At 38.2% G+C, this 72,089-nt stretch overlaps 2 protein-coding genes across 5 annotated transcripts; one reads left to right on the top strand and one right to left on the bottom strand.

The window, feature by feature from the left end:
- Nucleotides 1–19,220: 19,220 nt before the first annotated feature.
- Nucleotides 19,221–54,287, top strand: ECHDC1 (ethylmalonyl-CoA decarboxylase 1). Of its 3 annotated transcripts, XM_054697811.1 has the most exons (7): nt 19,221–19,519; nt 19,600–19,650; nt 26,013–26,234; nt 29,534–29,676; nt 34,230–34,282; nt 36,009–36,089; nt 51,822–54,286. In XM_054697811.1, the coding sequence occupies exons 3-7, from the start codon at nt 26,015–26,017 to the stop codon at nt 52,225–52,227; spliced, it is 903 nt and encodes a 300-aa protein (XP_054553786.1). In that variant the 5' UTR covers nt 19,221–19,519; nt 19,600–19,650; nt 26,013–26,014; the 3' UTR covers nt 52,228–54,286. The 3 variants fall into 3 exon arrangements, with proteins under 3 accessions (XP_054553786.1, XP_037376262.1, XP_037376263.1); XM_037520365.2 differs by lacking the exon at nt 19,600–19,650; XM_037520366.2 differs by lacking the exons at nt 19,600–19,650; nt 36,009–36,089 and having other exon boundaries at nt 51,822–54,287.
- Nucleotides 53,459–69,489, bottom strand: RNF146 (ring finger protein 146). 2 transcript variants are annotated; one of them, XM_037520363.1, is made up of 3 exons: nt 69,403–69,489; nt 60,336–60,442; nt 53,459–55,398 (listed from the first exon to the last, which is right to left on the bottom strand). In XM_037520363.1, coding segments are annotated over exons 2-3 (1,080 nt in total). In that variant the 5' UTR covers nt 60,338–60,442; nt 69,403–69,489; the 3' UTR covers nt 53,459–54,320. The 2 variants fall into 2 exon arrangements, with proteins under 2 accessions (XP_037376260.1, XP_037376261.1); XM_037520364.1 differs by having other exon boundaries at nt 60,336–60,437.
- Between the last annotated feature and the right edge of the window lie 2,600 nt (nt 69,490–72,089).

Genomic DNA, 72,089 nt, shown 5'->3' with positions numbered 1-72,089 from the left:
GGTGAATCCTCTTACCCACCACCACCCACCACTGGCCTACACCCCAGTTCTTATATACATAAATAAATAAATTTTTAAAAAGATAGAATTATAAAATGGTATCAACATTATCTCTCAGAGTCATTATATTTATGGTCAGAAATGTGAATTGCCAACACTTGAAGTGTATCATTAAAAAAAAAAATCACCTCATGACAAGCTTGTTTTGGATTATCTAGATTTCAAAGTGACTTTAGTGAAAATGCTCCTTTTCCAAATCCTCTATTTGGAATCTGTGTCATAAATCAGCCCTCCATGAAACAATAGCAGTGTTATATTTCTATCATTTATTGAACACTTTCTACATTCCATTGACTCAAAAAATTATAAGATTTAATATTGTTCTAATTTTACATGTGAGAAAATTCACTTAGAGGTTTAAAAAATTGACTCAGAACAATTTTACAAGGTAGGCACTAATACTGTTCTCATTTTGCATATGAGAAAACTGTCTTAGAGGTTAAAGAATGTGTTCAACTACAGTTAAATAATTATCAGAGCCCAGGACTCAAAATTAAGATTCCTCAACTCCAAATTCCAAAACTGTTTGAACAATGCATGAAATTATTTACAAAAATAGTACCTAATTTCCCTCACATAAGCGTTGAGGTGAAGAATTCCTCTTTAAATGCAGTGTAAGAAAAAAGATTGCCATTATAATCCAAGTTATACACTTTCTACTATAACACCTCATATGATTCTCTCTACCTTTTGTGTCATTCAAATTAAAGTATAATGACCACATTCAGTAATTAACAATAGTCAGATGCCTGGAAATAAATATCAATTTGCTTTTGTTAAACAATTTTGCTCTGCTTTCATTCCTCTACTTTATATCATTTTTTTCCTTTGATATTTAAAGGGTTTCAGATATTTTTATAAAGCAGGCAAGGTATGTTGTAGACACTCAAGTTCAAGTGCTAGGTGTGAGAAATAATTGTTGCCTCAACAATAATAGCAAGTTCAGTTTAATACAATCAAAATAAATTATTTTGTTGTTTCAAGCACCATCTTCAGCCTGACACAAAGTTGACTATGATAGAGGTTCAGTTTCTAAAGAAGTTGATCTATATAATCAACTTGCTTCCTAAGAGACTTGTGATCTGTAATGTTTTTCTTAGGTGTATATATTGATATTAAACACTACAGGTAGCAGGGAACTTCCCTTTAACTACCTGCCATTCCTGCTAAACCCATTCCCCATCTCTTTCAGTATTCCCACACTTTTCTGCATTTGGGAAAAATGAAATCCAGAGAATATGGATTACCATCGTTTTTGAGTTGTAGGTTGTCAACAGATAAGGGACAAAATTGGTTTTGTTGCTGTCATAGTAATCCCATTTTTAACCTTTTATTTTGATAACATTTAACTCTTTCAGCATTGTAAGATGTAAATCTTTTAGAGTGAACCAAAGATTATTATAGATTATTAACTTCTAGATAATAACCTAAGAGCCCATTCACCGATTGAATAAAGAAGAGGTGGGCCTCCCTGGTGGTGCAAGGGGTTAAGCACCCCACTATGAAGCAATCCAAAGCCTCTGCAGCATGAGTTCAATCCCCAGCCAGCCAGGGAGCAACCCACATGGTGCAGCAGGCCTCTCCTGACTCGCCTGCTGCTCACCTCAGCAGTGTATTTCACTCAATCTGCCTGTTCTATTCCCCACTCTGTCTGTGATAAATTCTCTCACCCCCACCAAACCTCTGGCCTGTACCCCAGCTCTTGTGTGCATAAATAAATAAATCTTTTTTTTTAAAGAAGAGGTGGCACATATGCACAATGGAATACTACTCAATTGTGAAAAAAAGAAAAGATGGAATTTTGCCATTTGCAGCAACATGGAGAGAATACTCTGCTTAGTGAAGTCAGATGGAGAAAGGCAAATTCCAAATGATTTTCCCTCTGGGAAGCACCATTTTGTTATCATAGTCTTGAATGGCTTTTGTTGTATTTGGTTAGTTCATTTACTTTGTTTCTAAAACTAGTTAAATTAAAGAAGAAAATCTCCTCAAGCACAATAGTGTTAGGAAATATAAACCTAGTTCCCTATTCAAGACAAGAGGAAATGAAAACATGGAAACAAAGCAGAGTACATTTCCCTCTATCCACTGTGTCAAGAAAAATATTTACCCATAATCCAAAGTCAGTTGAGGATGCCAGAATAACCCAAACTGCCACACAGAGCAAAGACAGAAGACATAAGCCACACACAATGGAAATTAATATTTGCTACTGCCAGGAGTACATTTCAAAATAACTGTCTAAATATTTCAGATAAGAAGTTTGAAGTGTCCTCTCATCTGCCTGAAATGCACACTGCATCCAAAATTTTCTCGTTTTTTTCACCTTCAGCGTTGCCACATAAACCTGCCAGTGTTATTAATGCCTCTCACTCTGTTACACTCTGCTTTACTAAATATGGGAAGATCAGAGAAGCAGGTCCTTAAAAGAAGCTAATGCAGCTGCTGTTTGGATGAATGGTTCTGCCTTTCACTTTTTAATGTGTTAGGTGCTGTAGGCCTTTATAGAGGAGTGTGTGCAAAAAGAAAAAAAGGGAGCCAGGTTCACTGAGTGCTCAAATAATGAAATATGAATGAACAAGCTTGGTACTTTACCCCAATGTTAGGAAATACTTTACCCTAATCAAGATACCTCAGAGTACATGTTGAGAGTAGGCTGAAAGTTTCAGCCTTCAACTAGGGTAATTATTTTGTCTTCCTATACCATTCTGGTATATATGCTTTTTAGATATTTGGGTTCATTGCCTTTTATGTCCAAAACCCATGTATAAGTTGGAAATAACGAGACAGATTCAGAAGTTGTGTATTTATTATATTCACAAAAGGATCTGCCTGGTCTCTGTCCCTACTGTGGGATGCCCTTGCTCTTCAGCAAATCTCACACTGCAAGTAGAATTGGCTGTCCTTCGTTTATGGTAATGAATGTTCACCCTGCCAAGTAACAGCTTTGAATTTATTCCTTTTTCTTTTTCCACACACTAATGACCACTTTACCTATTTTATGCACTAAGATTTCTGTATACTTTTTCTCTTGCATCAGTACTTCAACATCGATTTTTAAATTCCACCAAAAGAAGGTTACACAATAGCACTATTTATTGGCCTACCAATTGCTCTGGCTTGTAACAATCTAGATAGACTTAACATCATCAGCACAATAAGCTCAAACACATTAAATTAGGATGAGTATGTTCTCTATAGAAAATGACAAATGAATATAGAAAAACTATAATGAATTTGACAGTAGCATATTGAAGAGAGGGAAGTTTTTACTGCTAAGAACCAATAACCCAAAAAAGAAAAAATCAATTGAATACCCAAACCAATTTTTATTTATTTTTTTTTTTTTTTTAAATATTAAATTTTATTTTTATATTCCCCCATACAATTGCAAACGCCCCATTCTGACCCAATCCTTCCCTCCCCCCCCCCACCCCCCAAAAAGTGTCTCTGGTTCATAGTTTTTTTGTTGATTTTGATTTTCACTTTCTTATATTCATTTTCCTGGTCCCTTATTTAAGTTTTCTAGATTCCTGCTATGAGTGAGACCATCCGGTATTTTTCTTTTTCTTTTTGGCTTATTTCGCTGAGCATGATCCCTTCCAGTGCCATCCATGTTGCTGCAAATTGCATGTGTTTATCTTTTTTGAATGCTGAGTAATATTCCATGGTATATATGTACCACATCTTCTTGATCCAGTCATCTATTTTTGGGCATTTGGGTTGTTTCCAAAGCTTAGCTATTGTAAACAGTGCTGCTATAAACATAGGAGTGCAGGTGCTCTTTGGAATTGATGTTTCTGTGTCCTTTGGGTAAATACCTAGGAGTGGAATTGCTGGATCATATGGAAGCTCTATGTTTAGTAGGTCCAGAAATCTCCACACAGCTCTCCATAGTGGTTGGACCAGTTTGCACTCCCACCAACAGTGCACAAGAGTTCCTTTTTCTCCACATCCTCGCCAACATTTGTTGTTGCTAGTTTTTTTAATATGTGCCATTCTCACTGGTGTGAGATGGTATCTCATGGTAGTTTTGATTTGCATTTCCCTGATTACAAGTGATGTTGAACATTTTTTCATATATCTGTTGGCCATTTGCATTTCCTCTTCAGAGAAGTTTCTTTTTAGCTCTTCTGCCCATTTTTTGACTGGATTATTTTCTTTGTTGTTGCTGAGTCTCATCAGCTCTTTGCAGATTTTTGTGATCAGTCCTTTATCATTAGTGTTGGGTGCAAAATGTTCTCCCAGTTGGTGGGGTTTCTCTTTGTTTTTGTTATTGTCTCTTTTGCTGTGCAGAAGCTCTTTAATTTGATGTAGTCCCAGCTGTTTATCTTTCTCTTCACTATCACTGCTTTGGGTGATGTGTCTGTAAAGATGTCTTTGATGTGCAAATCCCGTAGTGTTTCGCCTATATTTCCTTCTATGTATTTTATGGTTTCAGGTCTTATGTCTAGTTCTTTAATCCATTTTGAGTTGATTTTTGTGTATGGTGTGAGGTAGTGGTCAAGTTTCATTCTTTTGCATGTAGCGACCCAGTTTTCCCAGCACCATTTATTGAACAAACTTTCTTTGCTCCAATGCATAGTCTTTGCTCCTTTGTCAAAGATTAGTTGACCATAAATCTGTGGTTTATTTCTGGATTTTCTATTCGATTCCATTGGTCTGTATGTCTGTTCTTGTTCCAATACCATGCAGTTTTGATGATTATGGCTTTGTAGTATAGTTTGAAGTCTGGGAGTGTGATGCCTCCATTTCCTTCTTTTTTTTTCAGTAGAGCTTGGCTATTCGGGGTTTTTGGTGATTCCATATGAATTTCATCAATAATTGTTCTATTTCTTTGAAGAATGCCATTGAGATTTTGATTGGAATAGCATTGAATCTGTATATTGCTTTTGGTAGGATGGCCATTTTAATAATGTTTATTCTTCCAATCCATGAGCAGGGATGTCTTTCCATTTCTTTGTGTCTTCTTCTATTTCTTTAACAGTGTTTTATAGTTTTCTTTGTATAGGTCCTTTACCTCTTTTGTTAGATTTATTCCCAAATATTTGATTTTTTTTGTTTCGATAACAAAAGGGGTGGTTTTTTTGATTTCTTCTTCTTCAGATTTATTGTTTGTGTATAGGAAGGCCACTGACTTTTGCGTGTTGATTTTGTATCCTGCCACTTTACTGAATTGATTGATGAGTTGAATTAGTTTTTCTGTGGAGATTTTGGGGTTCTCTATGTATATTATCATATCATCTGCAAATAGTGATAGTTTGACTTCTTCTTTTCCTATTTGGATTCCTTGGATGTCTTTCTCTTGTCTTATTGCTCTGGCTAGGACTTCCAGTATTATATTGAAAAGCAGTGGTGAGAGTGGACATCCTTGTCTTGTTCCAGATCTTAATGGAACTGCTTTCAGCTTTTCACCATTGAGAATGATACTGGCTGTTGGCTTGTCATAGATGGCCTTTATGATGTTGAGGTATGTTCCTTGTATCCCAAGAATTTCAAGGGCTTTTATCATGAATGGGTGTTGCACTTTGTCGAAAGCTTTCTCAGCATCTATTGATATTATCATATGGTTTTTATATTTCTTTTTGTTGATGTGTTGGATAACGTTGATTGATTTTCGGATGTTAAACCATCCTTGTGCCCCTGGAATGAATCCAACTTGGTCGTGGTGAATTATCTTATGGATACATTGTTGGATTCTGATAGCTAAAATTTTATTGAGGATTTTTGCATCAGTGTTCATTAGGGAGATTGGCCTATAGTTTTCCTTTTTTGTGTTGTCCTTATTCGGTTTTGGTATTAGTGTAATATTGGCTTCATAGAACGTGTTTGGTATTGTCCCTTCCTTCTCAATTTTTTGGAAGAGTTTGTGAAGGATAGGCACTAATTCGTCTCTGAATGTTTGGTAGAATTCATTTGTAAATCCATCAGGTCCTGGGCTTTTGTTTTGGGGAGGTTTTTAATTACCATTTCAATTTCGCTGCTTGTAATTGGTCTGTTTAGGTGTTCTATTTCTTCTTTATCTAGCTTTGGGTGATTGTAGAGTTGTAGGAATTTGTCCATCTCCTCTAGATTGTTGAACTTGTTTCCATATAACTGTTCATAGTAGTTACTGATTATTCTTTTGATTTCTGCTGTGTCCGTTGTGATTTCTCCTCTTTCATTTATGATTCTGTGTATTTGTGCTTTCTCCCTTTTTTCCTTTGTGAGCCTGGCTAGGGTTTGTCTATTTTATTTATTTTTTCAAAGAACCAGCTCTTGGTTTCATTGATCTTTTGGATTGTTTTTTTAGTTTCAATTTCATTTATTTCTGCTTTGGTTTTATTATTTCTTTTCTTCTACTGGTTCTTTTTTTTGTTGTTCTTTTTCTAGATCTTTGAGCTTCGAGATTAGGTTGTTTCTTTGAGTTCTTTCTTGTTTTTTGATGTGAGCTTCTATTGCTATATATTTTCCTCTTATTACTGCTTTTGCTGCATCCCATACATTTAGGATATTGGTGTCCTCCTTGTCATTCAATTCAAAGAATTTTTAATTTCTTCTTTGATCTCCTCGTTAGTCCAGTGGTCTTCCAGTAGTGTGGCTTTTAATCTCCATGAGGTAGGATAGTTCCTTGCCTTCTTTTTATGATTTATTTCTAGTTTGATGCCTTCGTGGTCAGAAAAGATGGTTGGTATGATTTCAATCTTGGTGTATCTGTTGATGTTTGTCTTGTGCCCCAGTATGTGATCGATCCTGGAGAATGATCCTTGTGCGCTTGAGAAAAATGTGTACTCCGTTTTTTTTGGATTTAGTGTTCTATAGATGTCTGTTAAGCCCAAATGCTCTAGGTCCTTATTTAGAGCTTTAGTTTCTTTACTTATTTTTTGTCTTGTTGATCTATCCATTGTTGATAGTGGTGTGTTGAAGTCTCCCACTACGTATGTGTTTTCTCTGATGTCTGTTTTCAGAGAGGACAACAGTTGTCTGATATATTTTGGTGCTCTTTCGTTTGGTGAGTATATGTTAATGAGTGTTATTTCTTCTTGAAGTATTGTCCCCTTAATCATAATGTAGTGACCATTGGGGTCTCTTTTTATTTTTTTGAGTTTGAAGTCTGTTTTATCTGATATAAGTATAGCTGTTCCTGCTTTCTTTTTTGGCCCATTTGCTTGTAGGATTGTTTTCCATCCTTTGACTTTGAGCCTATTTTTATCTTTTGTAGCTAAATGTGTTTCCTGGAGACAGCAAAAGGTTGGGTTTTGTTTCTTAATCCAGGCTGCAACTCTGTGTCTTTTTATTGAAGAGTTTAGTCCATTTACATTTAGAGTTAATATTGATATGTTAGCATCTGTATTTGCCATTATGTTTGTCTTTCCTTTGATTTTATTTATTTATTCTTTTAATAACTTTTTTTTTTTTTTGGTCTTCTTTCGTTGTTATTCGTCCCTCTGAGGTTCTGGCTTTAGGATTCCTTGTAGTATTTTTTGGAGTGGGGGTTTAGTCGCAATGAAATTCCGGAGTTTCTCTTTGTCTGGGAAGGTCCATATTCTTTCTTCATGGAGGAAAGAGAGCTTTGCGGGATAGAGTATTCTTGGTTGGCATCTGTTTTCTTGGAGTCTGTTGACTATGTCCCTCCACTCTCTCCTTGCCCGTAGTGTTTCTTCAGAGAAGTCTGATGTCAGCCTGATTGGTTTTCCTTTGAATGTTATCTGTTTCTTCCCTCTTGTCAGCTTCATTATTTTTTCCTTGTCCTGGATTCTTGGGAGCTTTACTATTATGTGTCTTGCTGTGTTTTTCCTTTCGTCGTGGAAGTTTGGTGTTCTTCTTGCTTCTTGTATATCAATTTTCAGCTCCTTCTTCTCATTTGGGAAGTTCTCTTCAATTATATCCATGAATATTTTCTCTGTTCCTACATCTCTCTCCTCTCCTTCTGGAATTCCTATAACTCTTATATTTCCTTTCCTCATGGAGTCAGATAGTTCCCGAAGTCTTTCTTCATTCTTTTTCCTTCGTACTTCTCTTTCCTTTTCTGTTTTGGTTCTTTTTATTTCTGTGTCTTCAAGATTACTTATTCGTTCTTCCATTTCATCTATTCTGCTTTCATTGCTTTTCCCAGAGTTCTTTAGTTCCTCCATTAATTCTTTGATCTCCTGCATTTCTCTTACTTCCCTCTTTAGGGACTCAATTTCCTTCTTCTGATCTATCACTTTTTTAATCATGGCAATTTTAAATTCTCTTTCTGGAAGGCTCAGAAGTTCTTCCAAGTCGCTGTCGTTGCAATCTGGGGAGTGGTTTTCTTTTTGTGGTGTGCTTCTTTCCTGAGGAGTTTTTAGGTTGCGTGTGGTTCTTCTACTCCCTACTGTCTGTTTTCTAATTTGTCGTATGCGTTGGGACACTGTGTTGCTCGGACTGACTGACATCTTGGGTGAACTTCTCCGCTCCCCTCTGGCTCTTCCAGGAGCCATCTCTGTCTTCTGGGGGAGCTTTCTGCTGGTTTTAGGCAGTTTTTACTGAAGAAATGTCCCTGTTCTCAAATGGCGAAGCGGGATGCAGTCCCTGCGCCTCCGGTTTCAGGCACACTCTTCTGCGCACCCGGTCTGCCCCGGACGTGGGTGCCTGCTCCCTCTGTGGGCTCAGACTGCTGGTCGGAAGGGGCCTGGCGTGGAATAACTTCCCGGCTGGCCACTGGGTCCTCCAGAAACCTTCTGCCCTTTTCAAGCAGTCTTAAGAAATGCCCTGTTTTATAGGGTGTTAGTGACTTTTTTTTTCCTGGTCGCTAGGTGGCGCCAGAGATCTCTCCTATTGTCCTTGGGGGGCTGTTTTTCGCCTCCCCCCACCCCGTGGGACAGAGAACAGAGCGGGAATGGTAGGGTACACCTCAACAGCTTTGGGGTGCTGTGTCTGCCTTGTGCCCCACCGTCGTGGAGAAACCACGCCCCGAATTTTCGTGCCCCGGGTCTCAGTTCAAAGCCCTCAGTTCCAAGACGCGGGCTGTAGCCCAGTTCAGTGGCGCGGGAATGGCGCCTTTTGCACCGCTCCCGTGCCTGGGCGCCTGGTTCCTGCTCACTCAGGGAGGGACCTTCACCTCAGTGAGGACCTCCGCGTCTCCCCGCAAGCCTAGGTCGCAGGCGCGGGGACCTGGGCAGCCGGGATCCCGGTCCGCGTTTTCTTTTCAAGCGTGCCAAGCGCGCCGCTTTCCCGCGCAGGCTTACCGGCAGCCCGGGCTGTGTGCGCGTCTCCCGGGGTCTTTGTTCTTCTCTAATGGCGCCCGGAGCCGTTCGCTCACCGCCGCGGCGGATCCTGCAGGGTTCGCCTCAGCTCCCGTTCACGGGGTGTGGTGGCTGCAATAGTTCCTTTCTGCTCCCAGTCCCGCTTGCTGCCTCGTTTGTTCTTGTGGGCCGTTTTGGTTTGTTGTTTCCTCCTCTCTGCGGGGTCGGAGAGTGCCGCCTCTGTGGGCGGGGGAGGGGAGCAGGGCCAAACCAATTTTTAAAAGAATTTAATGTAGTCTCACTTATGTTTATAGAAGAAAATAAATATTTAATGCATTGGGTTTGTCAATTGTGAAAAGGTACATAAAGTTGGTAAAACACAATACTGTCATTAATTTGAGGTTGAATCAGAAAGGTGGAGAGACAGAATAAAATCAAAAGGAATGAGGGACTTCCCTGGTGGTGCAAGGGGTTAAGAGGTAACCTATGAAGCTATCCACAGCCACTGCAGCATGAGTTCGATCCCCAGCCAGAGAGCTACCCACATGGCACAGCAGACCTCTCCTATCTTGCCTGCTGCTCCCCTCAGCCATGTGATTCAGTCAGTCTGCCTGTTCTTTTCCCCACTCTGTCTCTGGTGAATCTTTTCGCCCACCACACCTCTGGCCTGTACCCCAGTTCTTGTATGTATAAATAAATCTTTAAAAAAAAAGATCAAAAGGAATGAGGCAATGTGAGTGCCTGTACTGGGCTTTGTAGAGGTACTTAAATTATACTTTCATTGAACCCTCCAAGAACCCTGAAAAGCAGATATAAATTTATGAGGTGATAGTTTAATTTATTAGTTACTTTATGAGTAACCTTGAAAGTGGATTTCGATATACATATTTCACTTCCTCCACTCTCACTGTCTTTTGTATCTGCCTGCCAAATACAGTCATTTTCTCCCCTTCTGCTGGCAGAGTTACAAGTGAAAAAGTCTTAGCGTTTGCATGCCAAGTCTGCTGGAGTAGGATCAGAATTGTTATTCAAGGGTCTGTTACCCAGTGTCCAAATACACCTAGACCTCATTCTCCAAAGTAGGGTTTTCATAATACAGGTAATGTTTGCTCTCTGTCTGCCTTGTTCTGCCCTGCCTCTTTCCTTTCTCAATTCATTCTGACAGTAGGCAGCAAAATAATTGCCAGGGGTTGATCCCCCATGTGCCGGATAACCATAGCAAAAATGAACAAAATGATGCACAATATTTCAGGGGTCTACAGCAGTGCACACTTATTTCACTCCTGGATCCACTGGTCAAATGGCATGACTCTTCTCTGCATGTGTTCGTTCTGGGGTCAAGGCAAAAGAGGTAGCAGTTACCCGAAAGGAAGCCCTCCCATAAGAGCTGAATGCAGACATGCAAGAGGGCAAGCCGTCCTCAAGCATATTTCAAGTTCTTGCTTGACCTACAATTACTCACATGAGGTAGTGAACATAAATGAGCTAAAAAAGACATTCTTCGTTGGAGAGAAGAAATATCTAGTTACAAGACAAAGAGGTGGGTGCAAAGAGGTAGGTGCAGATAAATAACAAGGTCTATAATTCAATCTGCCACACTCTAAAATCCTCCACAATTATAGTGAAGAAAAACAGAAATGTAGACAGCTAAGTAGGCACTGAGGTGTCTATTATTCTCCCCACTTCACTTACAGAGCTATAGTCCAGCTGTCTGCATGAACCATATTGCCTCATCCTTCTACATCTTTGCACATGCTGTTCCCTAGCAGAAATGTCATTCCCTTGATTATTTAACCTAATAAATACTACTCGTCATTCAAGTTCAGTTCACATGACACCCTCAGTTTTAAATGTTCCATGATTTCCTACCCTGGTACAATTTGTCATTATAAGTCTGCTGCTTTCCCTGGATTTGTTATTTTCAAAGTCAAGGACTGTAAGCTATAAATTAATGTTGCTTTTATCTAACATAGTGCATTCAAAAACAAAATAAAACACTTTATCAATGTTTTTGAAATAATTTAAAGTCAGATCTATTTCCTGCTATTCATTTTGGTCCTGGGTATCAAAGTTGGTTAATCCTGAAATCACTGAATTTTTAAACAGTGCTTTTATTTACATGACAGATATTTACTGAGCCTTCAAGATGCCCAGATCTGATGGGAGAAATAGCCATCAGGTGATTGAATGTACTTGAAGAGAGGGATGGACAAATTCAGAGGGGGGAAACATGCCCTGCCTAGTCACACAAAGTTCCTCCTTTCTTTCTGCATCCAGTGCCATTCAGCGCCCAAGTAGCTGAGATATATATCAGATGCACGGACACTGATGTGAGCAGTTTAAATAACTCAGAACCCTAAAGTGAAACCCTATCTGAAGGACAGTGTGGTGTAGTCTCCCTTCTCAGGACTTGAGTTGATCATTCATAGCATCAAAAAAGAAACTTTCAGTCACAAAGCATTTCTACATATGATATTTCATTTGATCCTTGCAACCACTGATTGCAAGGTTAAAAATGATGCAACCACTGGTTGCAAGGTTAAAAAACTCACCAAGATCTCAACATCTTTGACTGTGATGTGATTTTAAGGGACCCAACAGAGAGATTTTATGTATAACATGACTTTCTCTGTAAGATAGCGATATTTTATTTATTTGTTTGTTTATTTAAAAGATTTATTTATTTGTGCATACAAAAACTGGGGTACAGGCCAGAGGTGTGGGGGTGAGAGGATTCACCAGAGACGGAGTGGGGAGCAGAACAGGCAGATCAATTGAAATACACTGCTGAGGGGCACAGTGGGCAAGACAGGAGAGGTCTGCTGTGCTATGTGGGTAGCTCCCTGGCCAGGGATCAAACTCATGCTGCAGTGGCTGCAGATAGCTTTATAGATTGTGTCTTAACCCCTTGCGCCATCAGGGAGCCCCAATAGTGATCTTTTAAGCCTTTTCTTGTGACCATAAGATTTCTGATAGTATTTCTAGTGTAGTAACTCTCTTCTATAATTTCAGTTGAAACAATCCTGGAAGTTTTGTGAAGCACAGCTGTTATCAGCATCCTTTGAGGATCAGAACATTTCACTAAGCATTGGGCAACACATAATCAGTGCCCTGAAGGATGTAGTACAGTGACTTCTAGGGCCAGGGTCATAATTCCTGTTCAGGCCCGACCACATTAGGGCAACAGCTGAAAGTTCTCTGTCCTATATCTAAAGTCGATCATAAGCAGCCCAGAGTAGCACTTAGATGTGTTACTGATATAAGAGAATTTGGATTCCAGGGGAAAATTTAATGTTGTGCAATTTCTTGGCATAAAGACATTTTCAACTTTTTGTTTTTTGATGTCAACTAAATATTTCTGTCTACTTTGATGACTGCTTTACTTCCTTTTTGCTGATACTTTCTCATCATCAAGACAAATATAAGACTAAAGTGACAGCTCCCTCCTTTTCTGCACAATGATGCCCTCATCATGAAGAAGGGAAAAAAGTGATGGTCTTCCAAAAATGTGAGCTTTGCCATGATCAAAAAAATGTAGGTGTTGCCCAAATTGTGGCTTTTTAAAATGCTGCATTCTTTTCTACTGAATTCAGTAAACAGTAGTATGTTGGAAAATGTCTAGTCCTTCACCCAATTCATACAAATTTAAGTTATTTGACAGAAAAATGGACAGGAAAGAACAAGTTTCAAGTTAAAATAAAGCTAGTTCTGTGCTTATTGGTTTTCCTCTGGTTCTGACATGCCACATCAAGTTTAGCTTCCCCACTGTTGGCATCTCAGGTTAGTTTCATAAGGTTCTTCTTCTTTTTTATTTTATTTTAAAGATTTATTTATTTATGCATACAAAAGCTGGGGTGTAGGCCAGAGATGCGGGGGGTGAGAGGATTCACCAGAGACAGAGTGAGGAACAGAACAGGCAGATTGACCAAAGAACACTGCTGAGGGGAGCAGCGGGCGAGACAGGAGAGGTCTGCTGTGCCATGTGGCTTTCTCCCTGGCTGGCCGGGGATCGAACTTGTGCTGCAGTGGCTGCGGATAGCTTCATAGTGCTAAGACTTAACCCTTTGTGCCACCAGAGAGGCCCCCGATGTTACTTGATTTGTGTGGAGAGTTGGCCTTTAAATGACTTGACCTGCTAGCAAGTATAGAACAAGAAGTACTATACCTTTTCTGATGTTATTCCAAAGCAAAAATAAGAAATGAGCAGATAACTGAGATCATATGTGGAGAAAAAACTGTATTGCACATCGTATCCATTCATTCAATCATTCATTCATTCAACAAATGACTACCCAGACCCTCTCATCTGGCAATTGCCGTCTTGCAGAAATGGAGATACGCATAACTTTTGTCCTCATGAAAAAGGCACTTATTAAGTATACATTTGCAACTGTGCTATGTTTTATAATTACTAAGTGTTTTGGCTATGTTCCAAGATCTGAGCAGTAAAATAAAAACCTCCTGAGAATTTTGAGGCAGTACAAGTCTATTGCAAATGAATGGCTGCACATGGGATAAAACAGAGATGCCCAAAAGAGGACATCGAAGTCACTCAGAAGCTGGCACCAAAACCAGGATCTTTTGCAGCTTAGTCTGAAATGACAAAAGGCAGAGGCAGTCTGAACAGAGCACAGGGGTCAAGGAGCTAGGGGCAGTTGGAGACCCATTAGGAAACACAACTGCCACCACTTGTAACATCACTGGCAAGAAGATGACTTCCATCTTCCTCGCAGCAGTTTCTCCCCAGTAACTGTCATTGGAAGTAAACCAACTGTAGTGAGAGTTCACAGTTTTGCAAAACAGAAACCTTAGAAGGGATTTTAGGACAAATTGGCGCAAGACCTCCCAAGGGAATATAAAATATGAATTAGGATTATCTAACCCAGTATTGGGATTATCAGGGATGAACCCTCTACTCACTTCCTAACTCTGCAATCCAGCTACGTAGCCACACAGTGAGAAAAGTTTGCTGGCAGTTTTAAGATACTCTTTCTTCTTTTTGTCAGGCATAAATCTGAGTAAAGAAAAATAAAGGAGGCAGAAATTCAAAAAATAGTATGGAAAGTGACAAGATGTTGACAGAGTGAAGATGCTGGCCTCACGTCATCCCTATACTCAGAGCTAGAGCAGCAGAACAAGGCCAGTAAGTCCTGATGGGAAAGCAAGTAATGACTGCACACATTAGGAGCAACATCTGGGGGAGAGGGCTGCAAGCCCTGGGATGGGCTCAGGTAGATCCAGTGGTGAGATCCAGTGGTCCGGCCGGCCCCACCAGCAGCAGAGCAGACCTGGACACCTGGGATAGGACCTGGAAGCTCTCCAGAACTTTGATTCTCTGGCAAGCAGTGGAGCAGACCCTGTAAAGGGTACATGCAAGGACATATCCTAGCAGAGGCAATCGCAGGCCTGGTCTCTGTTGACTCCAGTAATATTTACTCAAGCAAATCTGCTTGAGCTGGATAAGCATAGTGGGGATCTGGAACATTTGAATCATGACCTATTCCTGCCCTCCCTTCTTCCAGTTCAGCAAAAAAAGAAAATTCACTCTGGACAGATGCAGCCAAGTTCATAGGGCTCCCATTGCTGTTAGCTGCCACACAAGGGGCAGGTTGCTAGTATTTACCAAATACCCAAGCTACATTTGGCAGAGGCCAAATTCCAGGTGACTGCATGAAAAGTCACAGACCATATTCATAGGCCAGAGACTGGTAGGCTGAAAAGACAGGAGCCTAACTGGTTGCACCCCAGCTCAATTGTAGGGTGGAGGTTCCAACGCCACTTATACCCTGCACCACCCACTCCCGCCCAAGGAAGTGTGCCATACCTGGAGAGGTTTCTATTCAGTTCCATGTCACAGATATTTTCTTGAGAAAAAGGCATAGAGAGCTCTCGAACTCTCCCAATGAACTTGATTTGAAACCGTGGGTAGTAAAGATTAAGCCTATAGGTGCTCTTAACAATGGAGGTGTATGTTGGAGCAACGGTGACAAGCCAAAAACTTGACCAGCAAGTTTGCTGGAGAGAAATAGATAAAAATAATCCTCAAATACTGTCTCAGGAACTGCCTCTGAAATGAGGCCCAAATTTAACTGTGTTAAACTGTGGAGAAATATACACCACAGGGCTCTGTAAAGGGCCAGCCAGAAATGAAAGGAGTCCAACATCTGAGTGACTAGGGAAAGTGACAATCAAACAGAGCCCTAATAAGCGCCCAGTGGCTGCTCAAGGATGTGCCCTTTCCGGAGCAACATCAGAAGCTTCACACTAAAATAGTATCACCAGTAACAAAGCAAAGAAATGGTGGATGAACAAATAGTAACAACAACCAAGGGGTGGGAGAATCCTGTCTGGAGTTACTATAATATATGATCTAAAATTTATTTATTTTTAAAGATTTATTTATTTATGCATACAAGAACTGGGGTACAGACCAGAGGTGGGGGGGGGGGCTGGTGAGAGGATTCACCAGAGACAGAGTGAGGAACAGAACAGGTAGACTGACTGAAATACACTGCCGAGGGGAGTAGCAGGCAAGGTCTGCTGCTCCATGTGGGTAGCTCCCTGGCCGGAATTGAACTCGTGCTACAGTGGCTGCAGACAGCTTTATAGATTGCGGCTTAACCCCTTGCACCACCAGGGAGGCCCCGGTTACCTATTATTAACCAAGTCTTTACTTATATTCTCAAATCCTCTTTCCTTTATTTATTTAGCGATTTCTAGATTCTCCTGGAGATAGGATCACAGGTTAGTTTCCCTCCTATCACTTCCCTGAGGAGTGAGATATGGGCTTGAATGCAAGGGCAGATTTTTTTAGGAAAAGGAAAAAGAAAATGAGAGGTACCTGTATAGTTACAGGTGGGCAAGAGAGCTGCTGCTGCTGCTGCTGCTTTGCAAAGGGAAAACATTTATGAAAAGAAACACCTGCATAGTCACAGGTGGGCAGGAATGCTGGGGGAAAATATATATACATATTTTAAAGAGAGTTTCTTTTTTTTTTTTTAAGATTTATTTATTTTTATACAAGAACTGGGGTACAGGCCAGATGTGCGGGAGGGTGAGAGGATTCACCGGAGAAGAGTGGGGAACAGAACAGGCAGACTGAAGAAATACACCGCTGAGGGGAGCAGCAGCGAGACAGGACAGGTTTGCTTTGCCATGTGGGGTTCTTGCCAGCTGGCTGGGATCGAACCTGTGCTGCAGAGGCTGTGGACAGCTTCACAGTGCGGCGCTCAACCACTTGCGCCACCGGGGAGGCCCTGGGGGAAAATATTTTTTTAACATGTAAAGAATTTGGAAGTATTATCCCAGGTACACAAAACAGAACATCATGCACTAAGTCTCAAGGTTAAAAGTTATTGGCTTATGGGGGCCTCCCTGGTGGTGCAAGGGGTTGAGCGCAGCACTGCGAAGCTGTCAGCAGCCTCTGCAGTGCTGGCTCGATCCCCAGCCAGCCATGGAGATTCCCACATGGCACAGCAGACCTCTCCTGACTTGCCCACTGCTCTCCTCAGCGGTGTATTTCAGTCGGTCGGTCTGCCTGTTCTGCTCCCCACTCTGTCTCTGGTGAATCCTCTCACCCCCCACACCTCTGGCCTGTACCCCAGTTCTTGTATGCATAAATAAGTAAATCATAAAAAAAAAGTTGATGACTTATGTAAGCTGGATTAAATTACTTTTTAAGGTCCACAAAGTCTTTTGAAATCTTATAAAAGTGCACAAAAAAGGTGTGATTGAGGAAAGAAAATTTTATGTGTTTTAAGACTGAAAGCTACTTTGAGCCATTCTCTCTGTAAAAGTAGATATTACGTCTTAAGTCGACTGCAGAAAATGATATGGGATAAAGGGAAGAAAAGCAGATTAATAATGAGTCAAGTGAAGGAAGGAAGAGAGTAATTAGAAATGTATTTTATATGAACTCAGATGATTAAAGAAATGATAGTCCAATATTTGTAATTCGAGACAGTTGCACAGTGAAGAGCACGGACATGCTAACATTACAAGTGCATTTTTAGTTTTCAGTTTAGTACAAGGGTTATTGCAATAGCATGTATTTTCATATTAAGAGATATATGCAGGCACATACAGGTCACTACTGGAAAAGAAAAAAAAAAACTAGATTTTTTTTTTTAATATTTATACATACAAGAATTGGGGTACAAGGCAGAGATGCAGGGGGTGAGAGGATTTACCAGAGACAGAATGGGGAACAGAACAGCCAGACGCACTGACCCAAACACACTGCTGAGGGGAGCAGCAGGCCAGACAGGAGAGGTCTGCTGCACCAAGTGGGTATCTCCCTGCCCAGCAGGGGATTGAATTCCTGCTGCAGCGGCTGAGGATAGCCTCATAGTGCTGTGCTTAACTCGTTGTGCCACCAGGGAGGCCCAGAAAAACTAGGTCTTGAGATGGAAATCTTTTCCTTTTTTTTTTTTTAACAGATGGCGGAAGCAAGTACCAGTTATCTTGGTCTCAGTCCTTCCACTACCACCACTGAATATCTCCCGTGGGAGTCCCAGTTATACTACCACAGCTGTGGGTGAAGAGGCAGTATTTAAGTGTGTGACCATAATGTAAAATGGGGGTGGATGAGGAGGGAGGACACCACTGGTCTGGGCAAACAATAAACTGTTTGACAGGTTCCATATCGCATGAAGAAATCTCGTACCTAAAAAAGAAAAGGTGTAACAAAGTGCACCAGCCTTTGCATCTCTGCAAGGCATTCTTTTTTTAATAGAGGCATGTTTTATTTATTTATTTATTTATTTATTTATTTATACAAGCATTGGGTACAGTCAGAAGTGTGGGAGGGTGAGGGAATTCACCAGAGCCAGAGCGGGCAGCAAAGCAGGCAGAAGGACCGAAGGACACTGCTGAGGGGAGCAGCGGGCGGCAGGAGAGGTCTGGGAGCCATGCGGAACCCTCCTCCGGTGGCCGGGGAGCAGCCGGGGATCGAACCTGCGCCCCAGAGGCCGTGGGCAGCTTCGCAACCCAGCGCTCAACCTCTGAGCCACCGGGGAGGCCCTGCAAGGCATTCTTAAGAAACTTAGATTAAATCCTGCATCACCTTATCTTTAGATCCGGACAATATACAACAGAACTCAAGGTCCTTCCTGTGAATAATCACATTCATAAAGTCAAGGACCTACTGTTTCTACCTATGTAAATTAAATTCAAACTTAAGTTTAGTAGGACCAGTTTACACAGAATAACAGCCATGTGGGCTGAACTCTTCACTCTCCTCGAGATATCACTTTTCAGTCAACCCTCCTCTTTCACAAAACCAACAAAACCGGATCCCAATTTCCTAAAAGGAAAAAAAAAAAAAAACTAACACAAAACACCTTTCTTTTCAGCGGGCTTTCAGAGCACGTCCTGTCTGCACAATACAATAGATATAGAGGGCATTTTAGGCTCATCCAGCTTTATAAGGACTAGGTCACATGAAGGTCATACGGTTCCTTAAGAGACCAAAAAAAAAAAAAACCTGACAAAATCCTTTCTGATCAATAACGTAGGAAAAAAGTGTTTAAGGGAGCGTCTGCGAAATTGACTTAAACTGACTTTTCCTCATCCATTCGAGCTTTTTCCGTGGGACTCTGCTAGCAAGCAGGGTCTGGCGGCCCCTGCTCCAGCCCTAACCTTGAGAGGCAAAACCAAGAGACGCCGGGCACCTTCACCCGGCGCCCGCGCCCCGCGGCCCCCCGACTCCAGGGAGGGCACAGACCCCCGGATCGGGGGCGCCGCGCGCTGGGCCGCGGGGGCGGGATTTCCGGGGCTTGGGGTGCCGGCCCGGGGCGGCGCGCGGGGGCGCGTGACCCGGACGGGGAGAAGCGGGAGAGGCCGAGAAGGAGAGGGCGGGTGCAAGCCAGCGGAAGTGGGGAGCGGGGAAGCAGAAGAGGGGCGCGGGGAAGCGGAAGGGGGCGTGGAAAGGGGGAGAAAGCCACGGGGGAGCGGAAGGGGAAGTCGCCTCCGCGGAGCGCGGTCGCCCCTAGAGCCGCGGCAGCTGTCACCTGGGCGCACCCCCCGGCGACTGCTGAGCGCCGAACGCGGGTGCTTCTCGGCTCGAATTGCAGAGCGTGTCCCCGCGAGCCGCTGCGAAGCCTGCTGCCCCCTGCTGGGCACGGGGCGAAGTGCCGAGCGCGGGACCGACCTGGCCTGGAGAAGCAGGTGGCGAGCTCGAGGGGACGCAGCCGCAGCGGGAGGTTGCAGGGCAGTAGGGCTGCGTGCTTTCAGCGCACTCACATTCTGAGTAGTTCCCGGCGCTGTGCTAAGTAAGTATTGCTTCCTGGAACTTACATAACAGTCCTCAGGTAATTAGCTAAGTTAAAACTTAGTTCTCTGTTTCTTGCAGACAACTTGAAACAGACAAGTTCTCAACCAAAAGCGACCTATTTTATTTTTGGTAAGGGTTCTTTCATTCTAGATTTCTTTTGACCCTTTTAAAACTGTAGGGGTCTCCCTGGTGGCGCAAGGGGTTAAGCACCGTATTATGAAGCAAGCCGCAGCCTCTGCAGCACGAGTTCGATTCCCGGCCAGGGAGTACCCACATGGTGCAGCAGACCTCTCCTGTCTCTCCCGCTGCCCCCCTCAGCAGTGTATTTCAGTCATCATGCCTGTTCTGTTCCCCAGTCTGTCTCTGGTGAATTCTCGCACCCTCCACGCCTCTGGCCTGTACCCCAGCCCATGTATAGATAAATAATTTTTAAAATTATTCCATTTATTTATGCATACAAGAGCGGAGGTACAGGCCAGAGGTGTGAGGTGAGAGGATTCACCAGAGACAGACTGGGGAGCAGAACAGGCAGATCTACTGAAATACACTGCTGAGGGGAGCAGTGGGCGAGTCAGGAGAGCTCTGCTGCGCCATGTGGGTTGCTCCCTGGCTGGGGGATTGAACTCGTGCTGTAGAGGCTGCCGACAGCCCTTGCGCCACCAGGGAGGCCCCTAAATAAATAACTCTTAAACAAAACAAAACAAAATTGTACACACAAATGTCACAAGTATAAGGAACTAAAACCAGTAAAAAATTACTTAGGTCTTGGGCCTCCCTGGTGGCGCAGGCTGTTGAGCGCCGCCCTGTGAAGCTGTCCTCAGCCTCTGCAGCGTGGGTTCGATGCCAGCCAGCTGGCGAGAATCCCACATGGTGCAGCAGACTTCTGTCTCGCCAGCTGCTCCCCTCAGCAGTGTATTTCGTCAGTCTGCCTAGTCTGTACCCCACTCTGTCTCTGATGAATCCTCTCATCCCCCACACCTCTGGCCTGTACCTCAGTTCATGTATGCACAAATAAATCTTTAAAAAAAAAAAGTTACTTAGGTCTTGAAAAGACCAATGAGGACTTTGTGATGAAAGTCTGAGTCGACTTCCCCAGCCCTCTTCCCCCATTCCCACAGGTGAGAAACGGTTATACCTCAACTATTGGGTGCTGCTGCTGTGCATGTAGCAGGTAAAGTGGACTTGAGCTGAAATGGAAACCCTAGCTCGCTCTAGGAGAAAAAGCTTGGGGGGTGGAGAAGAAGACGTGGAGGAGGTATAATTGTGACATCTAGTGGGCGGGAGGTAGGAGTATAAAAATGAACCGGCCCGATCCTTGACATTTTACTGAGACTGGCCTGAAAGACAAGTGGAGTGCAATCGACTGGGGCGCAGTAGTGATCAGCATTCGTGCAAAAAGAACTAGCTTTCAAAGAGGAGTGGGGTTGAAACGAGGTGCGTGTTGGGAATAATGAACAGGAGAGAGAGAGTTCTTTTGTGGGCCTGGTATGCAGTGATGTATGTAGTTCCCTGCCTGGAAACTACAAATGCCCTCCTGCAGCTAATTCAGTTGGAAGATTTGGTTAAAAGTGATTTCAGGAAGGTGTGGATGAAAAGTTAATAAGGGGTATAAATGTTGTGACAGCAGAGTGTTTTCTGTAGTCCAGCATGTGAGAGGAGATGACTTGGAGTTATTGGAGGAAAGAAGTTTACGGGTAGAGAGAGGGATCACACATAGGGGCTTGGAATGAGGGGAAAATCTGAAGGATTCCAGGAACTAAAAGAAGTTCATTTTGATGGTGTGAGGGGGAGGGATGTGTGACATGTAATGAAATTTAAAAGTTAGAAAACATGACAGCCTAAAACCAAAACTTGAGAAATAGGTCCTATATTGACAATCTAAAATGGATTATTTCTCATTTTTCATTGTTTACTGCCTGCTTCAGGTGAATTGTTTCTTAGTAAGTATGCTTTTGTTCTCAGTTTCTGTATTTAGTAATTTTTGGATTCAGCATATGGTAGAACAGATGACACGTTATTCTCTGTGTATGGGGGGGAACTATTTGATCACTTTTGCAGAATTTAAAATGGAGAATGACACCTTTGTCTCAGATGTACCTGCAATTCTCTTTTCCCTTTTTCCAGCAATGTAGTTGTAAACTCACTCAGCTGGATTAAATCTACTTGTGGCAGGACAACAAATTTTTTAATAACAAATTTGAAACCTAACCTTTGTCCTGAAGAAAGTTTATAAAATTGTAATAACCTCAGAACCTTTTCATTGCCCTATGATTCTAGAGCAAATCTAAAATACTGAATGCTTGACTATATGTTTATACAAAACCTTAATTTCATGTTACTTCCCTTCACTTCCATTTTCAGATACTATTGTCATCTCAGTACAGAACTTTTACGTAATTTTGTCTCTGGATTTTAAATGGAATGAAAGTATCCATTATAAGCTATTATCAGATTTCTAGAATTGGATTCTTATACTTAGGATCAACAAGTCTAGAAGGCTTTAGTAGTGTCCAGGAATTTTTCTGGTATTATTCTGTGGCACAGCAAGGGAATAAAACAGGGGGAGAGTAATGAAGGGAAGAGGAGTAGTGAAAGGTAGACAACAGTGAGGGAAATGTGAAAGAAAACTAGAGAATTAATAGAGAAAAGGATAAATGAAGTATTTGTTATAGTTAACTTGGGAAAATCAACATATCAAAAAAAGGTTCAAAGATGTCTAAGGTGAAATTATTACTGTTACGTATTTATATTTTTACTGATCTAAGATATAGATCTCATGGCATTTGTACTAGTTGCCCTTTTTTTGATGGATATTGGAGGGAAGGGTACTGTATGAAGACAAGTACGATTCCTTACAATGAGAGAAGATAGCTTATTGATTGTTATCCCATAATTATTAAAATGCTAATTATTTCATGAGCCTTACTCCTTATTTTTTTATCATATATCTATATTTATTTAAAACATAGCCATGTAAGTCCTTATCAAGTTTCTTGGGCAGGTTTTGTATCAAAGTCATGGTCATTTTGGAGAAGATCAGGACCTCTGCCCCAATTGAATTTTCCATTGAATTGGGGCTTCTCCATGGGGTAAATATGTATAGAGCATACTCCACACAACAAGAAGTTTGGATGTATTGTTTGGCTCTGTCTTTCTATGTAGACTGTCCAGTCTTGTCAACTGACCTGATAAGTGATTAAGAATGCATTTTCTCTAGACTAGAAGCAGGACAAGGGATTCTGAACCCCACTCTACTTGACCTTGTTCTCATGGTACATTTACCAAGATGAAGGCTGCCCCAAATTCCTTTTACTGCACAAGCCTCAAGAAAGAGAGAATCCAGTAGAGAGAAAAACGAGAACCTACTTCCCTGATTGACTGTGATACCCTTGTACACTTGTAGCTACACATCCTGAACTTGTAGCTTCTTGACACCTACAGTGAAATAAACTTTTTCTGTTTTTTTTCAAATAGCTTAGTTAATATTTAGTTCAATAGTTTAATAATTTTTATTTAGTTTAGGAAATGGTGGTTAGATACAGTAATCCCTACACAGTAGTAGTCACATTAGGAGTCACTTAGTTCCACAGGTATGAATTGCGAAATCTCTTTGCTTAAGGCTTTGAATAAGATGGAATCCTTGCCTATAGAATTTTTCAATTGACTGGAGGCTTCATCTATAACTTTCAATTATCTCATTTCTGATACAATTTTATAATTTACATCTTAGAGATATTTTTAAAGCAATAAAACAAACTTATCACATCCCACTTGGCTGATGATTTTTTTATTCATTTAATATATTCATTAAATGCTTAATAAATACCTTTTATGTGTTGAGTGCTATACTAGGCTCTTGGGGTAGAGCGTATGTACCTAAAGAACTGCTCTCAAGAAGCTTGTCTGGTGTTTCTCACTGACAGGTGAAATATAAAGTTAAAATAATATGTTAAAATGGAATCATTTATTGGGTTGGGATAAATAAAGGGAGTGATTATTTCTGCTCAGGAAATCACTTTTAGGAAGGAAATTAGAAATTCAGTTTTTAAAGGTGATTGGATATTTACCATGAAAGTAAGGAAAGGAAGATACTATAGGAGGATGTAATAATATCAAATAGCAAGGTAAATTTCTGGAATTCTGGATGTTTGCTGTCCCATGTAGATTGTGTGTAGAGTTGTCATCAGAGAGGAGATTAAGGATATAGGTAAGGGACACATTAAAGTGAGCTTTGGACTTGATCTTTTGTGAGCAGAAAATTATTGAAAAACCTTAAATTTATAATAACCTCATTGGACCACAAATATGGCTGTGGCTTTCTGGAGTAGTGTGAAAGTAATTGATGACCATTTTACTAGTCCAGATGTTATGTAATAAAGGTTTGACTTATGTTACTAGTGGAAGGAATAAAGGGTGGGAAAGAAAAAGAAACCATTTTAGAAGTAAGTTGCATATGGAAGTAAGGGAGGGAAAGGAAATTGGGTTGATCTGTAGGTTTTCTGGTGTGGTTTACTGGGTTGATAGTACTATGAATAGTTAAAGGAAGAAATAATGAAGATTTTATGAGACATATAAATTCTCATAATAGTTTCAGGCCATGATTTTGAGACACTTATAGTACTTCCAGAGTCAAAGACTAAGGGGGTGCACTTCTGTTTGAGTTAGGAGTACACAGACATAAGGTCTCAACTGGAGATGGAAATGTAGGACTTGTTTTATGGGTTTTAGAAAAAGATATAGGCAACCAAATGAGGGAACGCTAACAAGTCAATAACAAAAAGGCAAATAAATAGAAAAAGTGGGCAAAAACTTTGAAGAGGCACTTCTCAAAAGGTGATATGCAAATGGCCTATAAACATATAAAAATGGAGTGTGACTTCATTAGACATAGAAGTGCAAAGTGAAGCCACAGTGACATCACTCTCTGGGATGCCTCAAATGGAAAGGAAACAGACATTAGCAGGGGCTAATAAGTTTGTTTTGCAATTGTAACATTTGTTAGCTGTGGAGGTATTAGTTTATATTGGTTCCAACCATTTTTTGAAAACTCAAAATCTACTGCTCCTTCTTTATTCCTTCCTTTAACTATTCATAGTACTATCAACCCAGTAAACCACACCAGAAAACCTACAGATCAACCCAATTTCCTTTTCCTCCCTTACTTCTCATATGAAACCTACTTCTAAATTTGGATGAGTAGATGCATATATTGTGACTGGTGGTATACTGGTAATAAGTTTGTGTGCATGGTTGCATACATGTGCATGAGTATGAATGTGTGTGTGTGTGTGTGTGTGTGTGTGTGAAAGATCAAGAGAGTGCTGATAACTTCCTTCTATCTATGGCTAATGTCAAGCTGCCAATGGTTTAGCAAAATTCTTCAAGATTTGACAGTCAGAATAAATTGATTGCAGTCAACATAGTAATTCCTTTTCTAGTTATGTAGCCACAGAGATGCATAAATATTGACCCCAAGATATATTAAAATGTTTATAGCATTTGTACTGCCAAAACCAGGTAAAACTCCAACTATCTAGATAAATTGTTATTTCATATAATAAACTACAACTATGAGAACAATGAACTATATGGACTCTCACATAGTACTAGTAATGGATGTTAAAATCAGTTGAAACCAGACACAGAAGAATATATACTATATTTTTCAATGTATACAATGACAAATTAATCTTAAGCATTATGGGTCGGCATAGTTAGTTGTTAACCTTATTTGGAGTTGTGACCCAAATGTGGCTTAATAGGCCTTCTAGGGCCCATGTTCTTTCTCTTGATCTGGGTATTATTTACTTGATTGCATTTACCTTGTGAAAAAGTCATTGAGCTCTAACTTATGATTTGTACATTTTCCTGAATGTGTGTTTCATATCAAAATGCTACAAAAATGTTTACATAGGACACAGAGAGACTACGAACAGAGATGAAATTGCTTGGGATGTAGAATCCCGAGAAACACAAAAACCACACATACACACATTCCTGTTTCTTTCCGCAGGATCTCTTCTAGCTTTTCTACGAAAGCAATGCAGACAGTAAGAATAATGCTAAGAAAATTTTTGTTGGAGAGTGGGATTGCTCTTAAAGCATTTCTGCCAAATAGACTGATTCAAAGGGGACATTGGATTGAATTTATTCTTAGGTTTTGGAATATTAAAGAGTTGTGGGAAGAACTATCATGAGAAAGACTACCTGGAGGCAGGAGAGCTGCTAAATTCAAAGCAGCAACACTTCCTGGTGCATTGGAGCTGAGTAAATGCACTTTAAGTTTCTCTCTTAATGATATATTGAAATGATATACTTTACAAATTATTTGGTTTAAGGGGGAATGAGAGGAATTCCATTTTGACCATCTTTAAGAGCACTTGTGGAAGTGAGGAAGTACTTGCAATTAAACAGAAAAGTCTATTAACATAATATTAGGAAAGTGAGTATTTGTTCGTCTGCACTATTTCATTCTTATTTCTCTTTTCCAGAAATGGCAAGCAGTCTTTTGAAGTCATCTTCCATGACTGTAAAGACAAAATTACTACATCAAACAGGATTGTCACTTTATAGTACAGCTCATGGCTTCTATGAGGAAGAGTTTAAAAAAAAACTTCTGCAGTTTCCTGGAGGGTCTGTTGACCTTCTGAAGAAAGACAACGGCATTGGCATTCTTACTCTGAACAACCCAAGTAAAATGAATGCCTTCTCAGGTACTAGAGACTTTTCTTTTGCTAGATAAAAAATGATACTAAATCTAATCTGACATCACATGATTTTCATTCATAATTTGGTGATAGAATGTATGTATGCATTGTAGATTGTGAAAAAAAAGAACACAAAAAGTTTATATCACATGAACCAGTGACATTTTTCACTCATTGTAAATATTTTACATCATTTTTAAAAATTCACAAATATATCAACAGATTTTTTTTTTAAATAATAAATTTTATTTTTATATTTCCCATACAATTGCAGCCCCCCATTCTGACCCCAATCCCTCCCCTCCCGCCCCCGCCCCCCTAAAAGTGTCTCTGGTTCATAGTTTTTTGTTGATTTTGATTTTCACTTTCTTAAAGTTATTCATTTTCCTGGTCCCTTATTTAAGTTTTCTAGATTCCTGCTATGAGTGAGACCATCCAGTATTTTTCTTTTTCTTTTTGGCTTATTTCGCTGAGCATGATCCCTTCCAGCGCCATCCATGTTGCTGCAAATTGCATGTGTTTATCTTTTTTGATTGCTTATATCAGCAGATTTTAATAAAAAGGAAGCTCAGGTTAATATTGGTTATTTTTCTTTGAAATATAGCAAAGCTTTCAAAATTCCATTTGCTTGTGTTCAGCTAACATTATTGGAACACAAGGGAAAGAAGATTTCAAAGATTTTTTTTTATAAATAGAAAAACCTATAAATGAAAATAATTAAATTTTTTTTTCTGTGAATTGAAAGAAGACTAACAGTTTTTTTTTTTTTTTTAAGATTTATTTTATTTACACAAGAGCTGGGATACAGGCAGAGGCGCAGGAGGGTGAGCGGATTCACCAGAGACAGAGTGGGGAACAGAACAGGCAGACTGACTGAAATAAACTGCTGAGGGGAGCAGTGGGCGAGACAGCAGAGGTCTGCCACACCATGTGGGAATCTCCCTGGCTGGCTGGGAATCAAACCTGCGTTGCAGAGGCTGTAGACAGCTTCACGGCACTGAGCCACCAGGGAGGCCCAAGACTTAAGCATTTTTAACCATGTAATTTCAATAATCAGTGAATACTCTGTGTTTGCCTATTGGTGGACTCTTTCCTAACTCTTAGATACTGTTAAGAAACTTCCTTTAGGTTGTGTCTCGGGGAATAGGAAATCCAAGGAGAGGGAGAGAGGCAGGAATGACCATTCAGTGGAACAGTCAGAACAAAGCCAAGATTTGTCAGTTAATTTGGATTTCTTATGTGGGTGCAGTTAATGTTGCTCCCCCCAAAATCATAATTGTATCATAAAAGAATGCTGATCAGAGATCACCATAACAGATAAAATAATAATGAAAAAGCTTAAAATGTTGCCAGGATTACCAAATGTGAGACAGACACAAAGTGAGTACTTATTGTCAGAAAAATGACCCCAATAAATTGCTGGTTGCAAGATTGCCACAAACCTTCAGTTTGTAAAAAATGCAGTTTGTAAAAAACGTCTGTGAAGTGCAATAAAGTGAAATGCAATAAAGTATATGCCTGTATTAATTTGATGCCTAGTATTAAACATGAATAAAAGAAAAGTGCTTTGATTTGGGTAATGGTGTTTGGTTGGGGTGTGATGAATGAGCCCTACACAACCCTCAAGACCCTACTTTGAAAATCAGATTCTCTTTAAGTTTCCTTCCATTTTTTAGGTTTATTTTACAGAATCAAAAAGATTAACTACAGGTATAGAGTTTAAGATTAACTACTCCTATAGATTTCTCATATTCAAGGCCAGAATCCTTTTTTAAAAAAATATTAGGCATAAAGGAAGGTCCATATCTATCTATATAGGTTTATGCCTACACAACAGATGTGCTTTTGGTAAAAACTACTAGGCTACAAATCTTCTGAGAGCACGAATTACATTTCTAAAACTTATAGGGCATTCTCTATTATAGGGCATAATTAGCAATTAGGAAGCTGCATTAAGTCATTGGTGACAACATTAATTTAACATTTGTTGTAGATCCACTCCACTATGGTTATTTCAGAAAATGCCAAGAAAGTAGATCTTGGCATGTTGGGATTTATGTACCAAAGAAGTATACAGAGTTTAATGAGATCTATGTTGTAAGTTTTAGAACCTTGTGATATAGATTCTTCACCAATTTTAATCTTCCATTATGATCTTGATATTGGCATCTAGGGCAGAGGAAAGTATAAATGTTGAGAACATCATGATAGTCATTTATTTGCAAGATTGTCACAAACAATGTTTGCTTTTTAAATTTTCCTATTATAAAAGCTCTGGTAGATTTTTGTAATGATATCAAAGTAACCATTTAGTCTGTAAATCATAGACTTGGTTGTTAGCAGGTTTCTTATTGGAGGCCTGTGACCCACTTTTAAAGTTTGACTTGTACTTCTCCAAACACAGTGAGTCAACTGTGAAACAAGACAGTTCTTTTCCTTTCCTGATCTAACATGTCATGTTAGTGGGGGAGGAATGAGTAACGGTATTTTACTCATTATTTAAAATAAGTATTTGAGAACTTTTTATATTAATTTCCAAAGTGATAACTATAAGTAAATATTATTCCCATAAACAAAATAAAATAGTTTGTTAACTAAGATACTTGTATACTGTTGTGAAGTAAGGTCTGTATTTCATTTTTAACTCTAAGGAATAATTTTCTCCTACCACCATATCTCATATTATTCATTCCAATATTCCTAATCCTAGAACATGTGTGATATATCTCATTTTTCTACATAGTCATATACTTGTATAGTATCTTTTTTTTTAAAGGTTTTTTTTTTTAAAGATTTATTTATTCATGCACACAAGAGCTGGGGTACAGGCCAGAAATGCGGGGGGTGAGAGGATCCACCAGAGACAGAGTGGGGAACAGAAGAGGCAGACTGACTCAAATGCACTGCTGAGGGGAGCAGCGGGCGAGACAGGAGAGGTCTGCTTCGCCATGTGGGTTGCTCCCTGGCTGGCTGGGGATCGAACTTGTGCTGCGGAGGCTTCCAGTTGCTTCACAGTACAGTGCTTAACCCCTTGCGCCACCAGGGAGGCCCAAAACTTGTATAGTCTCTTAATTAAGATAGATAAGATAGAAATCACTAACAAGCTATACACTTTGAAAGTAGAGATTATCATGTATCTTTCTTTTGTGTCTACTCCACAGTATCAACACAATATGCATTTGATAGACATCCAGTAAATATTTTTAAAATATATGATCTAAGTGTTCTATACCTTGCAGTTTCTAAATTATTTGTATTTTTCCAGTATCTTATATGTTTGTGATTTCCCCTTCCCTCTCTGGCAGGTGTTATGATGCTACAACTTTTGGAAAAAGTGACTGAATTAGAAAATTGGACAGAGGGAAAAGGTCTCATTGTCCATGGAGCAAACAATACTTTCTCCTCAGGATCTGATCTAAAGGCTGTGAAAGAATTAGGAACTCCAGAGGCAAGTTTTGAATGAATTATAAACCAGATTCTATGTGTTTATCAACACCTATAATTGAAATATTTATATTTTACTTATGGTTATTATGATGACAGCTGTTCTTTAATAACTTCCAAGGATCAGACTTTTTATTTTGCTTCTTAAATGAAAGATTAAGGTACAATTATTGGGGGGAGGGTGGATTTGCTAAGAAAGGGCAGGATGATTAACAATAACCAAAGTCCATCATTAAAGTTAGCAAGAATTCCAATTCTTTAAGTGGAAGCTCTTTAGCACAACTCATAAGGAATTTTATGAGAGGTATATATATATAAAGTATCCAGCATAGCTTTGCCACATAATAGATTCCAATAAATGGTAGGAATTAAAAATTCGCTTGTGAATTACTCTGATAGAAAAGGAATCCTAATCATTGTTCATCATCAGTCCTCCAAGGACTTGGTTTTCTTGAATTCAGCCCTCCACCCAAATCTCCTTAGACAAAAGACTAAAGAAAAGGGAAGTACTCTCTGTTGCCATCCAATTATAGATGTAGGCAATATGTGGGTAATAATATATTAATGGTGTTTTATAACTCTCATACCACTGTATGATCTCTATTTGCGTAAGTATGTGAGGAAAGATTTCTTAATAAGTATGAGCACTGACTTTGATAGACTTGATTTTGAATGCTAGCTTTGACACTTTCTGGCCAAGTGATTGGACAATGCACTTAATCTTTCTAAGTCTTATTTTCCTAGTCTGTTAGTGAGGACATTCAAAATAATATATATGAATGCTATTATGGTATCTGAAAAAGGGAGTTATTATTTTTATTTCATAGACCTTGATACCAATAAGTATCATTCATTAGGTGAACCATAACTTGTAATATTGCTAGACTTAAATTTGTAGTGCAAGCAGTATGATCACTATACTTGAGATTTGAGTATATGGATTTTTGCCCAAGCTCTGCTAATAATTAACTATATAACATGCATGTCATTTGGTTATAATTTTTCATCTCTAGAAGGAAACTATTATTGGGCACTTTGCTTAGTTCATGAAAAACACTGTCTAGATAGAATGAGATAATAGATTGTTGTGAGTTTGATATAATGCAAATAAGAAAACATCCCTAAAAGGGGTGAGAGGTTTTTGCTTTCTTTGAGTTAGAAAGCTCTTTCTGTCTCTTTAGATCATACAATCAGTAAAATATGTTAACAAAGTAGAAATATGTTAATTGGTTCATATATAATATATATATATACACACACACTTCATATATGTTCCATTACAAAATTATCTCATATATATATAATGTAAATCATGTAGGAAAACATGTAGTTTTTATTCAGACTTCAGATAAGGGATCAGCTAATAAATTTATCCTTTTCCAGAACAGATAGTTTCCAAGTAATCTGTTCTTTTGGTGCCTGCAGTTGAGTAATATTGATATTTTGATCAATAGCTAAGAAATAGGGTGATGTGGACCCAGTGCTTAAATAGCACTGCAAGTGCCCATCACTTGTAATTATACACAGCTGCCAGAAAATATAAAAATATGATTTTTGAAATGTGTATGGTTAGAACCCAAGATTGGTACTTAAAATACTATTTTCTTGTCAAAGCACTTTCTTGAATATATGAATCTTTTACTGTACCTTTGTGAAATCTCTGTAGTTATAATGTAGGATATATAACATAAAGCTAATTAATTTGAGTAAAATTTTCTTTATAGATAATGTTAATAAATGGTAATATGTATAAAGTATTGGGTATATTTGTCACATGGTGGTTTTAAAATTGACAAGAAATGGAAGCAGCATATGTAAAGTTCCTGATAATTATTTGCAATTTTGTGTAGAATGAGAAATAACTATAAATATGTTTAAGACTGAAATTCAAAATGGCCTTGGGATTTCTAAGACTCATGTGTGTATGAGTTGCAGCTGCATGTCTAAATGCATCTACCGCTGAGATATTCTGAGATCCTTAATGTGACTTTAAGTTATAAATAGCCTTTCCCTCAATGAGGCTCTTCTTTTTTAATATACTTATGCCTTGTTATTGCAGATGTATCACTAGTATCTGATTATTTGGTGAATTTGCTTTTCTGAGGAGTGAGATAACTAGAATAGATGATGGTTATAGTAATCGGATTATATTCCCTTCTAAGTATTCTAAAGTACTTAAAAGTTAAATGACTTTGTGTAAAAAAAAATTTAAAAAGTTAATTATGTTGATGGTTTTGTCACTGTATTTTTTCAAAGTTTTAAAAAATAAACTTATCTAATATAAATAAAAGTAGAGTGACCAATATAGTAGATCCTTCATATACTCAATATTAACATGTTGATTGCTCTAGCTGCCATTATATTTGTATATCTATTGTTTTTTAAAAAGATTTATTTATGCATACAAGAGCTGGGGTACAGGCCAGAGGTGCAGGGGGTGAGAGGATTCACCAGAGACAGACTGGGGAACAGATCAGGCAGATTGACCGAAGTATACTGCTGAGGGGAGCAGCGGGTGAGTCAGGAGAGGTCTGCTGTGCCATGTGGGTAGCTCCCTGGCTGGCCAGGGATTGAACTCGTGCTACAGAGGCTGGAGTCAGCTTCATAGGTTGAGTCTTAACCCCTTGCGCCACCAGGAAGGCCCCTGTATATCTATTTTTTTTTTTTGAGGTAACTTTAGTTTACAACATTGTATATCATTTAGATGTATAAGATTTCCCCTTGTTGTTACCATACCGAATGCACTACCAAAGGACCCATAATCCTCCACCATAGTCTGTTGTGCCCCCTCCCCAATTTATTCTCCACTCCCCCCACCCCCCCCCCCCCCCCCCCCCCCCCCGCTTAGGTAGCCTCAGTTTTACAGTCAGATTTATAGGATCTGTAATGGTTTGGCTTTATCTGAACTTTTTTTTTTCCTCTGACTTGCTAGTTTCATTTTGATACCCTTTGTTTCACGGGCAGAAAAGAACTTCAAAAGTTCCTATTAGTTAATTATTAGTTCCGAGGGTCAGGAGATTGATTAGCATATTAATGTTAGCCCTGAAAATTTGCAGAACAGAGGAAATATAAAGTAGCAAAAAAATAATATAAGTATTAACTTAAGTGATAAGATTTGGATTTGATGTTACTGATGAGCTGTAGACTACAAGAAGCTTTTTGCCAGAAAGCAGAGAAAATCAAAATCCAGTTTTAAGCTTCAAGATGTAGAGAAATTAAGACCTGCTTATTGCAACAGTGGTATAGTAATGGCTCAAGGAAAGTCTGGCAATTTAGATACCTTTTTACTCTTACTCTAGCTTGAAAATAAAAGCCTCCTTTCCCTCTGGCCTCCTTTGTTACTTTTCTGCCAGTATATTGTCCCTGTTTCTTTATGGCTTAAATTTCTACAGTGTCCTCAAAGGTATTGTACGACTTATTTGTTTTCACTACTATTGACTCGTTCCACTTTAGTCAATTAATTTATAGATGATATTTTCATTTTTAAGCCCTTATAAACCTGGATTTTACAAAGATAAAGGAAGATGAGAAATAAGGAAAAGTCATTTAACAAATAGATTAATTAGGAACTTTTGAGGAGACTCTTTTGAGAGAATGTTGAAGACCAAATTACACTGGGTTGAAGAACATATGTGAGATTAAAAAAAAAAAGACGTAAGCTTGGACTACTTTAAGAAATTTAAGAAATTGCAATTTTTGTTGATAATGAAAGTCTCAAAAGTACAAAGGATCAAAGCTTAACATAATATCTTCACTCTTACCCCCCGTTTATTTCCCTAATATTTATTTTAGCAGATTATAGGTTGGGTTAATAGATTGGTGTTTCTTAGGCCTCTGTGTTCCGGGGGTATATGATTTGACTCCCAAACTAGTCTTTGCTAGTATCTCATGGAAAGCTGAGCTGAAGGAACCCTACAACAGCAACAGAATTAAATGCTACATCATTTGTATTTCAGAAACATGAGTTTTATTCATTTTTTAAAATATTTTATTTTATATAATTCTTACATCATTTTTCATCTTTGCACAATGTATGCATTTTCATTTTGGTTATATTCCCCATGCAATTGCACCCCCCCTTATTTTGACCCTAGTCCTTCCTCTCCCCTTCCCTCCCCCCACCCCGAAGTGTGTCTCTGGTTTATAGTTGCTTGTTGATTTTGATTTTTACTTTGTATTGATTAGTCTTTTTCCTGGTCTCTTATTTAAGTTTTCTAAATTCCTACTGTGAGTGAGACCATCCGGTATTTTTCTTTTTCTTTCTGACTTATTTCGCTGAGCATGATCCCTTCTAGCTCCATCCATGTTGCTGCAAACTGCATGTGTTTATCTTTCTTGATTGCTGAGTAATATTCCATTGTATATATGTACCACATCTTCTTGATCCAGTCATCTATTTTTGGGCATTTGGGTTGAGAAACATGAGTTTTAAATGAAAACCTTGCTTTAAAAAAGTTATGTGTATACTTGGCTTCATTTTCTAAATTCTGAATTTTTTAAATGTTATATAATACATTTATATTATACCTCTGTGTCTGTGCTTATTCTTATTTAAAGGATGGAATGGCCTTATGTATGTTCATGCAAAACGTCTTAACAAGACTTATGAGGTAATGTCTCTTTTTAAAATACAATTTCTAAAAAACCACCTTCTATTCTACTTTTTGCCATTAAAAATTAATAGCTGATGTTCAAATTATATTTGTTCTAATGATGAACTTTCTTTGTGCTATTAAGGACACTTATGTAATTGAATGTTGGTGAAATATAGACAAATATTAAAAAGTGAGATAAAAATTTAAGACATAGTTCTTTTCCCTAAAGAGCTTGTATTATTAGCTATATTTAGGTATAGCCATGAAGAAATTTACCTATTCATATTAGAGCAGAATAAAGACAGTGATCAAAGGACAACATATACAGTTAACCCAGTATTCAAAATTTGTAGGATGTATAGTGAAGTGGTTTATATCTGGAGAAGAGAGAAAAATAGCTATGGTTTATAGAAGGCTCTTAGCAGTTTTCTAAGGGAAGATGAATTTACTATGCAAGTAGATAAAGAAGAGAAGGGAAAAAATTCTTGGTCTACCACTATGTATTTGAGATTATAAATGATGACATTTGGACTGATTGCCTTCTTATGTCTATATTCTGAATGTAGATGACTTCAAAATTATAATAGCTAAGGAAATGTGTATTTATTTAGCATACTGATTAAACATCACTGTATTTTTTAAAGGATTTATTTATTTATGCATACAAGAGGGGGGTGAGAATATTCACCAGAGACAGAGTGGGAAGTAGAACAGGCAGATCGACTGATAAACACTGCTGAGGGGAAACAGGAGAGGTGTGCTGCGCCATGTGGGTCACCTCCCTGGCTGGGGATGGAACTGGTGCTGCCATGGCTGGGAATAGCTTCATAGTGCTGATACTTAGCCCCTTGCACTACCAGGGAGACCCCATGTCACAGTATTTTTGATGCTCTTCATCTCTGAGAATCTAGAAATGATAATGGAATCATATTATATCATATCATATATAATATATATCATATCCTATAATATCATATAATCATATAATATCATATCCTCTTAGATCCTGTTCATTTCCCTTGATGTTTTCTTAGAAAGTCTTAAGATTTTTTTAATGACTCTTTTTATTTGAAAGCAGGGTGTGTTAAGAAATCAATTACTTTAAACCTGCTGCTTTCCATTTTGGTTGAAACCTATAAAAAAATTCCATATTTTCAAAACATTTTGGTTTTACCATGTAATAGTCACACCTCCAAAGTGGAGCTTTGAAAACAAGAAAGGTGAAGGGCTTTATTTTTACCAGAGAACTCTTCCGTTATGTAGGATTAGACTGAGGATCATTTCAATGAGTAATGAAAAATGTTTTGAAAAGAACCTTCATAATTGCACCATTTTGGAGCATGGTTTACTGTATCACATTCCTCCCTTTGTAGATAGCCTAATTGTCTCACCCATAACCTGATATTAATAAAAATGGACTATGGCATCAGCTGCTGAGAAGTTCTAGGAGCTGTTAGTGATGCAAAAAAGCTCTATTTATTTGGAAGAAAGTTCCAGTGTGGTTATTGTTCAAAAAATATAATTCAAGGAAGCTTTTTAACAAACTTACATGACAGTATGATTATTGTATTTTTATTTCTCTGCTTTTTTTCCTTTCATGATGCATAGGCTCATGTTGCTATAAACATAGCTCAGCCATTTTGTTTCTGTTGCATCTTAAGTTTTTTAAAATAATGTTTGTAAATTAATGTGGAAATTAGAAATATTAACAATCACTTTTCCTTTATCCTTCAATACACAGACTTCCTTTAATAAGTGTTGCACTGGTTCAAGGTTGGGCATTGGGTGGAGGAGCAGAATTTACAACAGCATGTGATTTCAGGTAGGATGGAAATTGCATAATTTCTTGCACAAATATACCTTACATGTGTTCAAATTAATTCACCCAAATATAAATATCTTATATCATCTTAAATAAAATAATTAATTAGCACCTATGTCTTAGTCATTACAGTAGATTTTTCTCAGTCAACCAGTTATATAATAATTCTATCATTACTTTGTTACTAGGCATTTCAAAAAATTAGCAAAATCTGTAAGAGGGAATCCAGGGAAATACATTAAACTTGAAGATTCAACAGAATTATACAAAGAAAGCAAGTAGAAAATAAAAGAGAATGGAGAGCAACTGTATTGTAGTCCTCTTAATGATAAAAGAGATTTTCTTTTCTAGTTGATATATAATTGATCTATAATATTAATTTCAGGTGTACAACATGATTTTATGTTGCTGTACATTGTGGAATGATCATAATAAATCTAGTTAACATCTGTCACTGTACATATTTAAAAATTGCCTAAAGCCCCCTACCCAGCCCCTCTATGTCACAGCCCCTTCATTTCCACCTCAGGAAAACTTTACTCTGAATTGTATGGAAATTACTTTTTAACTTCCATTATCATTTTATAAGAAACATATTCTGTAATCAATCTTCTATTTTTTCTTTTTGTAAATTGCATTATATAAATAAATGCCTATATAAATGGCATTGTATTGTAATAGAAATAATGAGGAAAGATTCAGTAAGCTCATGAAAGTAGTAAAGTTTTATATTTTTCTTTTTATAATATATGACTCAAATTTCAATTTATCAATTGAATCATATACTTCATAGTCATATAAATAGAGGTTTTGAAATAATTTTGATGTGTAAGACAAATTGCAAGTATCCTCACTTCTACGGAAACTATCAGTATATTTCCTGATTTGTGAGGGTTCTTGTACACCATGAAAAATGACCTTTTAATAGGACAGTGCCCTCTGCTGTTGTCAATGCAGATTGCATTAGGATGCTGCTAAGAGGAGGAAGAGATTGGCTTTTTGGACAGTATAAGACTAAATATAAAATACGGTATGTTTGAAAGCATTAAATACATTCATCACTTTAGCCTGACATAAAACTGCTTATGCAATACATAATTTAAAAGTGTAATTATATACCATATATAATATATAAATATAGTTAAATATATAGTTTATATATAAAGAATTTTTTATATATAAAGAATATGCAAGTGTTCAGTATTATGCTTAAAAACATCTCTACATAAAAGTAAGTGCAAATTAAAACTTTATAGATGTTATCCGGAGACAGTGCATTCTCTGTCATAGAGTCTGGTGTTCATTTTTTTTTTTAAGTTTTTTTTTTATGCATACAAGAACTGGGGTGCAGACCAGAGGTGCAGGAGGTGAGAGGATTCACCAGAGACACAGTGGGGAGCAGAACAGGCAGATCTACTGAAATACACTGCTGAGGGGAGCAGCGGGCGAGGCAGGAGAGGTCTGCTGCGCCATGTGGGTCACCTCCAGGCAGGCTGGGAAATCAAACTCGTGCTGCAGTGGCTGGCAACAAGCTGATAGCGCTGCGCCACCAGGGAGGTCCCTGGTGTTCATCTTTTAAGTATGTTTTAGACTTTTGCATCATCCTTTATATTCTTTCCTGATCTGTGCTTAGATACAGTTAGTATTTAGAACAGAAGACAAAATGACAGAAAAAATAATCAGAGTGATTTTTAATACTGCTAATTTGCCTTGCTTTGTTGTTGTCTAAATGAAGGAGATGTCACCTGCCCTAGGGTCTCATAAAATATTTAGTTTTATTGGTTATGATATGTCTCAGAGTACCGCCCTCATCAGGTGTATCTGTAATATTCCATATATTCACAGAGCAGCTTCCAATGAAGATAATGTTCATTTGTAGACCAGCTTTTCTGGATGTGGTGTCTTCATTCATTAAACATATGTTTAACACCCATATTTGCCAGTCACTGTATTCAAGAAATTTTTATGTCTTGGGGTTTTTGTTTGTTTCATTCTTCTAATAACATAGTTTTATCACATTTACCATACTGTTGGTGCACAACTGACTGGAAATCTTCTTAAAAAATTGAATCTGATGATAGATTCATATATGTCTATAGACTCATACTGAAGAATTATCCTCCCATTCCATATTTTTTCAAGAGTTTGAGGTACTGAAATTCATAAAAGAGTTTTTCAGGATCTAAGGAGACAAATGTTTGTTCTCCTTATATTACTAATGTGATCAGTAATTTTAATTGAATCTTAATAGCAATTGAAATAGAAACCCCTTTCAGTCATGGTGTATGGTTTTCTTAATGCGGTATTGAAATCTATGTGATAATGTTTTTGTTTAGGATTTTTACTTTGACATTTGTGTGATCTTTTGCTGTGTAATAAGTCATGCCAAAACTTAACATCTCAAAACATAACACGTTTATTGTTTTCATTTATTATGAGACAGAACACCAACATTTATTATTTCTAGGGGTCAGAAATCCACATATGGCTTGGCTGAGTGCCTTTGGCTTAGGGTCTCTCATGAGGCTGTAATCAAGATGTCAGCCAAGACTCTACTGAGGGGAGATCCGGCTCTGAATCCCTCAGGTGGCTGTTGGCAGGCTCAGAAGCTCATTGACTGTTAGTGGGGGATATTGAATTTCTGGACACCTGGGTTTCAAGGTTTACTTATAACCTGGAAGCTTGCTTCTCACAAAGTGAGGATCTGGGAGAAAGTGGAAAGACAGTATACAAGATGAACACCCACAGTTTTTTGTGACCTAATCTTGCAAGTGACATGCCCTCTCTTCTGCTGTATTCTCTTTGCTAGATGGGAGTCACTAGGTCTAACCCAGATTCAATAGGAAAAGATTACATAAGAGTGTAAATACCAGGAAGCAGTGATGATTAGAGGTCATTTAGGAATCTGCCTACTACAATATTCATCAAAGATTTTAGGCTAATTTTATTTTTTGTGCTGTATTTATCAGATTTACATATCAATATTATCTTATTTCATTAAAAAAACCCAATATTTCCTTTATTTTTTAATTTCAGAAACAATCTAGGTGGTACCTCATGGTATCTAGAGATTTAGTGAAACTATCTGGGTCTGATACTTCTGTGCTTTTTTGATAAGTCTAATGACATCATACTTATTTTGACCTTTCAAGTTATTTTGATTTTGTTTGGTTGCCTGGAACTCCTGACTTTTCTCTGTCTTTAAAATGTAATACTTTTACTAGGATATGCCTCAAAATTCTTTAGAGTCAGTTTTCTGTGATACACAGTAGACCCTTTCAGTGTGTAAGTATTTGTTGTTTTAGTTCTAGTTATAAATATATTACATGTTTGCCTTTTTTTGTGGCTCTTTTTATAATCAGTTGTTATTTCCTGATTTTCTTTAATGCGCTTACTAAATTTTCATTCATACCTATTCTTGTCTTTATTATTTTTTCTGTCTTGAATTTAATCAACTCATTTTATCTTTACACTTTTTACTTTTTATCTCCACACTCTACACTTTTTATCTCCACACTACACTTTTTAAAATTTGGTCCAATTCTAATTATGCTTTTTGAATTTCTGAATAAAGATTTTCTTTTTTTTTTAAAGATTTATTTATTTATGCATACAAGAACTGGGGTATAGGCCAGAGGCATGGAGGGTGCGAGAATTCACCAGAGACAGAGTGGAGAACAGAACAGGCAGAATGACTGAAATACACTGCTGAGGGAAGCAGGGGGCTAGTCAGGAGAGGTCTGCTGCGCCATGTGGGTAGCTTCCTGGCCGGGGATGGAACTCGTGTTGCAGTGGCTGCGGATAGCCTTGTAGGTTGTGTCTTAACCCCTTGCACCACCAGGGAGGTCCTCAACATTTTCTTTTTTGATGTAACCATTCTTATTTGAAGATATTGAATTAATTTGGAGTGAGCATTACATTTTTTTCTTTAATTTCATGGTTATTCATTAGGTGAAATACTTGAACTCATATATTCTGCTTTTTCTTAGAGAATTGGCTCAGTATTTTCTATTTCTAAGTATTTTGTGGCTTGGATTCTTAATTAAGAGTGCCATTCCGGCAGTTTTGTTATTGAATGGATGACATTAGTAATGGTGATAGTAGTGGAAATGGAAGGAGTTGGGTTGAATTTTATAGTTTTAGTTTCTACAAAATCCATACATTTCCTCTTTTTTTTTTTCTTTCATTTTTGAAGGAAATCCCCATCTCTACTTCCTTGAGTCTGTTTCAAAAGCTGTGCTTCTTCAGAAGGCAGTGCTATGAACTACCTAATCCCAAAAATGTGCTCAGTATTTTAGACTAATGTTAGACGGTCTCATTTGGGGGTGATTTTGACTGTGTTTCCTTAGTCTTATATGCTCTCTGTTTTGCCTGCAAGTCTTAAGTGTCTTCTTTATCACTTGGGCCCATGGCTTGCAACAGCAAGCAGGAAATCTCTTTAATTAGTTGTTCATTACTATGCTTACAGACACTATACAGGATTCTGTCTCTGAGTAATGTTGTAGATGTAGATCATATCTGATTTTCTTTTACTGTTTGTTAAATTTTACATTAGGGAGGCTATGTGGGAGATTAGGACTCAATCAATAGCTATTATTCACCTGACTAATTCCTGAAATTTTCCTTTTTAAAATTGCTTCTCAGTCTTTGGGCTGAGATCAAGTGTAAAATTGACACAAATTTATCAGTGAAGTTTCCCAAATATTTAAAAATAATTAACATTAATCTTAAATTTTCACTGAACAGGAAAAGAAGTTATACTTCCTGACCTTTTTAATGAACATAGTATTTATTCCTAAAACTAAAAATGATCCTATTAGAAGGAAGATTATAGACCAGTCTTTTTGAACATAAATATAAAAACCACTGCCAGTATATTAACAACACTAATCTAATGGTAACAGTGTTAATACATCATGACCAAGAGGGTTTATTCTAAAAAATAAGGTTGCTTTAACATCAGAAAATCAAAGAGTAATGTGCCACATAAACAAAAAGAAATTGGAGTATCACATTACAATTTGATAGAGGAGAAGCAGTTGACAAAATTCAACAATTCATTCATGATTAAAAACTCTTAGCAATTTGGGAGGGAAAATCTTAGTCTGATAAAGATTTATAAAAATCCTACAGCAGACATCTCATAATGATAAAAATATTGAAAGTTTTCCTTCTGATGTCAGCAACAAGAAAAGCACTATAACCACTTCTAGTCTTCATCATAGTAGATATTCTAAACAGCTAAGTAAGGCTAGATTAAAGAAGTTACAAGGATTGGTTTGTAAGAAATAAAACTTTATTATTCACAGATGACATGATTGTATATGTACAATACCTAAAGGAACATATAACTAATCTATTAGAATCTGTAAGTTGATTTTCTAAGTTTGTTGGTTATAGAGTCAATAAAATAATGAATTTCTGCAGCAAAGAAATAGAAATTTCTATCAGCAGCATAAAAAATAGACATTTAAATTTAATAGACAAAACCAATTACATACAAATACATATGAAAAAATACACTAGGAAGACTCTAACAAAAGACATGTCAGATTTCTACACTGAAAACTAGAAAACATGACTGAGAGAATTAAGGACCTAAATAAATGTTGAAATATACCATAACCATTGAATGAGAGACTTGGTATCGTAAAGATTTATTTTTTCCCCCAAATTAATTTATAGATTAAATATAATCCCATAAAAATCCTAGCTGGTGTATGTACGTGAATTAACAATTTCATTCTAAAGTCATATGGAAATGCAAAGGACCAGGAACCAAAATAGTTATGAAGAACTCAATTTTGGAAAATGGCCAGTATCTACTAAAGTTGAATGTCACATACCCTTTTGACACAGTACTACTATACTACTCCTAGATATATGTGAAATGTAGCATAACAGCCCTCCAAAAATGTCTGTAGCATAACCCCTGGAAACTTTGTCTTATAGGAAGTGTCCATGAGTCAAATTGTGGGCAGACTTTAGAACATGGAAAAGGCAAGGAAATGAACTCCCTCCTATAGCTTCCAAAATGGACTGCAGCCCTACCTATATCTTGATTTTAAAATAGTGGGTCTGCAGAATTGTAAGATAATAAAGTTGTATTGTTTCAGGTCACTAAAATTAATAGAAATTTGTTCCGTAGCAGTAGAAAACTAACACAGTAGAAATCTAATAGAAATGCATGCAAGTGCTCACCGAAAGACAAGTACTAGAATGTCCACAGCCACATGGTTCATAAGAGGTAAAAACTAGAAACAATCTTAAATGTCCATCAACTCTAATGAAGAGATATATCACAGTAGACTGTTGGATTACATTAATGTTTTATATCATCAAACTATGGTAGTTTGACAAATTCATTTCCAATATAGAAATTATGTGTTAAAATAATACCAACCAATATTTTTTAAAGATTTATTTATTTATGCTTACAAGAACTGGGGTACAGGCCAGAGGTGTGGGGGGCAGGGGTGAGAGGACTCACCAGAGACAGAAATACACTGAAATACACTGTTGAGGGGAGCAGCAGGCAAGACAGGAGAGGTCTGTTGCGCCTTGTGGGTTGCTCCCACAAGGAGCAAATATATATATTTGCTTAATATATATAATATCTAGTAAGAGTTAAAATATTCATGGAAATGGTTCTTACAACTTCAGGGTATTGGTTGCCACTGGGAGAGGAAGAAGTTAGGAAGAGAAGGGAAAAAGATAAGAATAGTGGGGCATCCCTGGTGGCGCAACGGTTGAGCCCTGGGTTGTGAAGCTGCCAGCAGACTCTGCAGCACCGGTTCAATCCCCGGCCACTGGCGAGGGTCCCACATGGCACTCAGACCTCTCCTGCCGCCTGCTACTCCCCTCAGCACTGTGCTTCGGTCCTTCTGCCTGTTCTGCTACCTGCTCTGTCTCTGGTGAATTCTCTCGCCCTCCCGCGCCTCTGACTGTACCCAGTGCTTGTATAAATAAATAAATCTTTTAAAAAAAAAAAAGATAAGAATAGTGTTCAGAAATAAATGTGGCAAAATGTTAACATCTGTTAAATCAGGTTTATGGGTACATGAGTATGTTTTAGTTTTCTGTGTATTTATAATATTTTGAAATTAAAAAAAGTTCTTAACAGAATACATTAATTCCACTAACAACAATATGCATTTTTTAAAATAAGATTTGTAACTCCTTATGTTCTTTAAATGACAACAGGGGACCAATCATGCCTTTATATTCTGATTATGCTAATTTTATATTGGAGGAAAAAACTTGTTTGGGGTTCTGTACCTATACAGATCTTAGGGAATTCGGATTCCTCAACAGTGTCTGTTTTTAACATTCACTTAAAAATAATGTTATATAGATCCAGCAAAACCTCATCTTTTTAAGTATTACCACTGAATATTTACTTGTTAACAACTAAAATAGTGAACCAAAAGTAATCCTTGAATAGTTAGCCAAAAGTTGTCCAGAAGGTGAAAGAAAGATGAGAAAGTGATGGTGGTGGGAGAAGTTAGTTGTTGTACTACTATTAGAAGAATGTGTGTGGGCAGAAAAATTAATAGCACAACAAAATGAAAGGAGAATCAGGTTTAAGTATTTCCATTGAGTTTTTAAGTGGACAGAATAATGCCCCCCACACACGATTTCTAGCCATACTCTGTTACTGCCCAGAACTTACATCAACATTTGGTAGAAGGGACCCTTGATGATGCAATGAAGGTTTTGGCTTTTTTTTTTTTTTTAAAAGATTCACTTACCTATGCATACAAGAATTGAGGTACCGGCCAGAGGTGTGGGGGACAAGAGGATTCACCAGAGACAGTGGGGAACAGAACAGGCAGACTGACCGAAACACACTGCTGAGGGGAGTAGCGGGGAGACAGGAGAGGTCTGCCGCGCCATGTGGGCTGCTTCCTGGCTGGGGATTGAACTCGCACTGCAGAGGCTGCAGACAGCCTCATAGGCTGCGTCTCAACCCCTTGAGTCACCAGGGAGGTCCAAGGTTTTGGCTTTTAAAGCAGAAAGACTACTCTGATTAGCTAGGTTGACCCAATCTAACCTCATGAAACTTTAAGAATAAAGACAGGAAACAGAATGGGAGGTAAGAGAGATTAGTAGCATGAGAAGACGGAAGATGGAGAAAAAGACCACCAGCCAAGAAGGAAGTTAGCATCAAAAAATGGGGACACTCCCTACCCCTGCTGAAAGCCAGCAAAGAAACAGGGACTTCAGTGCTAGACACAGAATTCAGTTCTGCCAGCAACCTGAATGAGTTTGGAAATGGGTTAATCCCCACATGCTCTAGAAAGGAAGGCAATCCTGCCAAAACCTTGATTTCAGCCTTGTGATACCAGGCAGAGGACCCAGCTGATGCACCACAGTGGACCCAGACTGCTGACGTACAGAACTGAGATAATGGATTTTTTTTTTTTTTAGGATTTATTTTATTTATACAAGAGCTGGGGTAGGGGTACAGTCCAGATCCTCGGAGGGTGAGAGGACTCACCAGAGACAGAGCCGGGAACAGAACAGGCAGACTGATGAAATACACTGCTGAGGGGAGCAGCGGGCGAGACAGAGGAGGTCTGCTCACCATGTGGGTTGCTCCGAGGCCGACGGGGATCAAACCGGCACTGCAAAGGTTGCGGACAGCTTCACAGTGCTGCGCTCAACTGCCTGCGCCACCAGGGAGGCCCCAATGGATTTTTTTTTTTAAGCCACTAAGTTTGTGTTATAGCCTCAATATACAAATAGATATATACAATATACAAAATAATACAGGTAATGATATTTTTAAAATATTAGTTTCTGATTATATATGGATATGTGGTTATTCTTGTGAATATGAATCCCTTAGGGATTTCATTAAAATGCAGTTCTGGTTTCACAGGTCTAGGGTGAAATCTGAGAAAATGCTGAAGTGGCTGGTTGTAGTGGCAGGAGGACACGGAGCGGGATCTCTATGATCTGAGCAGACGGGGTAAAGGAGTCCTGGAGCCCTCAATGGCTTTTCAGGATTTTATTGGGATTTTACTGGGTACACAGCAGGCAGGAGTGCCGGGGGCCGGGAGGCTGGCAGGCCTCTCAGCCCCCAGCAAGTCCTCACTCTATCTGGGCTCTCCGGCCTTCTCTCGTGGCCTTCTCTTCTCTTCTCCTTTTGCTCTTTGTTTCTCTTTCTCTCTGCTTCTGCCCTTCTGGCATCCCCATGAAGCCTCCCTTATAAGCCCAGCCTTAGCCCAGGTGACCCCACTTACGCATGCCCACACCCTACTCCAGGTGCCCGCCATCAGGCATGCATTCAGGACCGCAAGGATCCATCATCTATCCTAATGGCGGGAGGGCAGAAAAACCTGAAAATCACTTACCCTACACTGGTCCATAAACCACGCATTGAATAGCAAGATTCTAGATTATTTTTTAAATACAGTTTTAAAAAATTAAAGTTGCTACCATCCAAGATAACTAACATTGTGGTGCACTGTTTTCATGTCTTTTTTAAAAAAGACATACTGACAGTGTCCCCATGTCATTAAATATACATATGGAAAACATGAATTTAGTTAAGTATAAAATATTCCATCAATACGGATGTACTAAAATATCCTCCTTAATGCTGGGATTGCTACCTTATTCATAAGACTATCCACATTTCATTATTTCCTTAGAGTAAATCCCATAAGTAGTACAAGTACTTAATCATAAGGACATGAAAATTGTAAAGGCAGGAACGGACACGGGGCAGGTTTTCTAGGATCCCATGCCGACCAGATAAAGGAGGAGTCAGAGTCCTCAGTGGTTTTTGCAGGTCTTTTATTGGGGTTCACCAGGCATATGGCAGGCAGGGGTGCTGGTGGGCTGGGAGGCTGGCAGGCCTCCCAGCCCCCAGCCCCCAGCAGGTCTTCACTCTGGGTTCTCCAGCCTTCTCTTGCTTCTCTCTCGGCTTCTCTTCGGCTTCTGCTGCTTCTCAGCTTCTGCTGGCGTCTCCCTGACGCCGTCCTTAAAAAGCACAGTCTTAGCGCAGGTGTACCCACTTCAGGTACCCACCATCAGGCATGCATTCAGGATCACAGGTTTCCCTCATCTATCCTGATGGCAGGAGAGCAGAAAAGCCTGACATTTTTTCTTTACCCTACAAAAATATTCAAGGTTTTTGATACATGCCAAGTTATCTTCCAGCAAAGAGTCTACCAATTTTTACTATCACCAGTGGTATGAGTGCTTTTCTGAAAGCATCTGTAGAGTAAATAATTGTCAGGCTTTTCTGCCCTCCCGCCATTAGGATAGATGACGGATCCCTGCGGTCCTGAATGCATGCCTGATGGCGGGCACCTGGAGTGGGTTGTGGGCATACGTAGGTGGGTACACCTGGGCTGAGAGACTGGCTTGTAAGGGCGGCGTCACGGGGACGCCAGCAGAGCGAAATAGACCCACCAGAAGGAGAGAGAAGGAGAACCAGCAGAGAAGCAGAGGCCATGAGAGAAGGCCAGAGAGCCAGAAAGAGTGAAGACTTGCTGGGGGCTGGGACCCCTGCCAGCCTCCCAGCACCCCCGGCCCCCTGGCAACCCTGCCTGCCATGTACCAGGTAAACTCAATAATAGCCTGAAAAAGCCACTGGGGGCTCTAGGTCTCCTCCTTTAACCCATCTGCTGAGATCATAGAAAACCTGCGCTGTGCCCATCTAAGTATAATCTTCTAAAAGATCTTTTCTAACCTTAATAGTAAAAAATTGTATTTCAATTTGCATTTTTAGAATTTTAGTGAGGCATAAATTTTCATATGTTCATTGATGTCTCTGTGTGATTGTGTGTTTTTCTTTGGAGCATTGAGGATTTAGCTGTGTATACAATAGAAAACACAGTTTTATTCTTCCATGTCTCTAGTGAAACAAAATTCTCAACTATGCAATTTAGAGCCTGTCTATCTGTGTCTGATCTCTAACATTGTTTTCATGAATATGAATAACCCTCAGCTCAAGGTATAATCATTTCCAGCTGCTATCCATTAGTTCAAAGTGTCTTACAGAGAAAGGGAGCTGGAAACACACTTACCTCAAGAGAGCTACTGCAGGTCGCACTTATCTTACAAGACTAACTTAAATAATAAAATACAGCATATATGTATACTTGTACACATAATACACACACTTGCACATGCAGATATGGGCACACACACTCACTCACCAACACATCATTAAAAAACGGACTGTAGTTTTGATGTGGCAAAGCCTGTGCTCTGAATATGAGATTTCCCCACAGGAAGCAGTAGCGCTGCTCATGTTTTTTAATCTGTAGTTACCACCACATCACCCGGGAATGTATACTCTAGAGCCTGTGAGCATACTAGAACTACCAATTGAATATTGAACTCAGACGAAAAGCCCAGAACATTTTCCTTTCTGCTTCTGTCACACCCCCACTGCCACACATACAGACCCCACATATACACACCCACACCCCCTGCACACAGAAACAGTTCACTCATTCAACCACAACTCTTCTTATCTAAGAAATCTCTTTCCATACAATGATTGGAGGCTAATGAGACTGATCATCCTAGACTAAGAAATTAGAAAGGTGAGATTATGGGGGAACTCTTTGGGTTCTTCTGTTTTTCATAATTTCTATTATGAGGCACATAGCAGGTAGAAAGCAGGAAGGATAAGGTGTAGAAAGATACACATGCAAATAAATGAAGCCTTTATATTCAAAATACGATTTTTAAAGTACAATTTTTGTACTTTAAAACATAAATGCTGTTGCTAATTAGTTTTTATAACATAGTTCCCCACATCATCAGTTTGCTTTGTCATCTTTGGCTCTTAATATACAGTGCAAAGGACCTAGATTAAAGTTTGTCTATAATTCCGAACTTTAAATTTGTGACATCATTACATTTTGTAACACCAATAATTTCTTTAGAATTTCCAAACATGATTTTATTATATTGCATAATGTTTCTCAAAATAATCTGAGAGGTGTCTATTTTTAAGTCAGTTTGGAATTTTCTGTTTCAACCATACCTACAGTTGAACACAGTATTATTTTTACTTCTATTTGGAAATACAGTAATTATATTTTACAGTGTTCACTAATGACATTGATTAAGGATAATATATCATTTGTTGGGCTTCACAGCATGAGTATAACACTTACTTTCAGTATTTTAGAAATTGAACAATTTTAGTCCAGGAGGCAAGCTGAAACAATACTGTTATTTGTAATAAGCAACCAACTTAATAATATGAACTAGTAGAGTTTAATGAGGCTGTGTGTGTGTGTGTGTGTTTGTGTATGTATGTGAGTACATATATACACACTAAAAGTAATTCTGTGTTCTATAGATGTGACAAGCAGATTCACACTGATTTTTTATACATAAACACAGTATCTCTAGACCTATTTTTTATTAAATTTGTCATTTACATGTCTATCATTTTGGAGTTACATTTTTACTCCTATCCTCTAATCCTACTTAAAATAAAAAAATGTGGTGTATATACTTTCTAAGCACCTTCATATGTTAACTCATTTAATGCTCATAATTATTAATATATAAGTACTATTATTGTGTCTATTTTATAAACAAGCATTCTTGACCCAGAGGTGTTACAAATAATTCAGTCTTTCTCATCCTCTTTATAAGTGCGTCTTTTTCCTCATATTTTACAAGGTATCGCATTCAGCCAGTCTAGGGTTCACGCAGGGCAGTCTGACTGAAGCCTGTGTATTCCGCAACAGAGCTGTACTGCATCCTGACACAATTGTTATGTGTTTCTATGCTTCATGTGAAAGTTCACTAAAGTACTTTTCCATAATGATAAACATTTCTTTAAAACTTTGCATCATTTCAACTAAGAGGCAACTATCATTTTCATAGTTTTGGGGTTTTCTATTTTTTTAAAGATTTATTTATTTATACAAGCACTGGGTACAGTCAGAAACACACCATGTGGGACCCTCCTCCGGTGGCCGGGGAGCAGCCGGGGATCGAACCTGCGTTGCAAAGACTGCAGGCAGCTTTGCAACCCAGGCTCAACTGCTGCGCCACAGGGGAGGCTCATTGAGGTTGATTTTCTTAAATACATTTGTTCAAAGACCTGCAACTTTATAGCTAATTCATCAGGAAGTGTAGCACACTGAACGATCCTCCCAGGTATCACCATTAACTTTGCAACATCTGGCAAAGGCTAGTCTCCTCTGTTATGGGCAGTTTTTCCTGTAACAATGTCACATGCAATGAGTGTATCCATATTTAATTAAGCTTCCTCATTTCTTCTTTTCTGAGCAGTCACAAGAATTTTAAATATTGCCAATAATAATTATGCTAATAGCTAGAAGATACTTGTAAATCTTTTGCTTGTCAAAATAAGGGTGTTTAATATGATTTTAGAAGTGTTCTGATATAAATCATCATAATTTTAAGATGTTGCTCTTCCAGTATCCTATATAGAGTAATAGATTGTCCCTTGCAATAAATTACATTACAGGTGGTACCAGGTAACTGTGTCTAAGCTTTAGGAGTAATTGTGTAATCCTGTAAGGCTATCAGGAAGCAGTTTCTGTGTTGGAGTCTTATCTTGTTGATTCCTTATCACATTATTTCTATGATATCTGACTTTCTTAATTTTTGGCATTGTTTTCTGTTTTAACAAGTTAATACTTATAATAGGGCAATGCTCAAATTTTGGGCTAGATTCATATTCTTATGAGACTTGTTCTTTATTCCTTCCCACTTAAAAAATATTTACTGAAACCTATTTTCACGGCTATTTGCCTCTAAAAGCAAATGTTCATGCTGAGGTAGATTTTCCCTTGTAGGAGTTCACAGCTGTGAAGAGAAAGCTTTTCTTTCCAAGTGAGTTAATAAATAGACTGTTTTGAGAATTCTGTATTGGAGTATTTCTCCTGATTAATGGGTCAAAGACTACGAATTTGTTGTTCTTGGAGCTAATAGAACAAACCACCTGCAGCTTAGCATTGAACACTTTGGAAAGCTGAACTAATTTAAGGGGTTTTTTTGTAATGAATAGTTTGAAGGCAATAATTTTTCTTAAAAAATTAAAATTCAGGGGCCTCCCTGATGGCGCAAGGGATTAATAAGCACAGCACTATGAAGCAATCCATAGCCTCTGCAGCATGAGTTCGATCCCCAGCCAGCCAGGGAGCAACCCACATGGCGCAGCAGACATCTCCTGACTGGCCAGCTTCTCCCCTCATCAGTGCATTTCATTCAGTCCGCCTATTCTGTTTCCCACTCTGTCTCTAGTGAATCCTCTCACGCCCCACACCTCTGGCCTGTACCCTAGCTCTTGTATGAATAAATCAATCTTCAAAAAAAAATCAAAATTCAGACATGACCTTTGGTCCAAATTAAAGGTTTTAAAGTAGTGCAAGTTTCTCTCCAATGTAGTCCCTAGGCATACAGTGGCCTATTGAAATATACAAATATTTAACTGACAAATGTGAAGCCTTCTACCATGCCCACTAACTTGTGTTAACTTCTTTTATTCCATTTTGATGATTAATCATCTAATTCATAAAAATCTCAAGATATGGGAGGAAATTAGCCCCTGCTATATAAAGTCACTGCTCTCAATCCAACGCAGGCAACTATCAGCTTTCTTTAATGATGTCCCTCTACTCTATCTTTATGTCCTTAAAAACAGAATGAAGTAACCTGCCTGCTTAAATTCTGGCTCTTCCATACTGCATTGCTTTGAGTTGTTTCTTCAGTTTCTCCCTCTATGAGGATACTATTATACCTCATATGGTTGTTCTGAAGATTACAGTTATCATAAAGTCCCTTAAATAACTGGTTTCAGTGTCATTAAATGCTAAATAAAATAGCCAGAGCAAACTTTGTAAGATGCTACTCCCTTGGTCAAACTCATTTTAATAGCCTCATACTTAAAAATTAAAACTTTAAATTTTAAGTTCAGTAAGCTTACCTCTTTGATTTCATCTCTTACTATTTTCTGCTTATTCTATTCCAGCTACATTAGTCTATTCCCCAGATAATAAAACAATTCTACTTCAAATTCCTTGTATTTGCAATTCCCTCTTCCTGGAATACTTTCTCCCCAGATTTTTGCATGCTTACTCAGCTGCTCAAGTATTTGGAGGCTTTCTCCATCTAAAACAGCATACCCCCAATACACATATCCTCAAACTCTAGTCCTTCGCCTTCTTTGCTACTCTTATGACTGACTTTGTTAACTGTCTTTCTCTAACTGGAATGTAAGTTGAGCAGATTTATTTTGGTCATTCTGGTAGTCCTATACCTTGGCCACTGCTGGGTTTAAAAAAACAATTTTTTTTACTGAGAGCTTTTGACCAAAACTTACTATGCTTTTTTTTCCCCCCCACAGTAAAAACCTAACATTTCCTACTCCGATATTTACACTTTCATAAGGGTTTTCTCATTAGGCCACAACTTACTTTAGAAAGTAAACTTTGGCCTTCTAAAAACAAATATAAAATAAAGACAAATTCTTATTTGCAAAGTGGAGGGTAAACAAGTATGACAAAAATGTTGACATTATTTCCAAAGTGAAGTGTTTAGTACTGTGTAATAAATTGAATTCTAGAATTAGCCGCATTTTTTAAAATATTGTTTTTCATATATTTGTATATAAAGATCTATGGAGATTTCAGATCAGATCATGAATAGGTAGTACTTCATGACTGATGCACATGTACTTATTAATTACAGTTAAGATTTTTTTTTTCTTTTTTGCAGATTAATGACTAAAGAGAGTGAAATCAGGTTTGTCCACAAGGAGATGGGTTTAATACCAAGCTGGGGTGGTGCTACCAGGTTGGTTGAAATAATCGGCAGTAGACAAGCTCTCAAAGTGTTAAGTGGAACTCTCAAGTTGGATTCAAAAAAAGCCTTGAGCATAGGAATGGTTGAAGAGGTGTTGCAGTCTTCAGATGAAAATGACTCTCTACAAGAGGCACAAGAATGGCTAACGCAGTTTATCACAGGGCCACCGGAAGTAGTTAGAGCTTTGAAAAAATCAGTTTCTTCAGCAAAAGAGCTTTGTTTCGAAGAGGCATTACGAGTTGAAAAAGATCTTATGGGAACAGTTTGGGCTGGACCCGCAAATTTAGAGGCTATTGCTAGGAAAGGAAAATTTAAATAGTTTTTCAAAAATATTATGTGCTTTAAGTAAAACTCTAAATTTTAAAACATAAAAGTTAAATGATCTTAAACATGAGCATCAGCATTACCCTGAAGGCTGCTACTAGTATTTGGTTTTATGTAATTTCTGGAATATCTGAACTCATTGGCTTAGTTTTCAGTATATTTGGGTCTCCACCAAGTAACTTATAACAATTGGTTAAAATATACTTTGACTTAAAAATTATAAATTCCCAGGTTCCCATAATAGTTTTAGTCTTTAACAAAGATCAGTTTTAAAAGGAAAAGTTCCTACACAAAACCCATTCCTGGTATTATTATTCACGTCTTTGTACCGTATTACTTGGAAATAACTTAAGAAAATAACAATAAACCTTGCAGTTAGTGAAAAAATTTGGAGCGGTCAGAGAATAAGATAATAGAAAGTATGATGAACCACTTTCCTCTGTTCCAAGAGGCTGAAATATATGAGCCATGGGGAAAGGTCCTCCACCTAAAAAATTTGGAGCCTTATTTGATGTGTTTAACAGTTTTCTATTTTAAATTATATACTAAGCAATGGTAACTATCATACGGAACCTCTACAGTCTCTATAAAGTTGACCATTCATTTGTGTGTCCTGGTGTTTTCAAACTAGTTAAGTCCTGCTGTTTATGTAGTAAAATTTAATTTTACATCGAAACTGCCTGTCTTCAGAGCAATTCATGAAGCATCTTTATATATTTGCATTTTATAATAGGTTTCTTTTTTGTGTGTGAAAACTAGTTTTCTTTTATCTTAAAAAGTAAATTTTATAAAATTACATAACTTAAACTTTTATGTGATACAGATTTTACCAAAGAATTAAGTCCTAATTCTAATATCCACAGAAGTTAATTTCGAAGTAGTTTTTGCTATAACATTGAAATCATATTACATTTGAAATGTCAAATTTGAAATCATATTACAAATAACTTGCATGTGCTTTATCAACATTGTCTTAATTGTTTTGAGTTTGAAAATACAGTAAGACAAACTCACATTATTTTTGTTTGGAACAAATTTCTAGATTACCTAGTTAACCTTATATATCCTACCTTGCCAGATTCTATATTTTCTATAGAGTGAGTTTGTGTCTACTAATGTGTTTATAAACAGGCCTACCATGTAATTCAGAATTGTGTTAGAACACTGGTAATGAAGACAGGCAAGGAAAATCTAAAATATATAATTGCCTTACAACCGGCTTTATGTTTATTGCTGTACATGTTTATTCCATGCACACTGCCTTTGGATTCTGCTTATTCTAAGTCAAACTCCTGAGCAGGTGACTACTGGAGCTGAACCACCAATTCAAACTATCACCTTTTTAGTGACTTTTGGCTACTAATGTCAAAATGTCTCCATCCCCTTTTCAGACTCAAACAAAAGGCAAATTATTTTTGATAAACTCTAGTGTTTATTAAATTATAAATTCTGTAATCAAAAAGAAAAATGCGGATCAAGAGAAACCTCAATCTACAACGACTAGACAGCAAAGCCTGTGGGAACACCATGAAGTGTATTACAGACAAGATTCTGAAACTTAAATTACTAGCTGTTTTCTTTACATTTCCATGTCAGTAACTGTACTATTAAAGTTGTTATTCATCTATTTTAAAATCTCCCAATTCATATCTATTCTCACATAATTAAGCTTCCTGTTCATACTGATACCAGACATCTCAGAGGTGCCAAATTTTAGTAATGGTTTTGTCAATCCATGCAGAAAAATAAGATACAATGCAAGAGTCAGATGAGGACTGTGATGCACACATAATACACACACACTGGCTAAAAGAACTGAAGAAAGTTTTTAAAACTATGAAATAAACCTCAAGAAAACTGGGTTATTACTAACAGCTCTCAACTATTAACACCCAAGTTCCTTACATTAAATAAATTTCTCAACAGAGATATGTTAGACTTTTAATTACAGACCTATCCTTCCCATACCCCTTCCCACCCCAACTCCCAAAATGCACTACGAGGGATGAGTATAATGTTACAACGGGCAGAAATTTACAGATAACCACTTAACCTTAAGCATGGAGCTGAAGACTTTTTTTTTTAAGTTTAAACTTCAGTTACTGTGCACTGTCCATCCGGCCTTCTGGATCTGACACTGACACTCACTGTTCCACCCCCTGCTACTGATCGATCAGTTCCTGATTGATCTGATAGATCAGATATTGTCTGGTTTGCATTAGGAACCAAAAGTCTCTGTTGGGTCAAGTGTTGTGCAACAAGCGCGGATACATCCTCACTATCACTACTGGCATCTGATTCTGTTTCTTCAATGGAGGTGTCTGGTGCTGGTACCCTTCCTGAAGATGACGACTCATGATCTTCTTCACCTTCCCCTCTATGACTCCTTTCAGCTATGCTGTCTCCACTGAGTTGTAAATGAGCAAAAGAGTCTTCCAGAGAAGTGCTTGCATCAGGGGATGGTGTTGCAGGGCTTGTTAACTGACCATCTACTGAGGCCAGTGGCCTTACAGAAGAAGATACCAGAGGCTGAACAGAAGCTCCACTCTGTGCTGATATACTGTCCGCTCCATCGGCAGAGCTCTCTCTTGCTAGGTTTATAGTATTAGCATCACAGTCCAGCCTAAGTCCAGCCACTCCCTTCTTTGGTATATCTATTATATCCCGCTTAATCTTCCTGCGGCGTCCATGTTCATTTCTCCTATATTGAACCATATTTTCAAGATCAGCAACATACAGAAACCCGGCAATTAACATTTCAGTGCTCTTTTTACCTTTGGAAAAAGCATCTTCCAGCTCTCTACTAGTACGCTCATCATACTGCCACCACCCATTTCTTCCTTCATAATACCATGCATATTCACCATTTCCTCTACTTGCTGCTTTGAGTTCTTCTGGTGACAATAAGGTTGGCTTGTCAAGGAAATCCTCTGGAATTTCTTGTCGACAGAGAGCACATCGCTTCCCCAGCCATGAAGCTCCCTTTACACACAGATAGCAGAAAACATGCTTACAAGGTAGACTGACTGGGTGAACACATGTTTGCAGACAAATGGCACATTCAGGGACAGTTAGAGAAGGTGTGGTATTAGAACAGGATTCATTCCCTTTTCTGTTCGTAGGAAGCATGTTTATTGAGTGATCAATTTCACCACAGCCAGCCATCCTAAGAAAATAAGAAAAAATATATAATATTAAAAGCATGCTTTAATTCTTGTAATCATTAAGCACCTATTATACGTAAGTCACATACTATAAAGTGGACATACAAAGATGAAAGTAGAGAAAAACAACTCTAGTGCAGAAAAATATTTTTGATTTTTCATTAATTTTTCCTGGGGGGAGGGGGCAATGAGGTACACAATTGTCAATCCCCCTCCCACCCCATACAACCAAGGTATAATTTTTTTTTAATTTTTTTAAAGATTTTATTTATTTTTAAGTAGAAGAACTGGGATGTAGGCCCAGGTGCGGGGGCCATGGGGGAGGAGGCAAGGATTCACTGGAGACAGAGTAGGGAGCAGAACAGAAGGATCTACTGAAATACACTGCTGAGGAGAACAGCGGGCGAGACAGAAGAGGTCTGCTGCGTCATGTGGGTTAGCTCCCTGGCTGGGGATCAAACTGAGGCTATCACCGTGGCCTGTTTCAGTGGTAGCACTGAGACTACGTCTAGGCCACGAGGGAGGCCCTAGATTTTCAATAAATATACCACTCTACTAAGTCATAGAACCTATAAGATAGAACTAAACGCAAAGTTTTAACAATCCATTCTTGGTTTTATGGTCTAGAAAACAGAGAAACAAACAAGTTAAAAGTAATTTAGGTTAGGGCCTCCTTGGTGGCGCAAGGGGTTAAGTACAGCACTGTGAGGCTATCCCCAGCCTCTGCAGCATGATTTCGACCCCCAGCCGGCCAGGGAGCTGACCCACATGGTGCAGCAGACCTCTGTCTCGCCCACTGCCCCCCTCAGCAGTGTATTTCAGTCAGTCTGCCTGTTCTGTTCCCCAGTCTGGTGAATTCTCTCACCACACCCCCGTCTGGCCTGTACCCCAGTTCTTGTATGCATAAATAAAACTTTTTTTAAAAAAAGTAATTTAGGTTATAATTAGAAAATAGCAATTTTATAGCCTTTTAGGATATTAGTAAATGACAATTTTGCAAATATTTCCCTGTATTAATATACTTTCCATACTTCATAAAATATATCAAATTCCCTATCTTTGCTCTGTATCTAAAAATGGTTATTCCAGTCATTTCATTCCCCTTCAGTGAAATACTCTCTACTAACAGCTGTTTTTGTTACTGTTGCCTTTTTCTAAACCATATGCTCTTCTTGGTGACTTTTTAAAGATGATCTCATATATACTCATGGCTTCAATTGTTACCTATATACAAATGAGTCACAAGTTGTTATTACCAGTCCAGGTCTCTCCTTTCAATCCGAGACTTATTTCTAATTGTCTACCTTAGCTCTCTTTTTGGGTAATCTTGAAGGCACAAAACATCTCATCATCTGTTTCCATTTTATTTATTCCCAAAATGCCCACATGGTAACAAACTATGCTTCTGCTTATCCAAGCAGAAATCCATTACTGAAACTTCCCTTCTATCCATCCCATCAAAATCATCTGCCAAGTATACCCATCTCTAGCCAACAGATAAACACTGTTTGCTAATGTATATTACTGCATATACCTTTTACCCCTTCCTTAAAATGCTGATTTTAGGATAAAGACCAGGATTTATATGCCTTGCATAGCCTGGTTTCCCCTACCTCTTAAGCCAGCCTCATCTCACATCAAATTTCCCTTTGTTCAGGCCTCTAACCACACTGGCTACTCCTTCCAAAAATAAGGTTTCCTCTATATGAAAAATGTGCTCACTTCCTATCTCTCATGGCCCCTTCTAGCCCCCCACCATGGGAAAACTACTACCCATCTTATAACCCTCTTGAGAAAGCTTCCATGACTAGGTCAAATCACTTTTTTCCCCCTAACTCTTAGCTACCATGCACTTCTTATTTCTAACCTTAAATATTTTATTTATTTGATTATTAACATCAGTCTTCCCCATAAGTTCCATGGGCTTTATGAAAAGGCAGGGTCACCTTTGGCTTACCTCAGTATTTCCATTCAGGACCTGGCAGACAGACAACACTCAAATATTTGCTAAGAAAATACATTTTTTCAAAAAGTAATGTGATTTTATCACATTATAAATTTATTTTATTTTAAATAATTTACACTAAACCACCTGACTGGTAAACACTTTTTCGAAGCATTTACTTACACACACCTTGGGAATGCATAAAAATTCTGTCAGTGTACTTACAGATCAGCCCTGAAGAAACATACTAAAAATTATATAATGAAGAACTGCAGTTGGTCAAGGGAGAGAGTAACTTAAATTAAGGCAGCTGTTACACAAAGCTAGACAAGAAATCTAAAAAGCTGAGTCTTAATCTCCCTTATTATTACTCTCGGGCTGAATACCCTTTGTCTAAATTTTATATAAAAATCAGAGTTTAAAAAATATCAGTGTTGAGAAGAAAAAAAAAAAAAGCCAAAAAATCCCACTCTGTGAACACTGAAACTTCATAAATGTTATAGTCATATAAGATCAAGGGAGAAAATCACATTACTTTTGAAGATGCCCTGAAGAGGAAGGAGATATTAAAAAAAGTGTAAGATTTATCAAAATGGATGAATGGAGCTCAAACACTGGTATAAAATTTGAAAGTCTGCATTATCAAGTCAGATAACATTTTTTAAACAATATGGTCCATGTACAGTGCTGAGTCTCACTTGTTGTAAAGATGAACAAGACATACAGCTACTCTGTTAAATAAGGAAACATATATGTGGTAAGCAGATAATCACAATATTGCCTGATTCCTACACTAACTGAAATGTGTTAGAATGTTTATTGAAAGTAATAACGGGGGGATGAAAGGATGGACATTAAGAAAGTATGGGGTGCAGAGGAGGCTGGGAATGGAAAAGACTCAAAATAGAGACGTATGAAAGGCAGTGAGTCATGCAAACAATGAAACAGCAGGATGAAGCTGTAAAAATAATCACAAGCCAAATCATGAAAGCCTTTTTGTGTCCTGCTGAAGAAACACTGATCTGATTTGGATTTTATCCCACAGAAAACCAGATATTTTTTAAAGGGAGAAAATGACAAAGAGAACAGACCAGTGCTATATAAAAAGAAATGGAGGGGAAGCTCTCACAGAGACAGGAAACCATTAATTTTAACAGCTGCTTAAAATGAGTGACAATTTCTCTGTCATCACCTGACTCTGCCATTACACTATTTGCCTTTGTTTAATGTCAGGCACTAGAAAGTGAATCCAGTGGTTATAATAGAGGTAGTCAGTAAAAACGTTTATGCTAATCAAAATTTGAAAAACAATACTCTTAGGCTTTCATCACAGTACATCCAAAAAAAAAAAAAAATCCATTCTCTTACTGCTTTTTCTATATTCTCAATAGGCAGGATTCAAAATGATAGTCACGTTTTTCAAAAGACTGGACATAACTAGAAAAGGAAGCAATACACAGTTTAAAGGGAAAGGAACTGATCATTACGAAATGCTTAACTCCCAAACTCCTCGACTTTTAGTTACATTCCCAATTAACTCCTTTATCAGAAAACCTAAGTTATAGAAACCAGTAAATACAACTTTTTCCTAACCCATGGCAAGTTCTATCACCCAATTATGACCTCTTAATATGTCAGGCACTATAGGAGCTTCAAAGTATTTTGAGATAAATGCTTGCCTTCAAAGATCTTGTAACAACACTCCAAGTTACAAGTGAAAGCATATGCTTCTCAACAGATCAATTAATGCACTCCACCTACTACCCCCCAAAAGAATTGGCTGAACACACTGTTAGACTCAAAAGCTTAAATACAAAACCTTAGCACTTCCCAAAATGACAAGAGACACAGGGATACTATATTTTCGCCATTTGGTAAAAGATTCAGAATACTTTTGTATGTCCCAGTTAGTATTACACTGCCATAAAAGTTTATGTACATTACTTTCATTCTGCCAATACTGTAAGTAGCAACCAATGTACCATTAAGAAATTATGCTGGGGGGAAGGGGAACGCATACACTGTGCTTCCAGGGCTACATACAGACAAAAAAAAAAAATGTGAACAATATCAAAAGATATTTGCCCCAACTTTAAATAGAAATACTATTGGTTTAATTTTTCTAAAATGCTCAACACTGACTAAAAATGATATGGTCATACTTTCAATGGAGTATATAATAAAACTATCTTGTCAGAAAAGTAGATAGCAGTAATTAGAGCTCAAATTGCGAGATCATGTGAAAGAGTATATATAGCAGTTATTCTTTTGGGTCCAATATTTTAAATACTATAGTTGCCAAACTATAAGTCAGCAGAATGTTCACTGCATCTTTCATGAGTGACATCATGCCAGACAAAGTTCCTATTAACCTGGAAAATGGAAATACGATGTTTGTCATGTAAAAATGTTTCAAGAATAAAAAAGTTCAATATAGGCGAGATCAGGGTATTATAACATTTTAAAGCACATTCAAAGCCTAAACAATAAGTAAACACAGCTAAGAAAACTGGAGACTTAAACTCAGTATGAATTAAAATGTGACTAATGTTCTAAATTTTTAAAAAAAATCTGTTACAGTATGAAGAAAATGCCCTTAATCTAGTGAAACATTTCGGTAGTGTTTATAAGCCTAAGATCTTCTTTTTCATAAAAACTCAGTACTGCCTGTTTAGCTCAGTCACTTAAGTATATTACTATGTAACAAAAAAGGAGAACTTAGAAGACCTAGGGTCTTGCCAGACGTTCTAGTCTTCTATGAACAAATTCCTCTATGTTCAGTTAACTTCTGAGGGAGAGATTTTTTTGGAATTCTACATTAAATAATTTAATGTGAATAATATAAAATTGATACTACAGTAAAGCATCTAAAGGTTAATAAAAATGTTCATTTTGTATAGCTAAAAATAAGTATAAAAGACACTTGATTTATTGCATTTTATACCAGCCACTTAACTTACTGCAGCTTTGGAAAAGTCATGATGCTATACTTACATTTCTATTACAGATCCCACAGATGTCTGTCACAAAAACAAAATATCATCTTCACTAGTAGTCAGTCAATTTGCAGTATTTTCTCTTCTACACTGGTTCATCCTATACTGCAAAAGAAAAAAAAATTAACATCAACTTGCTGTAAATAAATTAATAGCAACAAAAACAAAATTAGTAAAATACGTACGATGCTTCAACAAAATTCAGTAAATTTTAAATTTTATCTTAAAAGTGAAAAAAAATTCAAGACAAGGTGATGCACGCTTTCACCATTGTTATTCAACACTGTAGTGCAAAGTTTTATCCAGAAAAATTACACTAGAAAAAGATATGAAAGGCATACAAATTGATAAGGAGTTAAGTACAACTATATTTATAGAAATAGTACCGTTGTCTCTAATCTTTATATTGAAATTCCCAAAGATTCTCCAAGAAAGCTACTAGAACTAATAAACAAATTCAGCAAAGTTGCAGGTTACAAGTTCAACGGACAAAAAAGTTAGTAGTGTGCTTCTCTATCTAGCTGTCAACCATCCAAAAAGGAAATTAAGGGAGCAATTCTATTTATAGCTGCATCTAAAAGAATAAAATGCCCCCAAAAATCAACTTAACCAAGGAGGGGAAAGACTTTTACAATAAAAATTACAAAGCAATGCTGAAAGAAATTAAAGAGCAGCCAAATAAATGGAAAGACAGCTAATGTTTATCAACTACAAGATCATGAAGATTGTAAGACTACCAAACTGATCTACAGATTTAAGGCAATTATTATCAATATTTCAAAGCTTTTTTTTAAATTCTTTTTTTATTATTTAAATTTTATTTTTATATTCCCCTTACAATTACAACCCCCTTATTTTGACCCCAAGCCCTCCTTTCCCTGCCCCCCAGCTCCCATAGAGTGTCTCTGGCTCATAGTTGTTTGTTGATTTTGATATTTTCTTTCTTATAGTTATTCTTTTTCCTGGTCCCTTATTTAAGTTTTCTAGATTCCTGCCATGAGTGAGACCATCCGGTATTTTTCTTTTCCTTTCTGGCTTATTTCGCTGAGCATGATCCCTTCCAGCTCCATCCATGTTGCTGCAAATTGCATGCGTTTATCTTTTTTGAATGCTGAGTAATATTCCATGGTGTATATGTACTCTATCTTCTTGATCCAGTCATCCATTTTGGGGCATTTGGGTTGTTTCCAAAGCTTAGCTATTGTAAATAGTGCTGCTATAAACATAGGGGTGCAGGTGCTCTTTGGAATTGATGTTTCTGTGTCCTTTGGGTAAAATACCTAGGAGTGGAATTGCTGGATCATATGGAAGCTCTATGTTTAGTAGGTCAAGAAATCTCCACACAACTCTCCATAGTGGTTGGACCAGTTTGCACTCCCACCAGCAGTGCAGGAGAGTTCCTTTTTCTCCACATCCTCGCCAACATTTGTTGTTGCTAGATTTTTTAATATGTGCCATTCTCACTGGTGTAAGATAAAGAGCTTCTTCACAGCAAAAGAGACAATAACAAAAACAAAGAGAAACCCCACCGGCTGGGAGAACATTTTTGCACACACCACTAATGAAAAGGACTGATCACAAAAATCTACAAAGAGCTGATGAGACGCAATAAAAACAAAGAAAATAATCCAGTCAAAAAATGAGCAGAAGAGCGAAAAAGAAACTTCTCTGATGAGGAAATGCAAATGGCCAACAGGCATATGAAAAAATGTTCAACATCACTTGTAATCAGGGAACTGCAAATCAAAGTTTTTTTTTTTTTTTAAGCAAAAAATGGAAAAGCCAGACCTCATATTCATATGGAATTATAAGTGGTCCTAAATACCCCAAAAATCTTGAGAAAGAGCATAGTTGGAGAACACCCACTCCTGACTTCAAAATTACTATAAAGTTACAGTAATCAAGACAATGTGATATTGGCATAAGGATACACCAAAACATTAGAGTCTGGAAATAAACCAATACATCTTATTGGCCAACTGATTTTCAAAGGGTTACCATGTCAATTCAAGTGGGAAATAATCGTCTCTTCAACCAATGTTGGGCCAACTGAATTTGCACATGCAAAGAAATGAAGTAGGAGCCCTATTTCACATTATGCATAAAAATTAATTCAAAGTGGTCCGATAACCTAAATGTAAGAGGTAAAATCTTACAATGCATAGAAGAAAACAGAGGTAAAACAAAACAAAAAGCAGGAGTAAACCACCATGACCCTGGATTTAGCAATCAATTCCTAGATGACACCAAGAGCATGAACAAAAACAAAACTAAACAAAACAAACAAACAAAAAAACAGATTAATTAGACTGCATCAAAATTTGAAGCTTTTGTATATCATAGGACATTGACACAAAAATAAACAGAACCTACAAAATGGGAAAGGCTTTACAAGTCATATCTGATAAGAATGTATAATATAAAGAATTACATCTCAAAAAATTAAAAAATGGGCAAAGACTTGAATAAACATGTCAAAATACAGAAATGGCCAAAGTAAGCACAGGAAAAGATGTTTAATATTAATAGTTCTTATGAAAATATAAATCAAAACTACAGTTATATAACATTTCTAATCTATTACGATGGTCATAAAAATTGTTTCAGGAACCAGTACTGGTAAGGATGTAGAGAAACTAGAACCCCTGTGCACTGCTGGTGGGAATGGTTCATGTAGTTATTTTGGAAGAGCGTTTGGTAGTTTCTCAAAAAATGTAAAACATAAAATTACTATATACTCTACCAATTCCACTTTCAGGAAGAAACCCAGAATTGTAAACGGACTCAGAGATGCGTGTATACTAATGCTGACTGCAAAATTATTCATAAAAGCCAAAAGGTGGGCACAACACAAATGTACACCAAACAGAATGGATAAAATATGGTCTATTAAGTGAAATGGAGTAACAGCCATAATAATGAATAGAATTCTGACACATGGTATAACATGGATGATATTTCTTTTGAAATGTTCTATTTGGACAAAGTAGAAACACAAAAAGTAAAGTGGTTCATCGTTAGTACTTAATATATTCCACAGCTACTGCCTCCCTTACAAGAGTAGTGTGTGCAAAGACAAAGCCTCATGTTAATACCTCCTGCTATTACAGATATGCCCAAGTTTACAAGATATAAGGTAATGAGTGCTGATGAGAAAAAAAGATTCCCTTTCTCTCACCACCCTTAATCACACCAAATGCTGTCAATTTTTATTCTCAAAACTTTTAGAGCTCTACCTTCTACTCTCTTGCCATTGCTAGTGCCCTAGTTTAAACCTTTATCATCTCTCTCCTGGACTGCTGGTATACTGAATATCTTCTACCATATGCCCATTCCAATTTACTTACTAAATCTAAGAACAAAATATATAAAAGGCAAAATGGACCATATTCTTTGTATACATGAAGCCTTTTATTGGCTCTCAACTTATAAAAACAAAGCTCCATAGGGCAACATTGAAAGGTCTTAATGACCTAAAACCTAAATAACTCTCTAGTATTTTTGTCTCCACAACTACACTCACAGATTAATCCTCTAGTTATACCAAATTACTCATTTAGTTCTATATTTCCTCCAAACTTTCATTTAGTTCTATATTTCCTCCTGCCTGGTATAGTCTCGTTCAAAGCTTATGAATGCTTCCCTTGCCTTCAAAATGTCCCCTCTCCTGTATTTGTACATTTTTCTATTACTGAACTTATGCACCAAAACTATTTGTTCGCTTCTGACTTTTCACTAAACCATATGCTCTCTGAAGATAGGGACTACGGTTATGTCTCTAAGTGACTAGTAAACTGCCAACCTGTTTTTGCTGACTTGAATTACTATTTCCTGCATGAATGAAAAAACTAACTTCCTAACTACTGAAATAAAATATTGAAGAACTATATTTCTGCACATAAAACAACGTTTGATCAACAGTGATCAAGGCACCCAGTTATAAAAGAAATGTAAGTCTTTAACATATATTTAAAGAACTTGAAATCTAACAGATGTAGTTACTAACATTTATAAATATACAGACTCAAGCCATCTCATTCTTTTGACTATTTACTCAGCTATTCTTCTCTGGCAATGAATTCTCCAAATTGCAGGGAAAAAAATCCAAGAATAAACCGACTTTAGGAGATCTTACAAGCTATACCTATATCGCATGGATATTTTTCCAAGTAAAGACTAAATGGTAACAGTGGGAGAGGGAAATAAAACCTAAGCAGCAATCTATATCCTAGCTATATAAACGTTGGATGCAACCAGCAATCTCAGCATTTTCTGGCAGTTCTTTACAAATGAAAAATCTGGAGCCCCACTCCATTCCTAAAGAATCAGATCTCTAGGTAATATGCATAGTTAAGTTCACTGAGCACTAACAGACCCATTATGTCACTGAATCCTCAAAGCACCTTGTTAGTACTATACTAGTACCCATTTTATAAATGAGGAAACCCAAGTTAACAAGCCCCAAGTCACAAATCTATCAATATTGGGAGATAGGATCAAATTCAATTTGATAGGATTGAAATATCCTATTTGATAGGATCAAATACATGTTTAAAAAATCCTTTCTTCAATGTACTGCATCTCAGAGAAAAGGTCTAGAAAAGCATCATACAACAGGAATATGATGAAAGCCATATCTCAAAATTTAAAGTATTTTGAAAGTTTCTATTAGTCACAATAATAATAAAGAGAAACAAATAAAATTAATTTAAATAATACATTTTATTTAAACCAATATATTTAAAACATGAGCATTTCCACATGTATTTAAGTATAAAGAAATTGTTCATGTGACATTTAGCATTCTTGCTTGTGTACGAAAATACACTTTTTGAAATCTGATGTGTATTATAAATGTACAGCACAACTCAGTTTAGACTAGCTACATACACAGCAAGTGCTTGATAGCTCCATGTGACTAGTGCTACCACAATGGGCAATGCAGTTTTCAGTGTCTTACAGATAAGTATTTTTTTAAAGCACAAAACTGACAATTTACTGTAAGAATCAATAAACAGTGAACATGAACTTCTTGTTACTTTGCCCACATCTTTGCTGGACACAGACAAAAAATAAAGCTACAAATACTTCTATGGCAAAAACTGATTAGTTTTTAGGTGGTCCCAATTCTGCTAAACTGATGCATCAATTATAACCGCAGAGTATTATACTACAAGTTGGGCACAACACAGGGTATGGCATGTAATACAGTCACGTGAAGAAGTTCTCTGCCTTCAGAAAACTACATTATTTGCAACCAAAGAAGGGGAAAAAAGGATGTTTTAACCAAATTTAAAAGACAGAATATTGTAATTGTAACTAAAGGCCAGAATTAATTTGGCAAACACCTGTAGCAATCAATGATTTGTAAATGATACACCAACTCAATACAGTTTATAAATTTCCACAGTAAAATTTATCACAATATTTTAACAGCAAAGACCTATTAATACATTAAAGTTCCTTCTTTTGGTGCAAATTTATGTAGAAATGAACTGTTAGGAAGAAAACATAAAGAAAAAAGTCTTTAAATCAGGGATTTTTTGTCCTTTGTAACTTCTAGAGAAGGAAAAAAAGTGACGGACTAAACTAAAAAATATGTAACAGCTAAGAGATTATCAATAAATTTAAATCATTTACTCACACAATTACATAAGTATACCTACAAGTTGTGACCACTAAAAAAATTGACATTCCTAATACCTGCAAATAACTGTTATCTCTAAAAATATTTGGGATTAATAAATATAATCCACTTTTCAAATGGAATTCAAGGGCCTCCCTGGTGGTGCAAGGGATTAAGACGCAGCACTGTGAAGCTATCGGCAGTCACTGCAGTACGAGTTCAATGCCCAGCCAGGGAGGTGACCCACATGGCGCAGCAGGCCTCTCCTGTCTAGCCCTTGCTCCCTTCAGCAGTGTATTTCAGTAGATCTGTCTGTTCCGTTCCCCACTCTGTCTCTGGTGAATCCTCTCACCCACCCTCCTCCCCACCTCCCTGCATCTCTGACCTGCACTCCAGCTCTTGTATGCATAAATAAATAAATCCTTTTTTTTTTTTAAAAAATGGAGGTCAAGGTAAAGATTCAAGTTTTTTCCCCAGATAATATAGTCAAATAATATCTTTCCAAAGAAGTTAAAAAAAGATAATACTACAATTATCAATAATTACAAATATCTGAAGACCTTCCTATATTTTTCCATTTACTAAAAGCTAATATTTAATAAAATACTTTTTAATCAAAAAGACAAAACAGGAAATGTTCCATATTAAAACAATCCAATAATAGGAAAGAATATTTCAATCCTTCCCAGTCTTTGTATATAAACAAACAAACAAACAAACAAACAAAAAAAATGGATAAAGAGACTGGGTATTTAGTCGATACATCTTAATCTTTCTTAGAGTCCCAAATTGAGAGATGTAACTACTGTTTCCATTTTTAGCTTTCCCTATCACCCACCCTATTAAAACTTAGCTTGCAGAAAAACATACATTATTTCCTTTTTGTATAGAAATTCCCTTAAAAAACATTACAGGCTAGCAATCTGTGTTTTTCACAATCTTTTAATACTCCAGCATTATACCTTTGTCTCTCCCACCCCAATGTGGGCTTCACATTTTATAGTAACAGAGCATGAAATGTGCATGTAAAATTACACTATGTTTTAATCACATCAAACAAGTCTCATAGTCTGCAACCATTTTATAAATAAGGTCTTGCTGCTAGTTATGTATGACCTTGGTGGACTCATAACTTCCACGTCTTAGCTATTTCATCCTAGTTTATAATTCTCTAATTCAAAACTTTAAGTATTTTAATTAACAAGCATTTAACAACAGATTTTGTTTTAATTAACCCAAAAGGTAGTAAGCCACGAACACGAAATAGTCCATAATAAGCACAGGTGGTTGAAGCAGAATGCTAATAAGACAGTTTCCATACCTACAAAGACCGTTCCTAATCCAGCAAAGTCAGGTCCTTAGGCACAATTAGGAAACAGGCAGAATAATGAAAATGGTTTTACTCAACACCTTCTCTACACTGGGGAAAAAAAGCATTCAAATACCCAACTGATGTGTGTCAGGCATTTCATGCTAGCAAATGGCTAATACATAAAATAATATTCTTGATACAGAACAAAATTGTGAAAAGTGGAGACTTAACACTATCTGCCTCTCTCTTCTGAAATTCAAATTGGAGGAAACTAAAACAAAATGCTTTACCAGTTGACACATGCTTTCAGAAGGAAAAACACCATCTCCTCCCCCATTCCCTCCTCTTATCTAATGATCAGCTATTTGGAAAAAATAGTTTTTCCTAAGATTATAATTCTACCAAGTTTTTAGCAACTGATTAATAACAAAGCTTCCGAATATTTAAATAACATTATTTCATTTTGCCCACAACTTATATAGGCCCATTTGAAACAAATTCTAAATCAAAGATCAGGCTTAACAAAACACTCCAATTTAAGACATAATACAAACACATCCAAAACCTATTTCTAGACTGGCATTTCACTCTTCCACTTTTCTCTTAAAACAAGAATTAACTGACCCATTTTTATGTGTGTTTAGAACACCCAGACATTCAACACAAACAGTATTTGCTGGTCACAAAAACAGCAAAACCAACATCATACCCTGTTATTTTGCCGTTTACTTTCTTCATATGTCCTATACTCCACATCTTTTTCTAAATATAGACTCACTTATTAAAAAGACAACACTCCTAAGTATCCCAATTTCTGTAATTACATACTACTTTCAATGTCAATGTTACACTTCACACCCTATTTAAAAAGTACAGACTTTGGGGGAGAAGGGTTGTGTCCTTGGCACTTGAAATGTCAATCACACAAAAGACAAAGTTTTTTCTACAATTCCTTGGCTTTTACATCCCGCAAACCTCCCTCAAGTCTACAGTTCCAGCACTGCAAAAATACTACCCAGCAAACAAACGTCTGTACTCAAAACTTGAGACGTGCTCACTAAAATGGCACTCAGAAAAGAAAGAAAAAAAAATACGAAACGTGGCTAACAAGGGGAAAAAAAGATGCAGTTGCTAGAATGTGTGTAAATGCAAACCAATTTTGCAGCCTTTCTCCGGAAGCCTACAGAAAATAAAACAGTGACAACAATGGGAGACAACACTTTCCAACGGGATGGGCGGGGGGTTAGGGAGAGAGAACTCTGCACCCCGCAACCAGCAGAACAAAGCAACAGCCTGGGCTTTTAGGATGCACTGAGGTTTGGAAGCTCAACGGGTATTAAGAGCTCCCTTAATTGTTCAGATGCTTTAATAACCGTCAATACGAGGAAAAACAAGCAGCACGGGGTTTAACCCGGACAAGGTGGAGGCGCTGATCTCAATATTAGGCAAGAGCTAAACAGCGAGCGAGGGGGGAGGGGGGCGCAGCGAGAACCGGGAGAAAGCAGCACCCGAAGACACTCCGCAAAAAGAGAAAATGCACGGACTGGGCGCCCTGGCTTCCATCTGACCGAAGGCAGACCCGGGCAGAGCCTCCACCGCGGAAACAGGGTGCAGGGCGCCCCCAAACCATCGTCTCCCATAATCCCCAGAAGGCCCCCGGTACAGGCCTGACACCACCCCAAGGGGAAAAGAGAGGGACCCGGCGGCCACCACAGGCGGAGACGCGGACCCGGCGGAAGAGGCTGCGCAGTAATGGCCGCTGCTCCGCCTCTCGCACCCCGGCCGCCGCTCCGGGCCGTCGCCCAGGGCAAGGGCTGCGTCGGCCGCGGTCCACGCAGAGCCCGTCACCGTCTTCACGACCGCGACAGCGGCCGCGGCCGGGGCGGCGGGGAGGACCGAGCGGCCGCAGCCCGCCTCGCGCAGACAGCCGCAGTCGCGCCGGCCCAAGGGCGTCCACCGACGTCGGCCCCTGACCCGCCGCCGCCCCTCAGGCCCCGAGCGCCGCGCCGACCTGGAGCGCGTCGCGGCCGGGGTGACACCGCGGGCCCGCGCGCCCCTCCCGGAGTTAGGATGCCGGCGGGGCTGACTTCCACCCGGCCCCCGCGAGGGCTCAGCCCCGACTCCCACCTCTCCGGCCACAGCCGCGGCCGCCTCGCAGTCTTTTCTCTTCGCTCTCGCAGCCCGCAGCGGCCGGGGACGCGCGCGGCCGTCACGTGACGGCCCGTCGCGTCGCGGGGGGGCGGGGCCACGCGGGGCGGAAGCTGAGTCGCGCACTCGGAGCTCGCGCCGGCCCCCTCCCGGCCTTGTTTCCCCACGCCCCGCCCCTCCCCGCCCAGCCCCGCCCGCGCGCGCCCAGCCCCGCCCCCTGCCTTTGGGGACCTGGGATTTCGCTGTTCAGCCTTTTCTAACTGCTTTAAATCTTGTAATTAGGGTCAGGAGTCTGTAGGAGAGAGGAAGAATGTAGCTCCAGCAGAGACTTTGGGCAGAGGAAGTAAGACGCAGGAAGAACCAGCAGATGGTGCTGCATAGAAACAGCATCGAGCCCCCAAAAAGTTGGATTTGGGGTGAAGACTCTTGGCAAACAAGTGTTTGTTTTCGTCTCTAAAAGTAACTTTTTCACCTTCTGAATGGTAAAGCAGTTTTATCTGGGGGAAAAAGGGATTTTCATTTTGGACCCATTTTTCTTAACAGAATGGGGCGTAGGAAGTTGGAGGGGAAAAAATTAGCCTCAGAATCTAAAACTAAAGAAGTGACTTATTTGGATGCGTAGGTGTTGTTTCAAACATCAAAACCCTGGCAGTATCCTCCATTTTATTTTAGCATGAAAATCAGTCTTTTTCGGAACAGACTATATTTTCCTAATTTGTAGTAAAATGAAGAAATGGATGAGCATGTGTTTTATCTTTAAAACAGTATATATTCAAACATTCCATGCTAGTATCTTCTTACTTGCAGGGCTGTTGCATTTTGAGATCTCATTAACTGTTTATTCGATGTTGAATTTTTTCAGTGTCCAGATATACACATATATTCACAAAGGAAGATGTAGGTTTTCTTTTATTCTTCTAATATCAAGTTATTTCATGATCCTTATATGTCTTGAAGAGTGCCATCTAATTCTCTGATGTTTATTCATGTAAGCAAGAGCAATATTTTTTTAAAAAACATTTGGTAACTTCTCTTTTTTTTTTTAAAGATTTATTTATTTATTTATACAAGCACTGGGTACAGTCAGAAGTGCGGGAGGGTGAGAGAATTCACCAGAGCTAGAATGGGGAACAGAACCGGCAGACCAACAAAATACACTGCTGAGGAAAGCAGCGGGCGCGGGCAGGAGAGGTCTGCATGCCATGTGGGACCCTTGCCGGGGGCTGGGGATTGAACCCGCGCTGCAGAGGCTGCAGGCAGCTTTGCAACCCAGTGCTCAACCACTGCGCCACTAGGGGAGGCCCCAAGAGCAATATTATTTTTATAACATCTATAAATATAGTAACTGAATATTGAAATATATATACTCCATGGGAGTGCAAACTGGTCCAACCATTATGGAAAGCTGTGTGGAGATTCCTCAACCTGCTAAAGATGGAGCTTCCATATGATCCAGAAATTCCACTTCTAGGTATTTACCCAAAGGACACAGAAACATTAATTCAAAAGGGCACCTGCACCCCTATGTATATAACAGCACTATTTGCAATAGGTAAGCTATGGAAACAACCCAAATGCCCAAAATAGATGACTGGATCAAGAAGATGTGGTACATATACACAATGGAATATTACTCAGCATTCAAAAAAGATAAAGTCATGCAATTTGCAGCAACATGGATGGAGCTGAAAGGGATCATGCTCAGCGAAATAAGCCAGAAAGAAAAAGAAAAATGCCAGATGGTCTCACTCATAGCAGGAATTTAGAAAACCTAAATAAGGGACCAGGAAAAAAGACTAATTATAATAAAGTAAAAATCAAAATCAACAAGCAACTATAAACCAGAGACACACTATAGCAGTGCGGGGAGGAGGAAGTGGAATCAAAACCGGGGTGGGGGGCGTGGGAATTGTATGGGGACTATAACCAAGATGAAAATGCATACATTGTGCAAAATTGAAAAATGATATAAAAAATATATAAAATTAAAATAATAATAATAAATACATATTCTCCAGCTGTACGGTTAATTACCTATTTTTATGCCCTCTTAGCCATCCAATTATACCCCTCTATGTTGCACACTCATAAACAAATTTCAGCAATTTGATATATACTGAAATTTCCAGCTTGAAGTGATAGTACTATTATAAACCAACAATGTACAAAGCATCGTTCTAAATAGTTTGCAAATTCTACCTATCCATCCACTAGTAAAAAACAGGAATTAATAACAAGAATACCATTAACACATCTTTCCAGGCTTCAAATTCTTTCTCAGTCACACTCATAATAGTTATCTCAGTGAATAGTTCCATCTGTCCTTGTCCAAATCCATCTTTAATTTCCCTCTTTTCCTTATGTCCCATACCCATTTTGCAAATAGTCTGTTGACTTTTCAGAATACATCCAGAATCTGACTACTTAACACTTCTAGAGGAATATACATTGTCCCTTGTTTGGTGATTGCAATGGCACAGACAGGGTTTGATCTTCTTTCTGGCTTCTAGCCTTGCTTTCCTTCCAGTCTCTTCTCAATGCAGAGGTCAAAATAAACTTATTTAAAAGGAAGTCATCATACCATGCCTTGGTTTAAATTTTCCCACTACTTCCCAAAGCAAAATAAAAACCAAAATCCTTACAATGATTTTAAGACTCCACGCTAC

This window comes from Talpa occidentalis, unplaced genomic scaffold (assembly GCF_014898055.3).
Source record: "Talpa occidentalis isolate TD23 unplaced genomic scaffold, MPIMG_talOcc4v2.1 talOcc4.2, whole genome shotgun sequence".
NCBI classification, from domain to species: Eukaryota; Metazoa; Chordata; class Mammalia; order Eulipotyphla; family Talpidae; genus Talpa; species Talpa occidentalis.
Note: the sequence above shows the minus strand (reverse complement) of the source record. Positions and strands in the feature narration are given on the sequence as shown.

What these genes read in the sequence shown, in the direction of transcription:
- ECHDC1 (XM_037520365.2), top strand. Translation starts at nt 26,015, where the DNA reads ATGGCAAGCAGTCTTTTGAAGTCATCTTCCATGACTGTAAAGACAAAA. An exon ending in TAAAATGAATGCCTTCTCAG is followed by an intron (nt 26,235 to 29,533) that starts GTACTAGAGACT and finishes CCTCTCTGGCAG; the next exon opens with GTGTTATGATGCTACAACTT. An exon ending in ACAACAGCATGTGATTTCAG is followed by an intron (nt 36,090 to 51,821) that starts GTAGGATGGAAA and finishes TCTTTTTTGCAG; the next exon opens with ATTAATGACTAAAGAGAGTG.